Below are 69,329 nucleotides of genomic sequence, written 5' to 3'. Positions count from 1 at the left end.
TTTGGGAAGCGGAAGAGGAGGGAGGGGAGATGAAACGCAGGGCCGACCAAAAGGGAGAGGAGAGGGGAGGAGAGGCTCAGGGGTGGAAGCAGCTTTGTTCTGCTCCCCCTAAAAACAAGGGGTGGTTACCGAGTTTAAACCCCCAGATCTCTAGGTACCCGAACAACACGCCCTGGGAGGCAGACCTGTGAGCGCAGCCGCAGAGGGACGAACCCGGCCTCCCCCAACTCCTGCCGGCTCCCACATATCTGGTGGGCGGAAGGCTCTCCACTGAGATCAGTTCGGCAGACCTGCCTCTGATGTGCGCCGTCCTCCCTTTATACAAGCCGTGAGTGCCCGAAAGGTTGGAGAATAAATCAATGCCCGGCAAAAGAATACTCGTTGAAATTCACCAGGAAAACGCATCACTGAGGATCCTACCGTGAGTTCCTCTCTGCAGAGGACAGTTGCCCTCCCCACTTGGTTTTTGTCTAAAAGCAGATGCTCACACACTGAAGTGGCTGCAAGGGAGCTGGCCTTTTCTAGAAGATTCCATCATGGGGATGTTCTGGAGGACAGTGATGGGTGATGGGCAGCCTCTGCCTCCCAGAACCCAGAATCGAAGGAAGGTTGCCTTCTTGTACATCTCTCCAACTTCTGGTTAGTCTGAGGAGGGAAAGTGTGTATGCCTCTACTCATTCTGCAGAGAGATAAACTGATGGGTTAGCATTGGAGCCTGCTGGTTGCCCAGCACAGCAATCACTCCCTCAACCACCAGCCACTCCCAGATTCTGGCTGGTGCCACAGCAAGGATATGGGGGGAGTGTCACCTTTCTGGTGCATTCCAAACACAACAGCACCAGTTCCTTTAGCAAGATGAATCCAGGAATGCTAAGGCAGGCTGGGGAAAGTAATATCTGAGTCTGAGAAATCCATCAAGTAGGAAGGCAGGTGCTGTAGATCAAAACCTGCTCTGTCTGCCTCTACATCATCATTAACAGAGGGCAGAGGTAGAGGGAGGCCAAGGGGCAGGAGCAGAACCGGAAGAGGGATCTCTGGGTCTATAGAGTAAAAGCTGGATGACCCAGAGGTGCCTGGTGAAAGTGTGGGGGACAACTGCAATGCCCTCTGAGCCCTGGATATGGTGAGGCCACAGGAGGAGCTCCCTACAGGCCCCAGACACATGCCTGGGAAGGAGGAAGCATCTGAGTGAAGTCCTAAGGAGATGCTGGAGGTATCCAAACAATGTGTGGGGAGATAGACCCCTATGTTGAGGGAGCCTTTACTCTTGGGGGCTTAACAGAAAGAAAAGATATCACCAGAAGTCTTGAATCCAGAGATACATCACGAGGTGCCCATTGATGGAGTGGATGGGTGGGAGATCAGGAAAGGCTTCCTGGAAGAGGTGAATTTAAGCAGTGCTTTAAAGAAAGGGAGTGGAGAGAGACTGCAGATCTGGCAGACTCCCCAGCAACCTGCCCTCATCAGTCCCAGGATCATTCCTCCTCACTCAGCTGTCGTCTCAGTTTGGAGTTGTACACGTCTCTAATTCTTCAACTAACATCAGCCACCTGGACTGTGGGCTCGCAGTTTGGCTCACCATGGAGACATGATGAATGCTCAATATTTTCACAATGAATGAATGAATGAACGAATGAATGAATAGCCCTACTTCCCATGTTGGCCTGGAAATGGAGCAGATTGGTCCCATGGAGGGACTAGAAGGCAGCAGGAGACCCTGGGGATTTCTGAGCACAGGTAGAGCCCGGGCTATTTAGCAGAGCTGTTTGGAGAAGTAAGACGATAAGCACAGAGTTTGTTGTACTTATTTTGGGGGGAACTAGGAAGAGGATGGGGCTTAGGAGTGGATCTAGAGCCTGTCATCAGGAACGTGGGGGTGGCTGGAGCTTACAGGCATGGGAGCCCAGTGGTCCCAGGATAGAGCTGAGCCTCATAGCCTCAGCACCCCGACCCCAGCCTGGGCTTCTCCAGGAACCACTCTGCCCCTGCCTCCGGGCTTCCGCGCTGCCTCCTTGGTCTGATGGCGCAGAGTGATTTGTGGCCCTGACAAGTTGAATTGTGGGTAGAGTGGCTGTCCAAATGGGGAGCAAATTGGAACTGCGGCTCCAGCCAGCGGGTCATCCATCATGGGGAGAAGGGCTCCGTCAGCACCTTGCTGCCCCTAGACCGGCCGCGCCCAGCCCCTCCCTGAGCCTGCCCACGGGTGAAGGAGGCTCTTCTTCTCTGTATCTTGGGTCTGAAGGGGACTGTGGAGGGTGGTATGGGCTGGGGGCCTAGTTAGGGGAGAGATAGATAGGGGGGACTGAGTTCACCATTCCCCATAGGTTTATATTTATGGGACCTATTTTGTTCTTCTCTGTAGCATTTCTATGCTGATGAATGTTCTGTAAGTTTCCCAAGAAGTGTCTATATTTACAAAAGAGGAAACTGAGGCACAGTGTGCTCGCATGACAGCCCTAGACTGTCAAGAGAAAAAGGGGCATGGACTTTGCTGCTGGAATACCTGAAATTCTTTTTTTTTTTAAAGACTTTATTTATTTGTCAGAGAGAGAGAGTGAGCACAGACAAGCAGAGCGGCAGGCAGAGGCAGAAAGAGAAGCAGCCTCCCTGCCAAGCAAGGATCCCGATGTGGAGACTCGATCCCAGGACGCTGGGCTGTAGGGAGCGGCTTAACTGACTGAGCCACCCAGGCGTCCCAAGGAATAATGGAATTCTTAACAAAGCTTAACAAAGTTTCCAGCAACATGGAACAACTCAAAAGCAGATGAACACTCAATCTGGCAAAACTCCTAGTTCCCAGGGTGACAGCTCCATGGCTCCCTTATGGACCAATCAGGGGAAGGAACCCCAAAAGCCCTATAACCTCTGGGCCCTGCCTTGAAGGACTGGCCATCTGTGAGAGGAGCTGTACATTCTAGAATGAAGTGTGTCCACTCTGTCCCAACCCACAGCTCCCTCTAAACCTCCTATGCGTGGCACCCCACACCTCCATCCATGGGACACACTTCCTGGCCACAGCCTCTTAGACCACAGGTGGTCAACAGAGCCAAAGGCCATCTCCTCAGAGGCAGGTCAGTGACCTTGACTTGGGGCCCAGCTGAGAAAGAGGAGCTAAGCCAATGAGATTGGAAGAATCTGGAATTGGAAGTCAGCAACCCAATCAGGGTATGAACCAAGCTTAAAGGTCACATGTGACCTCAAGACTCCTCTTTCTCAGGGGCCTAAACTCTCTCTGCCCTGCTTCCTTTCCTCCTGCCTCTCCCCCAAGTCTTCCTCCAGAAGACTCTGTGTGTGTGTAGATGGGACAAGGGTGGGAAGCTTGTTCTGTGTCATCCCACCTGCTCGTCTCTTGAACCGTTATCCACGTGAGTCATTTCCGTTTCCCTTTGAGGGATGCGATTTTGAAAACTCAAAAGCTGGGTCATGACTGCTTGTTTCTCTCTTGATGCTGACTCATCCCTTCCCTGAGATGACAGCTGTCCTGCTGGCTACTGAACTGGAATGGCCGAGGTCGGGGATGGGGGATTACCATGGAATACAAACTGACATTTCAGCATGTGACCCAGCAGTCCAAGGCTATGTGTGGCCAAAGACCCCAAACACTGGAGTGTTAGTGTTTGGGAAAAAGCACCCTTCTGCCTCCTTCTAGGTTGTGTGTGTGTGTGTGTGTGTGTGTGTGTGTGTGCATGCGCGGGTGTGTGCATGTGTGCTTGTGCGTGGCTGGGAGGGATTGTAACCGGACCTAACCAATCAGAGGCCCTCTGTGCTCTGGCCCCAGTGATTGGCTTAGGTTTGGGCATATGACTCAAGCTGGCCAATTAGAGCCCTCCCCTGGGATTTTTGTCTGAGCTCTTCCTCTGGGATTCTGAGCCACAAGGGCGGGAGGGAAGGCTGAAGACACGTCCCCCACCTGAAGATATATTCACTTCCAACACCGAGAACCTATGAAGGTTACCTATATATGCCAACTATAGGATTAAGTTAGAGGTCTCAAGAGAAGCTTAGCCTAGATCACGCAGGTAGGCTCTAACTGCTATGACAAGTATCCTTATAAGAGGAATTGGACACACTCAGAGGAAAAGGTGACGTGAAAGCTGAACAGAGAGAGAGAAGTGACCGCAAGAGGTGACCAAAATGCTGACAGTCTCCAGAAGCCAAGGAGGCAAGGAACAGATTTTTCCCTGGAACCTCCAGAGGGAGGAAGCAAAGCCTTGCTGGCACCTTGATTTCAGACTTCCGGCCTCCGGAACTGTGGGAGAATACATTGCTATTGTTTGAGGCCCCTTTTTGTTATAATCTGTTACAGTCCCCCTATGGATAGAATACAAACAGTAAGCACCTGTTGGAGGGAGGGGACGAGGTCCTGTCTGAGACGAAGCTGATTCTGAGGAAAGCAGAGGTGAGTGTGGAAAGAGGGGGACTAGTGGGTGGGCAGAGCCCACAGGTGGTTACCCCTGAAAGCAGTCTTCATGTCCAGGGAACAGATGGCATCCTCCGGGCAGTGAGATCCATCCCAGCTCTCCCTACATTCTCACTGGGGTTCTGAGAACAGGAGCAGCCGAGGCAGTCAGGGGCCTCCTGGCCTTTTCAGCAACATAAGCCAACACATGTCCCTCCTTATTTAAGCCAGTTTGAATTGGTTTTCTGTCACTTGCAACGTAAAGAACCCAATAATTACCAAGAGCCTTAAAAAGAGCTCAAACCTTTGACCCAGTAATCCCAGCTCTCTGCCCTAAGAAAATAATTTGTATAATGACAGTCACTGTGATGCAGAAAAATGGGAGGTGGGGGTGGAAACCCTCTGTATGTAACCACAGGACATGGGTTCATAAGTTATGGTGCATTCCTTTAAGGGGATATTATGCAGACATTAAAAATCATGTTTCCATTCATTATAAAATGTTAAATGAACAGCAGGACATCAAAACTATGCACACACATACAAATATACAGAATGAGCCCCATTTTAAAATTTTGTCTTAGAGCATTTTTTTAAAGAAATAAAACATTACACGCAATGGAATTCCTTTGTATACTTCTCTCCAGGTCCTTACATGGCTCCTTCTCTCTCTAAAGGCAGTCACCCTAAACTGGTGTCATTCTCATGCCTGATTTTAAACATACATACCACCTACGTATTTATCCATAAGTAACACATCATATTTGTATGTTTTTATAGTTTTTTAAATAGCACAAGACTTTCTTCAAGTTGCTTTCCACATGTTTGTGCACTTAATCCATCTTAGTAACAGGTAACATTAATATTAACTGCTGTCAAGAATACCATTTAGAAGTATCCCACACTTGGGGCGCCTGGGTGCCTCAGTGGGTTAAAGCCTCTGCCTTTGGCTCAGGTCATGATCCCAGGATCCTGGGATCAAGCCCCAAATTGGGCTCTCTGCTCAGCAGGGAGCCTGCTCCACAACTCCCCTCAACCTCTGTCTGCCTCTCTGCCTACTCGTGATCTCTGTCTGTCAAATAAATTTAAAAAATATATATCCCACACTTTATTTACCCTTTCTCTGGTTAATAGATGCTGAGATTATGGACAATATTTTTTCCCATAAAATGCTGCAGCTCTGGGGTGTCTAGGTGGCTCAGTCCGTTAAGTGTCAGACTCTTGGTTGCAGCTCAGGTTGTGATCACTGGTCAGATCAACCCCCGAATACCGCTCCATGCTAAGAGTGGAGCCCCTACGAGATTCTCTCTCTCCTTTCCCTCTACCCTCCCACCCTTCTCTCTCTCTCTCTCTCTCAAAACAAAAAAACATGCTGCTGCTCTTAGGTTTCCTTGCGCACACAAGTGAGATGGGCTCTGGGATTTAAACCCCAAAGTGCATTTGCCAGGTGGCAAGGCAGGCCCACTTTCCCCTTCCCAGGATGCCCCCAACGGTATGCTCCTAAGCAGGGATACCCAGAGTGGAGAGTTCCCGTTTCCCACAGGAGAGACATTTCGTCTTTGTCAATCCAGTGGGCAGGAAATTTTCTCTCACTGTGGTTTCCACCTGGACGTCTCTGTTGACAGAGCCCAGCATTTTTCCGTATGCTGGCCCCATTTGCTTTTCTCCTGTTACATGCCTTTGCCTGTTCTGCTGAGATGTTTGCCTTACGAATAGAAAATGTACGTCACAGCGATCTCGCACTTCCTTTGCCCAACTTCCCTACTTTGGGAAACACTGCCCTACCACACAAGCTATGTGGACCAATGGGATCTGATCCCACCTAACATACTACAGTGATTGGCCCAGGGTGAGGCTTGTGATCCAAGCCAGGCCAATCAGAGCTCTTCCCTGGGGTTTTCAGAACTGGAGTGGTCAAAGAGCATTTCTCTCCTCCATCTTGAAAGTATGAAGGAGTGAGACCAGTCTTGCAACCTTAGAGAGATGGGCAGCCTGAGGGCAAGGAACATGTATGCTGAAGGGACAGGAGTGAGAGTGGGGACATGTCTAGCCCACCTCAGCCCTCCTGGTCACCAAGTAATGGCTTCCCTCCTGCCTGCATGGGCTCCAGTTGGTGGCTCCTCACGAGCCACCCAAGGGGCTCTAAGGAACATAGTAATACTTGCCTGCATTTTCCAAGTCCTTGACAATAGGCCCATATGTTGCTATTTATAATAAAAAATTCAATAGTACATATATTGTTAACTCTCACTCGTCTTTCGAGGTTAGATATAAACACCTGTCTTCCTTGAAGGCTGTTCTGATCACGTGGCCAAAGCCCTGACTGTGGGCTGTCAGACCTGGGGCCTGGCCCTGGGCACTGTGGGAAATAGGGGCAGGAGGGAGCTCCTCCTCAGGAAAGGGTCGCCATGGAGATGGGGGGTTGGGGAGCAAAGGACTGGGATTCTTGGGGCGCCTGGGTGGCTCAGTGGGTTAAAGCCTCTGCCTTCAGCTTGGGTCATGATCCCAGAGTCCTGGGATCTCTGCTTAGCAGGGATCCTGCTTCCTCCTCTCTCTCTCTCTGCCTGGCTTTCTGCCTACTTGTGATCTCTGTCTGTCAAATAAATAAACAAAATCTTAAAAAAAAAAAAAAAGGACTAGGATTCTGGCCTCCACTGAATGGCCCTTGGAGAATGAGGCCTGGCCAGAAAGCAGCCCCTACAGGGATTTCCTCCACCACCACCGCCGCCGCCGCCACTGCCTCTGGCTGCCCCCCATCAGGGAAGACAACACGGGCTCTGGCCTTTCAGACCGAGGACTGAGGAAGAGCCTGCTTTAGATGCTGGAGCAGCAACGCCACCAGGCTTCTGCACAGACCCCGGGGCCAGGCTGACCTGAGGGGAGGTGGTTGCCAAGAGCAGACCCTCCGGGCCCACTCCTGTCCCCACATGTCTTGCACTTCTCCTTCTCACTGGGTCTGGAGGCTTAATATGAGAAGCGTGTTCCCAAAGATGAGGCTTATGGGAAAACTTCAGCCAAATCAATTAATGATAAAACCCTTGAGCAAACACAGCTACTTTTATCATTTTTAAATGTTGTGATTTGAGCAGCAAAAGAAATTAAATTAAAAACGCAGAGTCTCTGGGTCAGAACCCCAGCTGCTCTTGTTGGTTTTTAATCTCCTATTAGATGATATATCTTCTGATGGCTTTTGTCAGCTTATTCAATGTAATAACACAGGACATGTGGCCCAGTGACCCTCCTCCTTCCCTCTGCACGGCTGAGGGGGTGGGTGCCGCCAGCAGCCAGGTCAATTGACAAGCTTAAAATCAAGACAGAGAGATGGCCTGGGGTCAGGGGGAGGGACAAGAGGCTATGCGGGTCTGTACAGTATCAGAGCTGTATTGGCAGAGGGCAGGGCCGCGGGTTGCCCTGGGACCACCTGTCTAACCCCTTACGTTACAGATGAGGCACCTGGGATCTGAAAGCAAAAGTTTTCCCGAGTCACCCTGAGTCAAGGTCAGAATGCCGGGGTCCCAATGCCCAGCTCATTCTGTTGAACTACCAGCCTAGGTAGTCTCCAGAAGGGAGACTGTGCTTGGTGCAGGGAGTGAGGTCACCAGCCTTCACCCTTGTCTCAGGGCCTTAGCAGTGGGGCTTACTGAGCTCCATCTGGAAGATGGAGTTAGGATTCCAGTCCCCATCTTTGGGGAGACCCTGACCATTTGGGAAAGAGGCTGTTCTCAGGCTTAGGTGCCTCCCGGTCTGATCTTGGGACACAGATAAATACATGAAGCAAAACACACGATGGCAAGAAAGGATGGCTTGGAGGGGTGCCTGGGTGGCTCAGTGGATTAAGCCTCTGCCTTTGGCTCAGGTCATGATCCCAGGGTCCTCGGATCAAGCCCTGCATCAGGCTCTCTGCTCAACAGGGAGCCTGCTTTGCAACCCCCCCCCCCCCCCTCTGCCTGCCTCTCTGCCTATTTGTGATCTCTGTCCATCAAGTAAATAAATAAAATCTTTTTTAAAAAGAAAGAAAGAAAGAAAGAAAGAAAGAAAGAAAGAAAGACTTGGAATTGGTGTTGGCTTGACCATGGAAGGCTTCCTGGAGGAGGCTGAGACTTAGGGAGGAAGAACGGGTCTCATGACAGCTTACGCAGAGAAGCTGAGGCAAGACAGAAAGGCTGGAGTTGGAGAGGAAAATGACACAGAGGATGAGCTGCCTCTGTGAGTTTGTACCCACACACAGGCACATCGATAAACACACGGGCCTGTGTGCATACACTCACGCCCACAATGCACATACTCAGCTGTGCACACTCATACCAGTGCACTTACGTGTCAGGTGTAAGCACACACGAGCTTTCTCATACCTCCACACGCACGCACACACACGCACCCACGCGTCTACCCATGCGATCATGTACAGACCTAGAGTGGCTAACAGGGTTTTGCATATAGCTCAAATGTACTCTGTTCTGCACACAGGTAGGGGGCCCTCGTGGCCCCCAACCCACTTGAGTCTCCCAGCCTCATATCACCTGCCTGCGCTTCTTGAGCTCCATCTCCATCCCCGGCCCCTGCCACGGTCCAGATACACGGTCCCTCCATCTGCTGCCTCACCTTTGGTGCTGTGGCTGGGGCGGGGAGCTAGGGCTGACCCAGAGGACATACCCAGGGAGGCCTCGGGGAGCTTCCTCCTGCCCAGAGGACCCACAGGCTGAGGAGGAGTCTACGGGGTTATCTGTGGCCAACTGCCAGCTTCTGAGTGGGACTCCCTACAGCCACTCACTGGCCCCCTCTTGTTTCCTCCAGGTCTCTGACAGGTCAGTTCCTGGGAGACATACCCTGAGCTGGAGATTCAAGGGCAGGTTTCCTGGGAATGGGACCCTTGCGGGAGTGAAGGAGGCAGGACGGGGCAGAGTGAGGAGCTGGGCCCTGCTGCGGGCACAGCAAAGGCCTCGGCCACCCCCACCGCCACCCCCAGGAGCTGCCACCCCCAGGCAGCGCACCAGCCTCCCCAGGAGGCAAGGAGGACCTTCCTTTATGCTATCCTTTTACCAGTCACTGGATGCAGGCTGCCTCCAGAAAGTGGGGTAGCCCTGAGGAAGGAGGGTTGCTTCAGCCAAGTACACTCAGAAGCAAGAGGGGCTCCCGTTAGAGCTGCCAACCGCCCGCGTTCCCCACCGTGCAGGGAGAGCAGGCACTTGAGTCTTAAGGGGGCTATGTGAGCAGCTCGGTGGTGCCCGCTGCAGTGGGCAAGGGACCCCCTTCCACCTGCAGGCCAAACTTCAGCCCCTCCTGCTGCAGTCAGATGCTCCTCTTAGGTTTTCTGGGCCCTGCTCCCTTGTTCATCCTTCCCGCATCATCTCATCTCCCTGGACTGGTGTTGACAACTCCATGTTGCAGGATCCTGTTTCCATCCCAGAAAGCCAAGGACGTGGCTCCCTCCAGCACCACCCCCCCTCCTTTCCTGGGGGCCAAGATCATTGCTGAGCATGGAGAGCTGAGTAATCGGGGGAGGGGTTCAGACCGTCTCTGCCCGCCTGCTAGTCCCCCATGACTCAGATCAGGGGGACAGGGGCTGAGGCCATCTGTTTGGCTCTGGGCTGACAAGACAATGGCGTGGGCTTGTGACTTTATTATTATTCAACAGGCTTTGTGGGTGGTAGATTCCTTTCCACTTTCTACTGGCAGGATCCCCTTCTTGGTTTCCCCAGTCCTCTGTTGATATCATCCCCATCTCCGGTTCTTCTCACAGACAGGCCTGGCAAGGGTGGGAGCCAAAGCCTTTGGATCGGAGGCAACCCTGTCACTGCTTCCTTTCCAGGGAAGTTGTGAGCCAGAGAGTGCCCAGCTTGGAGAGGAAAGGCCTCTTTCACCTTCCCGACAACCGTATTTTACCAAAGATGCACATTGCTTCTCACATTTTAAGACCCCTGAAACTAAGCACGTCCAGTAATTGATGGCTTACTCCGGTTTAATCGGCCTCATTTTCCCCCTTCTTGTACCTGCAACAACAGTCACTCTTTAAATGAATGGAATCTTAGATTTGATGTGACCGAGCCTCGCCACCTGAAGGTGGGGGTAAGGAGGGGACAGGAGCTGTCGGGGTCTCAGCACCCCCTACCTGAGGTTTTCACAGCGCAGCATCAAGATCCAGACCCTCCCAAGGCCTCCTGCAGGCAGATGAAGAGCAGAACCAGGTTCTGGAGCCAAATAGAAAATTATTTTTAGAGACTCAGGGCTGAGGTTCGCTTCCGGTGCCCCGCAGACCTCATCTGCTGGTGGCTACAAGCCTCCTTCTCAAGCTGAAATGAAAGTAGCTGGATGCAGCCGAGAGGATATCAGGGATGTAAATGTGGGTGCAGACATGCTGGGGGAGAGAGCTCGGGGCTGTGGTGCCACGTGAAGTCTTGTAAAGGGGTACACGGGACTGGCACTCTCTCCAGGTGAGGGGAGCGGCCCTGCAGGGTGCTGGCTGTCCAAAGCTGGGACATGAGGAAGAAAATGTCTCAGAGGAGGAGAGGCAAGTCTGGGGGAGCCAGGGATGCTGAGCTCAATGGGGGCAGAAAGATGTCTGGCCACAGGCAGCCCAGAGACCTCGGAGCAGGCTCCCAGGGGAATAGCCTCACTCGGCAGCCAGGCCCTCACTCTGTTCTCCTGAGCTCCCAAACGGCCAGCTGATCAGATCCTTGCTGGAGGACGTGGTCGTGGTCGGTGGCTGATGTGGAGATCAGAGCCAGATGAGGTTTCAACAAGCAGTAGAGACTGGAGGAAGCCATTTCAGGGGCAGGGACAGGGACAAGTATGACCGGGGCCCAGTGGGAGACAGTGCCAAAGAGGCTGGAGGACTGAGCTGGGAGGCGGGAGGAGGCGGGCAGTGTAGTCTTCCAGAAATCAGAAGCTCCCAGCAAGGGGCCCCGGGGAAGAGAATTTTGCAGGAGAAAGACAGGAGCAGTTACCACCCCCAGGACCACAGGGCTTCCTGCCAGCCCGGGTCAGCTCTCATGCATTACTCCACTCATGCAAATATGTTCTGAGCACCCATGACAGGCCATACCTGAGCAGGGTGCTGGGGATTCAGCATCGAAGCAGACAGGCTAAAACCCCCCTCTCGAGAAGTCTGTGTTCTAGTTGGAATGCGATAATAAAGTCAACACACAGCCAGTGCTAAGCGCCGCGGAGAAAGAGACACCGGATAAGGGAGCTGGGGAGGCATATGGGTGCTCTTTTACTGGTGTGATCAGGCAAGTCCCTCTGGAAAGTTTGACTAGGTATCAAAATGAGATGAGGGAGTGGGCCAGCAGGGTATCCGCAAACACTGCACTTCAAGCTCAGGAAAGCAACAGGTGCAAAGGCCCTGAGGCAGGCATGAACTTAGAAAGGTGAAGAACTAAAAAAGCCCAGTGGCTGAAGTGGAGGGAGCCAAGGAGAGATGAGGATGCAAGGGCAGGGAAGTAAGTAGCATCCCCTCCCGCAGGGCTTGCTGGCCCATGGAAATGACTTTGCCTCTCATTGTGAGTGAACCTGGGAGCCTGTAGAGGGTTCGAGCAGAAGGGCATGGTCTGGCTTCTGTTTCAGTAGGAGAGCAGACTGTAGGGGGTGAGGGACCAGAGGCAGGAAGCCCCATCAAGAGACTATTGTAATCTTCCAAGTAAGAGATTACGGAGGTTGGATTCTAGCTATATTTGGAAGGCAGAGCTGACAGATTGGATTCAGGGTGCTTTCCAGTTATGTGTTTCCACATAACAAACCACCCCCAATACTCGGTGCTGAAAACAACCACACTCGTTCATTTTGCTCATGAGTCTGCGTTTGGCAGGGCTCAACAAGGAAGACTCATCTGTTCCATGTGACATCGACTGAGCCAGTCTGACAAGAGCTACCAGAGCCACTTCCAAGATGGCTCAGTCACAGCAAGTGTGTGCCGGCAGCGGCTGGGAGCTTAGCCCGGGCTGTTAGCCCAAGGTCTATCCCTCTTCCCACGGGCCTCTCCCAGGTTCCCTGGGCTTCTCGCAACCTGGCAGCTGGTGACAAGAGCCAGCGTTCCAACAGACCAAGGTGGCAGCCCCTTATGACCAAGCACTGAGTCCTAGACTCTCCTTCCACCACCTTCTATTGGTCAAACCATTCCAGCGCCAGCCCTGACTCAAGGGGAGGGCAAGTAGCCACCACCGTCATCCTTCAGTGGAGGAGAAGCTGATCTGCTGATCTGCTACAGGGTGTGCAAGGGAAAGAGGCGAGTCAAAGGATGGCTTCAGGATTCGGAAGCTGGGCCACATCTTTCCTGACTGAGGTTGCCATCTACACCCAGAGACAAAGCTGTGTGACCTTAGCCAAGTCCCTTCCCCTCCCCAGACCTGTTTCTTCCTGTCAAATGAGGAGCTTGAATTAGGAGACGGCCGTCCCTTCCAGCCCCGGTACCTTAGCTACAGGGGCTGGGGACACCCTGTATTGTGGCTTCCCAGAGACAGATGACCTCTCTAGCCGGGGCTGCTCTCAGAACCATGGCTGGTGGGCCTGAGGCTCGAGCCAGAGCAGCTAGACCTGGTAGGCATCAAAGGCATCAAACAACAGGATCCCAGCTCTCAGCTGTCCCCTTCACATCCTGCCTCTGTGAGGCTCGAATGCAGCCCTCCCTACCACAGAGGACCTGGCCCAGGTCACAGCTGCCCATGGTGGCCTATACCCTCAGGAAAGAGGTGGAAGGGCCCAGCCTGCTAATGCCAGGTTATGGTTTCCAGATGTTTCCAAGCCCTTATTTATCTAGGCCTAACTACACAGCAAGAGACCCAGAAGCAATCAGCTGAGCCGCTGCTGCTCCACTCTGGGCTGGGCCGCCTGGTGGGGACGAGGAAGGCTGTCCCCGGGGCAGAAGAGGAGTGGAGGGGGCGGATTTGTGCAGTGGCTGCGAGCACACAGCGGGGACACCAGAGGTGCATACGGCGCCCCCTCCTGGAAGCAAGACCAGCAGCACGGAGAGCCTTCCGGGAAAGCTTGCCCGCAGAAAACTCTGGTGTGCTTGTGAGTCTCTGGGGCAATAGCGCTAAAATGCTGACTCTGATTCAAAAGCTCAGCATGGGGGCCGAGGCTCTGCACCTCTCCCCAGTTCCCAGCTGACATCAGTGCTGCTCACCCACAGAGCAAGGGTCTGGTCTAGCCAGAACTACGGCTTCGCAGGTAGACACTGTAACACAGACAACCCGGGTGGAGGGACGATCATCCAGCCCCAGGTGACATGACCAGCAGCCATTGCACACTGAACACCCAGTGGGGACGAGCTGGGTGCTCCTGGGCAAATTCCTTCTCTCTGAGTTTCAGTCTGTTCATCTGCAAAATGGGGGAGAGTTCTGGACAGTAGGAGAGAGGAGGAAAGGTTGAGGGAGGAGTCGGGGAGGGAATGGGGAAGCATTCCCCCAGTAGACAAAGGGGAAGGATGGAAGGGGAGGAGGAGGGGAAGGCAGAGTGAAAGAGGGCAGCAAGCCCAGAAACCCTGATCAGGAGTCAGCGGGGAGAACACTGAGAAAGCATGCTGAAGGGGGAGATGCGGGGCCAGGGCAGGGAGGGAACTCGGATGAAAGGGAGGGGTGGGGCTTGAAGGGGAGGCGGTAGCTCTCATCTAATGCTGTGCTGCAAAGCGCTAAGAAGAAACGAGATTCTTGCTGGAATTCTTCTGGGAAACATCTGCCTTTTCATTTATGAGAAAAAAGCAGAAAAATGACCAGGGGAGATGCCATTCTGTTTTTTAAGCAATCGAAGCAAAAAATGTCACCACTGGGAGTGTAAAGCCCACCAGGATGGTTAAGTAATCGCCTGGCCGCCTTCATCAGGCTCAGCCACCCACAGACCCCCCCCTTCCCTGGGCCATATTTCACCCCAGGGCCCCACAGCCCAGACTCACCTGCCATCCTGTAATGAGCCGCTGGACAAGCATAAAATGCCACCAGCAGTCAGCTCGCGCGCAAGCCAGGCCCTTCTGATGCAAGACACAGAACTTGCGAGGCCTTGAGTGTCCCACCCTGTTCCATAACACAACCATAGGGAAACAGAGGCACAGATATTCCCCACCCCTTTCTGGACCACCAGACTTACTCATTGTGCTGGCTTCTCCCACCCAGTGGGGTCTACAAGGGACCAGAGTTGTCCTTGGGCTCAAGGAATGACAGTTTGGGGAATGCCTTAAAAAAAAAGAGAGAAACAGGGGAGCACCTGGGTGGCTCAGTTGGTTAAGTGGCTGCTTTTGGCTCAAATCATGATCCCAGTGTCCTGGGATCTAGCCCCGCATTGGGCTCTCTGCTCAGCAGAGAGCCTGCTTCCCCCACCCCCACTCCCACCCCCCTCATCCCCTCCGGCCTCTCTGCCTACTTGTGATCTCTGGCTGTCAAATAAATAAATAAAATCTTAAAAAAAAAAAAATAGAGAAATGGATTTCTATACTTTCCTGAAGCCCACCCCCCCCCCCCAGATAAAAACTTTCTCTTTGGATTTTTGCCCGGAAACAGTTCTTGGTTAGGTAAGGCTGGCATGGGGAGGCAAAAGGGAGGCCTTGGAAGAAACAAAAGAAGAGGCTGGCATCACAGGCCTCTAAAAGATGCCAGGGCAAGGAGGGCTCAACATCTGTCCAGGGTATAATTAGCAAGGACTCTGTGCTCAAAGCACCTGCCAAGCTCAGGCTTGGCATGGGACTGGGCTTTGAATTAGAAAGAAGGACTTCTGGGGCAGCCCATCCCCTCCTGCATGATGGTGGGGGGTGGGTTGGGGAGGTACTTGGGGGAGGGGGCTCCTGCCAGCCTTCCAGGACAGGCCGTGCCATGCCAGCTCACAAGTGGAATCCTGTCCAAGGAAGAATCTGCACCCCTGGGGCCAGTCTGGTCTCTTTCCGGAAACATACCAGAAGGCCCTTCAAGGCAGAGCCTGGTACCAGCCCGGCTCATGGGAAGAGCATTTGGAAATTCCCTTTCCCCAAAGTGCAGAAGGGGCCCAGTCACACCCAGGCCTGCAGGCTCTGCGCTCCGAGCTGCTGCTCAGCTCGCCTTGCTGTACCCACTTAGCCCAAGGCCCTCCCCCACCACCCACTGCCCTTCTTTGTTGATTGTCTCCGGCTAGAATGTAAACTTCATCAGGGCAGGCTGGTTTTACCTGTTTCCCTCACGGATGGATATCTGGCACCTGGAATAGTGCCTGGCACATGGTACGTTCTGAATGAATGCTTGTTAGATCCCGTTCTTTACCAAGGTGGAATGTACGCAGGAGAGTCTTTCTTCAAACTGGTCTACAAACAGAGGCCAGCCTTACCTAACCAAGAACTGTTTCCGGGCAAAAATCCAAAGAGAAAGTTTTTATCTGGGGGCGGGGGTGGGCTTCAGGAAAGTATAGAAATCCATTTCTCTATTTTTTTTTTTTTTAAGATTTTATTTATTTATTTGGCAGCCAGAGATCACAAGTAGGCAGTGACGCGCCCGTGCTTTGTTCTACATTGGGAAAGCAGATAGCACGGGAGAGGAATGGGTCCTTTCATACTATTTTGGGGTCTTGCCCCTTCCCTTTGGAAACTCCCTTGAAATTCCCTCATCTGGACTTCAAGCCCTCAGAGAGCTCAAAACACAGATTGTTGTTGTTGTTGTTGTTCAGGTCCTGGAGAATATGTAGAGAACCAGCACCTTTCTGAGATGAGAGCAGTATAGTGACTTGCCAAATATCACACACCCCATTAGTGTCGCAGCCAGAGCACCACCACCACACCTGGCCCCAGGGGAAGGGGACCAGCCACCAGCCCACGCTGGCTCTCTCACTCAGACGGAAGGAGGCCAAAGACAAGGAAATTAGCTGACTTTAGGGTTTTGCTCCAAAATAAAATGGGTCTGTGATAGGGGTTCCACCTGTGGGTCCTCCACTCCTGGCTGGGTCAGAGGGGCTGAGGTGGGGGGAGCTCTGGCCCCAGGGGCTTCAGCATTCCTTGAACTGGTTTTCAGTCTGGGACTCTCACCTGGGGACAGAATGCTGGGCCTGGTCCCCAGGCTGGCATGGGGCTCTAATCTGCATTTCTAACAGAGGCTGATGCTGTTATGGGGGAGGGCATCACCTTTGAGGACCACTGGCCTAGAGAAAGCCCTTCTGGTGGTTGACAGGCTCACCCTGGGGAATTTGATTGGAAGAGAGAAAGGTATGAGGGACTTTAGCTTTTTACTTATCCATCTCAGTGTGGTTATGAACATGTAAAAGCCAAGGGGACGATTTCTGCAATGGTTTTTTAAAGCTTTAAAAGAAAACAAGCAATTCGTGCGGGATGTGAGTGGCAATTACCTGTTTCAAGTAACAAGCATTTATTATGTGCCTTCTGTGTGCAGGGCAAAATCTGAAAAGAATAAGATGCAGTCCCAGTTTCGTCTGGATGAGAGAATCAGATGGGGAGTGAGACAGATAAAGCAGCAGTAATGGAAAGAAGGGGGGACTGCCCCGGAGGTGTTTACAGGTATGCCGGGAGCACAGGTGGCCATCAATTCCACCCGAGGAGTCAGGGAACACTGCCAAAGAGAAGGGAGCATTTTCACTCAGCCTTGAAGGACCCCAGCCAAGGGGAGCAGTGTGCCCAGACCTGAAGGAGCACGGCACCTGCGTTTTTAAGGAACTGGACTAAGCCTGGGATGTAGGGAGGACTCTGGGATGGAGGATGCGGGGATGGAAGATACTGGAGACAAGCCAGAAAAAGCAGGTGGCAGGCAGGTGAAAACCCTTATCTATGGAGTAAGTGGCTGTGACTCCACAGAGAACCCTCCAAGTTGGGAAGCAGGAAGATGAGACTCTCCACTGTGCTTCCAGAAGGACGTCTTTGCACAACATGTAGGTGGCTTGCATGGGACAAAGCAGAGAAGAAAGGCTGGATACCAGGATAGGTGATGGGGTCCTGGGTTGGGGGGCAGAAGGGAAGTGGGCACAAAGAATGCCCCTTGTTGTTTCCAGACCTTAGAAAGGGAGAGACAAGAGCAGATCTGCTCCAAGGTCCCCAGCTTGGCCCTAGGACTCTGGGGGCCAATGTTCTGTATCATGTGACCCTGCCTCATTTCCCTAGCCACAGTCTGTTGGTCCACATTTGGGCACATGATCTGATGGGGGATGGGGGGAAAAGACTGGCCCTTAGGGATGAGATTCTGCCAGAGCCATGTTCTAGAGGATTCCTTGCAACAGATGTACAATGAGGAGCTCAGCCCTTATACCCCCACCCTCCTGGTCCCAGCACAGGACTTGGCGCTCAGCGTGGGATTCATTCAAAAGGAAGGTGGAAAGGGCTGGAAGCATGGAGGGCTTCCTGGAGGAACACGTTGGATTTGGATGGGCAGAAGCCATGGCAGGAGCGCAGGGCCAAGCAGGTCCTTCAAAAAGCTCTCCCCTTCTCCAGCCCTGCAGCTCAGAGGGAGCCCTGACTTCCTTGTCCCCTTGGTCCTTCTAGGGTAGAGTCTCTGAGAGCAGCTCTGGTGGGGAGTGTGGGCTCCCAGCAGCTGAGGAAATGAGCCCAGGGAGAGCAGAGACATGCCTCAGGTCTAATAGCCAATTAGTGGCCTTGCTGAACCCCAGATCCAGGCCTCTTTTTCTTGGGGAGGTGGTCAGGGCTGGCCAGACCTCCAGCATGTATGGGACACTGAAGACTGGCCCAGAATCGCCGACTCAGGGCCTGGAGCCTGGGCCGTTCTGCAGACCTGGCACAGATACACCCAGAAAACCCTTCCGCTCCAGCCACAGGGTCCTTGAGGCCCAGGAGAGGACGCTGGATCTGGGGGGCTAGGGGAGGTCAGGTGGTGACAAGTTCTATGATCTCAAGACCTTCAGATCCATATCTTCGGATCCATACCTCCCTGCCCCCCCATTCTAGCCACCACCCATTTAACCTGGGGGGCTCTTTAAACCCTCCCTCCAGAGCTTGAACCACAAGCTGCCAGACACGCAGATAAGGGGAGAAGCAGTGAAAGAGGCAGGTGCCAGGCTGAGTGCCCACAGAGCTCTCCTCCGTGGTAGGGATCCAAATGGAGTAACAGCAATGACAGCCACTGGGTGCCTGACTTACAGATCAATCCACTCAGACATCAGGTGGTTATACCTGTGTAGCAGGAGCAGAAGGAGGGTATGGTAGCTTCTAGAGCTGGAGTACCCCCCAAAACCAGGAGGAACCCCCCTCTGGTCACCAGCCCAAGCCGGAGAGCAGCAGGAAGCCCCCAACCCCACGGTCCCTGCCTCCCTGTGTACCAAACTCTGTTCTCCCTCTGTTCACTGCCCTCCCCACTATCTGTCTCACACCAGCCCTGCTTTAGCCCTACCCTCTTCTCCTCCTGCTCCCTCCCCTACCTTGGAGGTTATTCTGGTGAGTTAAGCATTGCCCTCGTCCTGTGTCCTGTTTTGTCCATGTTTCACCTGTCTCAAGATGCTCTCATGACTAATGAAATGCAAATTTATCCAAAGCATCCCTGACCCCATCGTGGATTTTCGCCATTATGAATTTCCCACCCAGCAACACATTTCCACTGCAAGGCGCCATTGAAAGCTTCTGTTTTCAAAGGAATGCTGCATTTTCTGTTTTGTTTTAATTCTTCATTACAGAGAATTGCAAAATGACAAAACTGCAGAGAAGGTTCTAATGAAGGCGCAGGTACCCCTCAGGCAGGGTAAAGGGCCAGCAGCCCAAGGCCGGGCCTGGTGGCCACGCCCCAGCCGCGCCCCTCCCTCCCCATACTTGGGAAGCACTGCCCAGCGTCATATGTCATACGGATTCATCTTTCCACACCTGACCACAATTCTCCAAACGATAAGGATGCTTCACACTTTGAAGTGGCATCAAAATACCATGATCACACTTAATACTTACTGGTCACTAGGTCATATCCTGTCAGTGTTCAAAGCTGTTCAAAGTTGATGTCAAACGTGGAGCCCAATACTTGAAAAAGTCATGGAGCATGCTTGTCTGGGCCTTCATGTCTCCCCTTTGATGGTAACTGTGCCTCCCTCTTAGTCCCCACCCCAAGTCACCCTCCATACAACAGATGGGAGCCATCTCAGGCCAGAAACTTAGTCCAAATCCTCTTCTCACCCCCGTGGGAGAAGTGGGTCGGGACCACCACTTGTGGGGTCCACAGTGGGGGCTCCGGAAGCATTTATTCAGCTGTAGTGAGCTGCACCTTATACTGAACACAACTGTAAATCTAAGACCTGCCAGGAGAGGAGCTGGGGGAGGACCCAATCGCCCCCCCCCCCCAGGTGGCCGGAACATGGCTCCCATTCCCAGATACTTTCCTGAAGGGCCTCATCCTCCTGACCTCTTGCAGCTTATTAGGCCCTGAGAGAAGCTGTCCCTGAGCATCCTGCTTCTACTCTGCCTCTAAATGCACCTCCTCCAGGAAGCCCTCTGGGAGCCTACTTACCACTGAAGGCCCCCTGACTCCAGACTTTGCCTGGCCCACCCCTCCCTGTGGCTCATTTGCTGTAAGCTCCTGAAAGGCGGGGCTGTGTCTTGTCTGTCTCCCTACCCCCCCCGCCCATCCCCCACTCTAAGTGATTGTTCACAGCCAAGAAATACCAGAGCATCTTTCTACCCTGAGATTTTCTTTTTCCCTGCCCCCCTCACTAATTCTTCCGACCCTTTAACCATTTTCTCCCTCTCTCATTTTTTTCTTTTCTTTTTTTTATTTATTTAGAGAGCTAGAGAGCACAAGTAGGCAGAGCCACAGGCAGAAGGAGAGGGAGAAGCAGGCTCCCCCATTGAGCAAGGAACCTGATGCAGGGCTGGATTCCCAGGACCCTGGGATCATGATCTGAGCCGAAGGCTGTCACTTAACCAACTGAGCCACCCAGGCGCCCCATCTATTTTTTCTTTTTAAGACTTTATTTATTTGAGACGGAGAGAGCATGAGCAAGGGGAGCAGCAGAGGAAGAGGGAGAAGCAGACTCCCCACTGAGTGAGGAGCCCAAGTTGGAGCTCGATCCCAGGACTCTGAGATCATAACCTGAGCAGAAGGCAGGCAAATGCTTAACTGACTGAGCCACCCAGGCACTCCTCATTGTCTCATTTTTTAAAACCAGGGCTTCTCACCCATAAATCCATTTATTTTGCAATCTCTAATTAAGCGCTGCTGCATGCTGGGTGTAGGTCAAGCCCTAAAGGGCCAGAGAGAGGAGAAAGTGGGGTCACTTCCCCCAAGGGGAGGTCAGCATGGGTGCAGTGCCCAAGACGATATCCCACATCTGACTACAGGCAGCTTCTCCAGACCCTCCACGTGCAGCTCATGCCCCATAACCCCTTGGTCCACACAACTCAACGAGGCCTGGCTCTGCCCTACATCCAGGTGTGGCCACCCAGACCTGAATCAGATACTCAGGCCCATCCTCAGCAGCGATGACAGTTGATACAAGGGATACACAGAGAGTTTGTGCCTTGCCTGAGGGACACACACAAGGCAGGGAGGGAGAGGAAACTGGACGTGAACCCAGTTTTTTACACCCCTCAGTGGTCCACACAGCTGACCACCAGGGACCACTCTAAGTAGAGAGCTTGCCCCACAACCACCATGCTGGGTCTGACCCCTTCCAACATCATCACCAAGAAAAGTGTCCCTCACCCTCTCTTTGGTATTCAGAAAGTTGGAGGGGGTATCTCAAACCCTCCAGTACAGCCTTCTTTTCCCCAGCTCCTTATATTACAGTTGAACTACCTGAGCCAAGAGTGGGGCAAATGCCTCAGCATTTATTGAGTACCTACTGTATATACCAGATTCTTTATATTCATTATCCATTTAATACGATGCCCTAGCTGGGCAGATCTTATGATCCCCATTATTCACTTGAAAAGGGGCTGTAACCAGGTCAAACCCCAATATTTCCGCAGCCTCCATGTCCAGAAGTGAGCACAAACTTCTACAATCAAAGTCATCAACAGTTCTCTGATCTGTGTTGTGGAAAGAGCTCCTTTGTTCTGGGCAAAATGATTTGGTAGGTTTTCTTGTGTCAAAGTGCAGCCAAACTCCTCTTCTTGACTAGAGGGGATGGCTCTGATAAGCACAAGGTTCTAAAGGCAGGGTGGCCTTTCTCTCTGAGCCCAGCAGAGAGTGGGTACCGGGCTCTGGGTTACAGGGCCCTGGACAAAGGCATTCTCACTCAGGGTGTGAGGGGGGGCCATAGCACCAGGTCTAAGCTAAGACAAGAGCCACCCTGGGGGAGAGGGGTAGAGGACTGCCCATGGAGAGCTTGGGGCACCCACTAACCCATTTCACTTTGTCGCTGGCTAAGCCGCAAGTAAATCTTGTTTAAACCCCTGACTCGTACGGAGCCAGGCTTTGGGAATTATGGGAATCAGGACTGTGTCCCAGCTTGGAGGGAAGGAGTTTGAGAAGGAAGGAATTGGCCCCAAAATGCCCACATAGGGTAGAGACAGCGGACCCCAGGGACAGCTGTCATCTGGAGGGAGACGCCGGTGGATTTGGAGAGGAACCAGTCGGCCAGACCCGACTTCCTGCACACAGCGGGAGGGGCTCTGAGCCTGGTGGGGTGGGTGCTGCTGAAGTCCAGTCTCTGTAGACTGGAGAAGCAGGAGGCATCGGGTTAGTAGGGAGGAGAAAACTGAGGACCCCACGGGGAGGTGAGGCAGCTTGCCCCAGGCTGTCAGAGCCCTGCTCTCCAGCTGGAACCAGAATGTCACTTGAGGGCTTCAGCCTCTTCCTCTTTGGAACCAGAGGTCCCCCTCCAGGCCAAGTGAGTGAGTGGCTCAGGTCCCCTCGGTCACCATCACCTCTCAACCAGAAGCCTGTGCCCCTCTGCAAAGGGATCCAGGGCTCTTAGCGGGAGGTGGCCGGCCCTGCTTCACCAGGCTGCCCTCCACGTTGGCTGATTGACTTTTTATTTCCCTGCTTGTCCAAGCAATAATTAGGATCCCCTTTTCCGTATCAAGCAGCAGCTGTCATCACCACTTCACGGCTCTCCTGGTCACATTTTCTCCTCCTTCTCTTTATCCTGGAGGCCGGTGTCTGACAAGTCGGCTGTTTCCTTGTCACTGAGAAAAGGCAGGATGTTGGACAGGGAGGCTGGAGAGCAGTGGGGGAGCCGGGGAGCTTTCTTAGAAGATGAGCAAGGCTGGTTCTAACTTCCAAGGTAGATCCACCCAAGATGGACTAGGTCACGTTCAGTCTCCCTGCAGGGAAACTAGGAGAGATTCTTAGGCCTCCTGTCACGAAGATCTGAATCCCCTCCTCAGAGATTCATTCCTTTGAAAAAGGGCACTTTAAGAATACAGATAAATTCTGGAAGACTAGTTAAACTGTCCCTGCGATTTCTGGTGAACATCTGTTTGACCCCTGCCTGCTTCCCCTGCCCTCCCTCTGCTCCTCTCTATTACTGCAACTGCCCCCAGAAAACTACATTTCCCTAGGCTCCTTGCCTGCAGGTTTCTGGTCAGATTCAGCCAATGGCTGGAGACTGGCAGGAGGGAGAAGAGGAGAAGCCAGGGTATTTTTTCCCTCTTTCTGACTCATTGTGTCTCTGCCTGTGGCTGCTTATTGGGCATTGACTACATCTCTGCTCTGGCCTCAGTTTCCCCAGCCTGGGAGATCCCTTAGGTAGCCCCTTCCCCAAATCCTCATTCCCACCAACCAGCCTCAGACCCTGGGCTGCTGGTACCATCACGTCTTCTCTTATACCTCTTTCCAGGGGGCAGGGTGTGCGGAAGGGTGCGGGAGTGGGAGGTAGAAGGGGCAGATACCTGTTTCTCCACTTCCTGTTTTAGCTCTCCAGCACCCCTGCACCTGGTTCTGCATATTGTATTCCCTCTACTAAACTACCTGGCAAAAAGATCTGTTTGCTTGCTTGGACCCTCTCTGAACAAAGCTCTCACACTTAAAATGTGCAGCACAGAGCTGTTGCTTCCACCTGTCCCAACATGGACTCTTCCGTCCTCAGTCCTCCTCAGGACTGTCCACATAGTATCCAAATCAGAAACCTGAGCATCATCCTTGATTCCTTTTCCCATCTATCCATCATCACCAAAGCCATTTTCAAGTACAGATCGTGAATTCCTGGTTTTCCTCCTGCCATCATCTCCCACCTGGCCTGTAGCCTTCCAGATGGTATCCCTGCTTCTTTTCCTGCCTCCCAGTAATCCACTCTCTATACAGCATCCAGAAGGATCTTTTAAAAGATCCTTTGCCTCGGGGAGTGCCTGGGTGGCTCAGTCAGTCAGGTGTCTGTCTTCAGCTCAGGTCATGATCCTAGGGTCCTGGGATGGAGCCCCATATATCTTGTGTCTAGCTCCCTGCTCAGCAGGGAGCCTGCTTCTCCCTCTCCTTCTACACCTTCTCTTGGCTTGTGCTCTCTCATGTGTGCATGTGCTCTCTTGCTCTGTCAAATAAATAATCATTTAAAAATAAGTGAATGAATGAATGAATGAATGAATGAATAAAAAGATCTCTGACTAGGTGCACCTGGGTGGCTCAGTTGGTTAAGCACCTGACTCTTGATTTCAGTTCAGGTCATGATATCAGGGCTGTGAAATCAAGACATGTCAGGCACTGCGCTGGGTGTGGAGCCTGCTGAAGATTCTCTATCTCTCTCCCTTTACCCCCTGCCTACCGTAGGTGCATGCAGACAGGCAGGGGCTCTCCCACCCCACCCAAAAAAAAGAAAAAAGAGTGTGCTCCCTGCCTAAAACCCCTCAGTAGCATCCCATTTGAATCCAGACTCCCAAACAGGGTCAATCAAGATGTGCTCATTCATATGTAACACTATCTTTTTCTGTCTAGCATAAGAAAAGAAGGCTCTGCTAGAAGATATCAGGCCTTAGAATTGACAACAGGAGACTCTAGGTTTTGAAAACAGGTGAGAAGCATCTTTTGGCAGAAACAGCCAGGAGAATATACTCAAAGCTGCTAGGCCCCACATCTCCCCATTACCACCTAGAGAGAGCCTGACTTTCTTCACATCTTTGGCTACTTGAGATTCAAAGTCCAGGGCAGGAGAGAGCAGTTCAAGTGCCAAGCCAAGTGCCATAACGCAGACAAGAGAGAGAATCTGGTCCTTCTGGCCAGACTCCTTTCACTGCCCCAGAAAGGTAGAAAGTTGGATGCTGGACAGCCAAAGCATGATCAAACCCACAGGCAGCCTTCAGGCCCTGCATGATCCAGCTCTTGCATTCCACTCATCCCTAGTTTTCACATCCCACCAGCTCCCCCTGGGTTCAGTCCACACCATGCTGACCTCTCAGTTTCTAGAACATGGTCAAGCTCATTCCTGCCTCTACAGTCTGTCAGGGCTGACCCTCACAGAGGAGCAATGTCTCATCATCCCTCTTGCCCGCAGTCCTCTTACTTGTTTTACTTTCCATGCTGGAAGAAAGGGAGGGGTGAGGGAGCTATCCTACGTCCAATAGGTGCCCAGGCCATGCTCTAGTCTGTTGTGATGGGTGACCCTAAATCCAGCTTTCAGGGCCGGCACATTCGCAGAACCCAGGTGTTGTCAAGGTAGCTTGTGACACAGGGCGGCTTTTCCCAAGGGGCCTCTCCAAATCCAGTCACACCCTCCCCCAGACTTAGCATCTTCCAGGGGGTGCTTCTTCAAGAGCATGATCTCAGGAATCTGGTCCCTCTGTGTCTCTTCTCCCAAACGCACCTCCTTCTATCACCCCCCACCCCCTTCACCAAACAGCTGCAAAATTTCAGCAGAAGCATAAAAGACAGGTGCTTGTCTTTGGCTTTGTTCTTTTAAGAAGAAAAACAATGAAGAGACAAGCCCTAGGAAATCAAGTGGGGAAAAAAAACCAACCCTGCGTTCTAGGGAAATGTTAGATCAGCGAATTAAAATGCTGGTGATGAAAGTGGGACTGCCGGGTGGAGCTCGTCACACCCGCGCTCTGGTAATGACAGCGTGGAGATGGTGGGGGGACGCAGGCAGTGTCAGGTTGTGAGGCTTGACGGCAGCGCCCCCACTCTGCTGGCTCCTAAGTTCCCTTCTGCTATGGCTTTGTCCAGCACCTGGGCTCTCCCCCTTTCCCCCTCCAGCTTGGACAGTTGGGGTTGGGGGAGCTCTCTTGCCTCTGCCCCTCCCCACCACCAAATTGTCCTTAAGTCCCCCACCCCCACGCATCATTTAGGAGAGCACTCCCTAATGGTGGAGTGATATTGGAATTTAGAATAAGAAATACATATTTGGTCTTCTTACTATCTGGCATAGAGCTCCTAGAACCCTTGGAATTTCCTAAGTAGAGAAGTGGGAGCATCTTTCGTTAATGTTTGTTTTTTGGTTCCTGATACAGCCCAGAGCCATGATGATGAAAGGAGTGTCTTGTTACCATAACAAACCCCTTTCTATTGCCCCTGGGTTTACATTAATGAGGTGACTTTTGGAAAGCACCTAAGGGTGGGGGCTTGTTGCCAAGGGGAACCAGCCACTTGACTAAGAGGATTGGAACTTTCAGCCCTTTTCCTCCACCTCCATGGCAGATTGAGTTTAGTCACCAATGGCCAAGTCACCAATTGATTTCATCAATTGTGCCAGTGTAATGAAACTCCTATAAAAAATGCAAAAGGACAGGGTTCAGAGAGCATGTGAGTTGGGAACACGTCTACATGCCAAGAGGGTAATGTACCCCAGTTCTATGGAGACCGAAGCTTCTGTGCTTGGGACCCTTCCAGACCCCACCCTGCATACCTCTTTTATTTGGCTGTTTATCCTTTATAATAAACTGGTAAATGTAAGCTTACCTGTTACAGAAGTTGACGTCTGTGAACAAATCAGTCAAATCTGAGAAGGGGCTCATGGGGAATCTCCAATTTATAGTCAGCCAGTCAGAAGCACAGGTCACAGCCTGTACTTCTAATTAGTATCGGAAATGAGGGCAGTCCTGTGGGAGTAAGTCCTCTAGGTAGATAGTGTCAGAATTGAGTTAAACTGAAGGACACCAGCTGGTATCACAGAATTGCTTGGTGCAGTTGGAGAAGACACACACTGGAGATGGCCTCAGCAAGTTGGTAAAGAGATGGTGGCCTCCTTGGCTCTCTAGAATCCACCTCTCAGGCCCTGGTCTTCCTGTAGACCTCTGTTCCAGAGAGAGTTGAGCCCCCAAGGAGATGGACTATATTCCTGTTTCTTACGGACATTCAGTCCTCTGGTCATTGACCTTGACCATGGGTCAGTTGATTTCGGGAGGTTTCCAGGTAGATTAAGCTGGGGGCAGGGGGAGAAAGAGGGGAGAAAGAGGTGGCTGACAACCGTGGATTGGGCACCATCAGATATACTACTCAATGAGGAGATGTAAGATAGGGTATGAGAGAGGAAATGAAGAACACTTGGAGAAGAGATAGAAACCCAGAGAGGAGCCAGTAGGATAGAACATGGGCCAAGTGGGGGCATGGGCATGAGCACCCCCTCCTGGGACGTGAGCTTGTAACTGAGTCAAGTGAGCATTTGCCCACCCAGTGCACAACAAGCCAATAAAACCTGACACTGAGCTCTTGCAGTGAAGACACATAGGCTCCATATTGGTGTGGTGCCACTCAGGAGAATGGGAAGCTAATGCTCAAAAGTCCCAAACTCCCCTAGTAGCTTGTGAGTGAGGGTTTTTAAGGGCAAAATGGAGACCAGTGGTCTCCTGACTCCATTGACTTCATCAGGTTTCCTGGAGGTCTTTTCCATCTCAAGAAATTTGGAAGCTGAAATGCATCTGTATTGTTTATGTTAGAGATTTCATGGGGTAGATCTGGTTCATCAGGCATATAGTGAGTATATCTTTAGAGTGTGTTGATTAACTGCTTGTGAGCTAGTGGGGTTGCATTCCTATAGGTCCTTTGGCTGGTCCAGCCCTGCCTGGGGGCGATATGACCTCTAGTGTCCAGTTCTTTTCATCTGAACTGACAAGATGGACTATGGCTTCAAGCCAGACCCAGGCCTGAGGTGATCCTACAGGACCTCAGGGAAGGCAGCTTGTGAGTTGGAGGGTGAAGGAAAGGTCTGATGCCCTGCAGCATGGTTAGCACCACACCCAGATTGTTTCATCCTCTAATGAGCCCTCTCATCCCCACGCAGCATCTGCCTGTGTGGGTCTGTGTGGTCTGTGCTGCTCTGTGACAGTCTGGCCTCACTAAGCAGCTGTGTTTTAGGACAAAGTACGACCTTCCTCTTGGCACAGAGCTGGGCCTGTCATCAATGATAAGGGGACAAATTGGACCTCCTATCCCCAAACAAGCCTGATGAAGTCAGAGGCTGAGGGAAGGAGGGCTGGGCTGGCTCTTTTTCTCAGGGCTCCTCTCTTTGGCGTGCTAATAGGGGGCTCCACCCACAGAAGGAACACCACAGTGGAGGCTGCCCACACTCCTCTCTTGTTCTCCCAGCTCCCAGCAGGGTTGCTGAGTACCACTGAATGAGGGGTAATCATTCCAGAGATGCAGCAGGGGTTGTTTGGTCGCCTATAGGGGAAGGGGAAATATATCCATTTGTTTAAATCATTCAGCCCTCCAGGGGTGCCTGTGTGGTTCTTTCAGTTAAGTGTCCATCTCTTGATTTCAGCTTAGGCCATGATCTCAGGGTCACGAGATCAAGCCCCACACAGGGCTGCATAGTGAGCTTGGAGTCTGCCTAGGATTCTCTCTCTCCCTGTCCCTCTGTCCCAACCCCCTCCCCCATCTCTCACTCTCTCCCCTGGCTTCCCTATTTCCCCAAAAAATTAAAAATTAAGAAAAATTATTCAGCCCTCCAGGTTCCATAGCTGCCGGAAGTAGTGCCCTGGTTTGGCCAGAGAGGCTGGTTAAGTAGTGCCTTCAGCACCACGGACAGCGCCCTGGGCCAGACCACCGCAGTCTGGCAGCTGGATGACGCTGAAGACTAGGCCCTATTAAAGTCCACATTGAGTCCCTGAGAGCATGTCCCTTTCACTGCAGCTTGAAGGGACATCGGATAAGGAATGTCACCGCCAGGCCCAGTTGCCTGGTAATCAACCATTCTCAGTACCCTGCATGGAAAGGCAATTAAACCAAGAATTAAAAAGCCATAGCATCATTTAAAATCCAATAATACGGCTGGCCTGAAATGTGTGTTCAGTCTCTGGGGAGGGTAGAGGTGGGGTGTGGGGAGGTGCTGAGGGCAGAGGGATGCAGCACAAGGGGAGAGAAGGAAGGGAAAGGCAGAGATGGTGGCATGATGGTGGAGAACTTTTCTGAGGCTCGTATGCCTTCCCACTACCCTGCTCGCCTGCCTTGCTGATGACTCTGGCCTTAAGGAAGTTGTCTCCTCTGGAGTCCTCTAGTGCATCTTATGGTACTCAGTGTTGCTTCGTTGTTGTCATCTTTCCTTCTCAACCAGAGCGTATGGCCCTGCAGGGACAGGCTTGCTTATGTCATCAGTGTCCACTGCCCATCACACCTAGTGCCTAGCACAGAGCTGAACCCTGTTTAGGTGATCATTAACTATGCACTGATTGGTTCAATGGCTGAGGCTTTTAATATAGTCCCACCATTCCTCCTATTATTTACCCACCCCTCAGCAAGGCCATCCATAAAAGGAGAATCATAAAACTCAAGATCTTCATGAACCTGTGTGTCAAACACAAAGCAAGTCAGTCTGGCCATTTCCCCTCCTTTTGTTTCCAGTGTCTAAAAAGGGTTTATGCATACTCCTTCATGGAAAAGCTCAAATTTGCTTTTCATTCCTAAGAGACCTAGAGAATTTCTAATCTGCTAAAATGACGTTAACCCTTTTCACATCAAATAAAGCCCTCCTGCAGGTAATCTTCCTGTCACAAGCTGGCTGCCTTGATGTGACTTGGAAGTGAGTGGGGATACTCCGTTCCCTTTCATATTCCGTCCTCCTTAGTAAAATCCTAAACCGGGAGGATTCAAGTTTGATTGGAGCTGTTCTTGCAATTTATGCCTCCTGTCCCTTGGGAGCTTACACGTGCCTATTTTAAATAAATTCCCCCTTTTTTCTCTCCTTTTTTACAAAGAAGAACTGCAAATCTTCTCTGACGATAGCTTTTCTTTGGGGTGGAATTCAGTTCTGACAGTCAAACACTCAGGAGATGAGCCCTGGGTGAATAATGATTAGATGAATTACCACTGTGATTGGGTCTTGCCTGGGACCTGGGAGCGTTCTCTCAAAATCCTGCAGTGTTGTTTGGCTGCAGTTTTCCAGTAATTTGGTTGCTCTTCCAAGGGAAATATTATTCTAGGAAGCAGAAAAGGAAAAAGAGGAACGGACGCTGCAAGAGGAGGTGAGGCTGACAAGCTCTAACATCCTTGTCTTCAGAGCTGCTCAGGGCAGGTCTTGTTCAAGATCCTAGTAGGAGTAGCTGAGTCTTGCCACTATCTACAGCACTTGCTCCAAGCTCATCTTGTCCCCATCCTGGCTCCTGTGATGCCTCTGGCTCGCCCCATTATCCCAACTGAGATCTTCGGACCCGCCCATATGACACATGCCTCCCTTAGATGTGCCCCACAGGAAACCACAGCGGTTAAGGACCTGAAGAGCATGCTCGCTGTGGTGGCAGACCAGGTCTCTGCTCAGACAGACACTATGAAGGCATGGAGCTGTGAATGGCTCCTGAGCACCAAACCTGAGCCACCAACAATTTCTGCTCAATTCCTAGGTGAAATCACCCTCCTTCACCTCCTCCACTCTTGCCCATCCCCCATCTGGCAGTTCAGCCCTGGCCATGGACCACAGAGGAAACAGAATCGCCTCTTCGCCCCTGCCTCTCGCCTCCAGAGTGAGGTGGTGGGAAGGAGGTCTGCGTGACTGCCACTGGTGTCAATGGCAGAAGCTACATGTAGCCCATGGTTCCCATCAGCAGCCACCGGCAGCCCCCAAAATCCAAAACCCACCAGCCCAGCAGGTGTGGGGAAGACAATGAATGAGGTTCGTTGATGCCATGGTAGAGAAAAAGTTTGGACATCTAGCTCCTTTTACCTGAATCTACCCTGGATTAGGCTGACATTTGAAATGATTTTGGCTCCTATCCACATGGCGTAAAACCTCTACTGAGACTTCTTTCCTTCTGAAACATGAGAGTACAAATTTCTCTCAACCACGGACTTCCTTAATCATTTATGAAAATGTGTCAGCTGTCCCTGCCTCCATGTTCTAGTGCCTCGTTCCCTCCGATCAGGGTGCTGGGAGCCCCCTGCCCTGAAGGAGTTGAAGAAAAAGGAGAGGCTTTGGCTTCCCTTATAATTAATTCGTCACTTCCAAAGCCATCTGCTTTCCCTTCACACACATCCATCATCTCTATAAAAAACATAAATACATAGATTTAAAATTCAATTACAAGGAGACTTGGTGTCACCAGCTCAATTAACAGAAAGAACAGAAAAAATAAATCCCATCAAAGTCCATTCCATAGACCCAGCTCTAAGCACCATCATCGTCCCTGGAAAAAAAGTTATGTGACCTCTTTTTTAAATTTTATAGCAGCAGCTTTTGTGATAAACCCCCATAAATAGAAAGGGAACCCAGAAGCACATTAGTGACTGGGACATTTCTAGGAGTATATTAACCACCCGGGGAAGTATTGACCGGGAAGTCGGCAGGAATGCTATTGTAAAACTCAACAAAGTTCCCAAATTCCGCGTACACTGTCAATAGTCTACAGAGCTGAGCTGAACAGGAAAGCATTTTATTGGATTGTTTTGGGTCCAGGGTTGTTGGCACACATTGAATGGACTCAACAGGAAATCGGAGATGCAGGAATGTTAATTCAAGTATCAGATGTAACACACAGGAAGATCAACAAATTGGAAATTAAATCTGGACGGACGCTCTTCAAATTTGTGTTTTCCTTTCCACTCGCACTATTTCTATACGGGGGCGTTTCTTGGTGTATGGTGTCTGCTGTGTATCATTTCTCAACAAATCATTTGTGACTTCTGAAAAAAGAGCCTAAGCCATGGAAGGAAAAGAATAAAAATAACCCACAGGTCACTAAAGTCTGTGTCCCATGGGCCAGGACACTGTTGTTGCCTAAAATACATCTTTCAGTGCTTTGCTTGCCCTAGTTTTTTTTTTTTTGTTTGTTTTTTTGGTTTTTTTTTTAAGATTTTATTTATTTATTTGAGAGAGAGAGAGAGAGCATGTGAGCAGGGGCAGGAGCAGAGGCAAAGGGAGAAGCAGACTCCCCACTGAGTACAGAGCTCTATCCCAGGACCCTGGGGTCATGACCTGAGGGATCATGACCTGAGCCAAAGGCAGATGCCTAACTGACTGAGCCAGCCAGGGGGTCCCTGCCTACCCTAGTTTTAAATGCCATCACTGTCAACTAGTATTTGTGCTCATGAGCCCAGTCACACCCCTCTAGCTCCAGGAGGGCCGATTGTAGGTGGAGCCGCGTCTTAGGGCGCCCCCCCCCGTTTCTGCCTTTGAGACACTGTGTTCTTTGCCTCTCCTTGGCCTTTGTTCAATGTCAGCAATGCACATTTAATTCTTACCAGCATTCTGGGCAAGCCAGTCTTTCGAAACCTTTCATTTTTCTTTTTTTTTTAAGATTTTATTTATTTATTTGACAGACAGAGATCACAAGTAGGCAGAGAGGCAGGCAGAGAGAGAGAGAGAGAGAGAGAGAGGGAAGCAGGCTTCCTGCAGAGCAGAGAGCCCGATGCGGGGCTCGATCCCAGGACCCTGAGATCACGACCCGAGCCAAAGGCAGCAGCCCAAACCACTGAGCCACCCAGGTACCCCTCATTTTTCATTTTTATACCTTAAGCTTTGGCACTCCTAGCAATCTCCGGGCAATTTTGACTTATCTGGACTCTTGTCTTCCTCTAGCCACTGTCCTCTGCCTCTTTGAGGGTGCCATCTGGAAAAGAGAGCAATGTGTTTGCCACCACGCTTCCTGCCCCGCCCGCCACGTCACCCCGGTTGTAGCTTTCCTTCTTTGCTGGCCTCTCCTCACCATCCACATCTCATGTCCTCAAGGCCTTGATGACCTATGTCCAGCAGCTCACCTGGCCTTTTCCAGCTTATAGTTCTAACCTCCCAACGTCTTCTTGTATTAGGAATCTGTCCTCCCTGATGTTTGCTACATCTCCCAATTTAGTATCCTCTGCAAATTTAATTAACACGCGGTTGCCTCCCTGTTCCAGGCCATTAATGAAGAGGTTATGCAGTACCCAGCAAACAATATTTTCAAGGTCATGAGGAGAGGCGAGCTGAACTGTTAATACTTCTGCCCAACATGGGGGAAAGAGGCAATCAAGGACCCACATGTGGTTTGAGTTGCTTCCTCTGAGTTTTGTGAACTTCCTTTCCCAGACGTGGGTCAGGTTTTTTGCCTCCCCTCTGCTTCGGCCGCTGCACATCAGAGGCGGTCCCAGATCAGAGAAGGAAGAACATCAGATTATGCCTGCCTTTTATTTTTGTCCAGTTTCTAGCAGAAGAGCGAGCCACTAATTGAGCATTTGTAGGGCGAGACAGTGTACATGGTAAAGACAAAGTAGTTGTTATTAGGCTTGTTATCCACCATCTCTCCATTTTGGAAGCACTACGCTCGACAGTGGAAAATATACCTCAAGATTGAGGCCCCGGACAGAGAGGAGAGAGAAGACATTCTCCTGGTGAGAACCTTCCTAATGGTCAGACCCCCACGATCCGCAGCCAAGACGAGCAGGAAGAAGAGGCCCCTTCCTCCTTACAGCTTGTGACTCCAGAACAGAGGCCACAGCAGAGCCCCAAACTGGTCCACGTTCCCCCCTGCATTATAGGGAGTAGCTCCCTGGGAACCCCGATTTGCGTTTCCTCCAGACCAAACTGCAGATATCATATGTAACACTGCAAAGTGCTTGGATCAGAAGTCCTGAGTCACAGGAGAGCTCCAGGATAATGCTACTCATGCCCAGAAAATTGATCCCAGATTATTTACTGTTTCCAGCACCTCCTACCTCCCCATCTCTCTTCGCTGTCCTGTCTCCGGTTCCCAGGTTCCTATCATTTCTCAGACAGAGTGTCTCCGGATCAGAGCCCAGACTGGGCCAGCAGAGACAAGGTGCTGGTCTCAGAGGCCTGGTGTAGAGGGGTGATGGGGAGAGGCTTCGAACTTTCCCTTGTGCATGGTGGACAGCCTGGCCCACCACATGCAGTCCTCCCCGGGTCTGAGTCTGACCTCTCCAAACCCGAGAACACACAAGAACAACCTGCATTTGTCGCAGTTGGTCCATTCCGACTGGGTCGTGCTCAGGTACCTTGCCAGGGGCTGACTTAGGAGAAAGTGGCAGGTTTGTAGAATTTCTACGGGGCCCTATCAAGGGCCTTCCCCAGCTGTAAACATCCACGTGCTCACTCATCAAACATCAAGTGGCAAAAACTGCAGTGGGCTCTGAAGCCAGGCTTTGAATACAGGCCCTGCCGTTTTAATAGGTGTGATCTTGGGCCCAATGTTTCGCCTCAGTTTTTCTACTTGTAAAATGGAACAATACCCGCACCAGCCTCAGAGTATTGTATGATTTCAAAAAGCTGATACGTAGGATGTCTGGCTGTTATTTTTTAACGTATCAAGCACCTTCCATGCTCCAGACACAGGAAGGCCAAGGATAAGCAAACTTTCTAGAAGGCCCAAATAATAAATAGCTTCAGCTTCGTGGGTCTTAACGTCTCTGTCCAACTATTCAACTCTCTTGTTAGAGCCCCCAAGCAGCCACAGACAGCAAACAAATGAATGAGAGTGGCCGTGTTCCAAGAAAACCTTATTTATGGGCACAGGAATTGGAATTTCATAAAAATTCACATGTCACCAAAATCCTTTTTCTTCTGATTTTTTGAATTATTTTAAAAAACGTAAAAACTACTCTTAGCTCACAAGCTGGATTTGGCCCATGGACCACAGTTGGCCTGCCCCCCACCTCACCATGTGTTAGAGATGAAGGTATGGACCTGAGCCCTGTTCTCCTCTTCCCTCCCCCAGGAGAACATGGTGCTAACAGAGACCCCCGGAGTCTGGGAAGTGGGGAGGGAGGTACTTCTTCACCTTGCTCATGCTATCTTGCCACCACCAAGATCTGTGACTATGTCTTAAAGGCCATTCTTGCAACCTGGGGCAGGGTGGGCAGTGGCATCTCAGTTCCAAGCCCCGGCATTTCAAGCTTTCATTCCTCTGGGCTAAGTCTCAGGGACTGCAGAGACCCAGGGGACAGGCTGAACAGCAGTTGGCGAGCCCACGATCCAGCGATCCAGTGTGACTGGCCTTGAAGTGGAATGCCCAGACCCCGCTGGCAGGAAGCCTTGATGAGCACAGGATTGGGTTTGTAGCTCCACAAACATTTGTTTCTTTCTGAGGAGAAAAGCCACGGCAGAGAGGTCTGACCGGGGAGGGGTTCCTGGACCAAGAGCAATCCCCATCTGGATGTGTGCAGCAGCCTCTCTGGAAAGTGCTACTGGCCAGCAAGGTTCCACTGGGGAAAGGGTCTCCACTAGCCCACGCCCTCTGGACCTCACACTCTGTTGTTTGTTTGTTTGTTTGTTTTTTAATTTTTTTTTCTTAATTTGACAGACAGAGATCACAATTAGGCAGAGAGGCAGGCAGAGAGAGATGGGGAAGCAGGCTCCCCACTGACCAGAGAGCCAGATGCGGGACTCAATTCCAGGACCCTGAGATCATGACCTGAGCCAAAGGCAGAGGCTTAACCCACTGAGCCACTGAGGTGCCCCACAGTGCTTTGTTTTGTTTTTTAATTTTATTTATTTATTTGACAGAGTGAGCACAAGCAAGGTGAGGGCAGAAAGAGGGAGAAGCAGGCTCTGCGCCGGACAGGGAGCCCAATGCGGGACTCGATCCCACATGACCTGAGCTGAAGGCAGACGCTTAACTGAGTGAGCCACCCAGGTATCCCCAGCAGCTGAGTTCTAAGTGGGCCCGAGAGTGCCATCTGGGTGGGAGTTGGCCTCCACCAAATCCTGACTGTTGCCTGAGGCAGAAGCCTTCCAGGAAGGCCCCAGAAGTCCACAGGTGGCAGGCCCTGCCTGCTGTTTCCATGAGCTTCAAGAATCTGGGCTCCCCACCCAAAGCCCCTAAGGTGTGGCCAAAGGTTAATGGGCTCCCAAGGACGGGCCAGAGGGACCATCAGACCAGCCAGATACCAGATATAAAGACCGGTCAGATCAGCCAGATACCAGAGGATAAGCAGACACAGACTCCATCAGTCCCATTCACACCGCGCTGATGTGAGTAGCCTTGGTTGGGGGGGAGTGGGGAGGGTTCAGCATTAGCCCCAGGGCAGAACAGCGGTGCAAGCAGAGCCAGCCGGTCCAAAGATCTCCCCTGTGTCTCTCCTGCCACCTTCCAATACTTCACTAGGCTTTGGACTGCAAGCCCCAGAGCCGATTTCCAGAGTAGCAGGTTAAAGCCACTCATCGTGTGTGTTAAAGCAGGACTGCCCCGGAGCAGGGAAGCTGGAGGGAGGAGTGGGTGGGTGCCTTTCCTGGCAAAAGAGAGGCTGTGTGGGTGCACGGTGCCGTTGACTACAACTACAGGCCAAGAACACAAACCAGAGCTCAGTGTGGACGCAGGACCCCCGCATGGCATGGAGGCTTCACTCTGGAAAGATAAAGGTGAAGCGGGTCCCTAGGGAGATTGAGTGACGAAGCCAGACTCGCCAGAGCCGGGGATCCTATGGGAGGGCAGGGAGCAGACAGATGCCCCCTCCTCCAGCCTGATCGCTTGAAGACTGGAGCCCCATCCTGGGAGATGGAAAAGGGAAGTCAGTGTCTCATCATACAGCGAAAAGCTCTCCCACTCCGAGCTCCCAGGAACGCAAATGAACGTAGGTGACATGCCAACTGCCAGTTGGATCAAGAAAATGAGCAGCAATTGGATTTTGCCTTTTTTTATTTAAGGTTTTTATTGATTCTTATGGAGGGAATTAAATGTGAACACCAGAATGAAAAGGGCTCTGTAGCATCTCTGTGAAGGAAACGGGACGCCATCGATGTGACACATGGTCTCCACCTGGGGAGGGGAGTCAGGGCCCTCCAGCCTCCATAGGGAGAGGGAGGATAGGAAGAAGAGTGATTGGGAGCCCTCCATCCCTGCCCAGACTCTGTACTACTCCAGGTCCTCCTGGGGTCCCAGACCAGATCTCGGCTGTCCCCACAGATGGGGAAGGCAGTCGGTGGGTGGGTGGTCTTCTGACCCTGAATTTGCATGTAGCTGGCATGGGAGGCTTTGACTATCTGAGCTCTCATGTTCTATCTCATGGAGTGTTAGCCAGATGGAGAGAGAAAGTAGGACGGGGACAGGAGGCTTCAAAGAAGGCAGAGAGAGTGTCCTGCTTAGTAGAGGTGGCTTCAGATGACTGAGGATAAGGGTCCTGGACATGGGGAGGCAGGACGCAAGTCGGCATTCTTGGATGATTCTCTCCAAAGGGGTAAGGGGGGTTGGAACTGCAGGGAAGCTTGGAGACCAATCCAGGGCCGGACTCTTTCCTGCCAACAGAATCCAGGCTGCCCAAGGGCTGTGGGAGCCCCAGGCTGACTCCCTGAAACTCTTTATCTGCAACCCTATAATCCTCCAAACTCTGCCTGCTGTGGAGGCTGCCCGTTGTCTCTCCTCCTCGCTCTGGGGCCTGGCCCCTGCTCTCATCAGCCCACTCAACACAGGAATGTTGGGGCCTGGATTGCGTTCAGCAGGCTGCCCCCGCGATGTGCTTCTCCACTTTCTGTGAGCAGAGGCAACATGGAGTGGCGTGCAGGGCCAAGCAGCAGGCCTCAGGAAGCCAGCCTTCCAACTTCCACCATCTCTGAATAAGTCTCCTCACCTGTCTAGGTCCCCTCCCCTCCCCAGATAGCACCTGCTCCCAGGTGAGTGTGCAGATTGTGTGGGAGAGGGCTTGGAAGGGGGCACTGTGCACCAGGGTAAGGAGTCAACTGAGGCTGGCACCCAGCAGGCAGCACCCTCCCCCACCCCCACCATAGGACCATTTGGACCCAGCCCGGAGTCTGCTCAGCTGACCCCATTTCTCAAGCCTTTGTTCTCCTGGGGTCACCACACCTACCTGTTTCTGGTAGGTGTCTGCGGCCCGCCAATCCAGACATACCCACTTCCTGGGACACGAGGCCCCACACGTGCAAGCAGGCACCCCCAGCACTTGCAGCATTCTGAGGTGTCAGGGGAGGGGGTTGCTGGGAACAGACGCACTCTGTGTTGTTTCTAGACAACCAACAGGCAGCTAGCTGGAGCTCTGAAAAAGTCTCGTTCCAGAGCCAGTGCTGGCCCCTGGAGGGGTGGAGACCCCACTTCAGCTCTAGGATGCTGTTCCCTGCTGAAATTTTCCATCTGGCTCTGCTTCCATCTGCGCAGAGTGTTCCAGCTCCTCTCTCCAGACCCAGTGCCACCTGGCACACTTGGGGAAACCTGGGGTCATCTTGGCCTGGGTCTATCCCTTTTGTCATCCTCATCAGCTCAGGGCACAGGGAGGGCTCAAGGGGGTAGCACAATTCTGTTGATTATCTAGTCTTTCTTCTGAGACATGGGTCCTTCCCACTTCATGAGCCCCGCTGACCCTGGAGGACTGCAGCTGTGACAAAGAGGGGAGCTGACACATGGACGACTTCTCCCCCAGCATGTGGCAGGGGCCGGGCCACCTCTTCTCAGGCCTGGCTCTGTGACAGAGAAGGGCCTCTGAGCTCCTCTGGTAAAGCCCCACACCCGGCCCGCATCAGGAGAGGCTAAGTGGCTTGCTCAAAATCACAGCTGTAGGGAACGTGTGCACCATAATCCCCATGACAAGAGCTTCTTGTCACTATCCAGCTCCAGGATGGTGTCCCGAAAGGCTGTGGCTGCTCTGCTTGTGGTGCACGTGGCTGCCATGCTGGCCTCCCAGACAGAAGCCTTCGTTCCCATCTTCACCCACAGCGAGCTTCAGAAGATCCGGGTAGGAAGTCTCCCCCACCACACACATACCTCAAGGCATGCCCACCTCCCCTGTGTGGCCCAAGTGGCGCAGAGCCCTGCTCAGCACTCAGGTGGCCTTAGTCTCTCTAAGGCACAAGTAAGTGTCCCTTTGGTAAACCCTTGTTTAATCAGCTGAGCTAGCCCCCAGCTCCAGCTGTCTACCTGCCACCTTCACTCCTCCCCAGCACCACACACAGGTGACTGCAGCTCCTACACGCAACACCTTTTCCTGCCCCTGCCCATCCTTCAGAGGAGATTTTCAATTAACAAGCCAATCAATATTTGCTGAGCATCTCTGCGGTATAAACGGCCATGCTGGGTGAGAGGCCAGGCACACAAGGAGATCTAAGAGCCTCCGTCTTCAAGGAGCAGGCTCAGCAGCCAAGATACAAACACCTGAAAATTTCACTAACAATAGAGAACAAGAGAAATGTCACGAGGTAGGACGTGATTAATTGCCCAGCGAGTGACGCTGATGGTAAGTGCGAAGCTCGGAGGAGGGAGAGGTCTCCACGGGCTGGCGCATGTTGGCAGCCTACAGAGAAGAGGTGAGCATGGATCTGTGGGTCTTTAGAGAGAAGGAGGGGCACTTGGTGGGAGCAAATGCCCAGAGTGGGAAAGAAGAAGCTGCTGCTCCCTGAAGTGTCGGCCAGAGCCGCCTCTTGAGAACCCAGAAGTAAACCAGGCAGACTTAACAGAACTCAGGGGGGCAGGTCCCCTGAAAAAGTGACCACCAGACCTGGCTCCCCGTGCCTTTTACTTTAGATGTCCAGGGGTTCTGAGTATCTTGTACAGATAGTTGTTTCTCTCTGACCTGAGGAGGTGAAAAAATGGGACTTTCATGTCCCACCTGAGACCAAGGCTCCACTAGGAACAAAGACATGAATCCATTCTCTGGGAGGTTGCGTGGCCTCTGGACCCACGTGCTCTGTACAGGGCAGGCTGCCCCAGACCCAGTGACCAGTGTCCTCTGCCAAGGCAAGGCTGGCCGGAGCCTCCCTTCTTCGTGGGGGTGGGGCGTAGCCATGGAAATACGGAGGAGATGTGTTAGTCTCTCTAAACACACTTCCTCCGCCACCAGCTTCTTCCCCAGAAGAGACAGCCCATTGTTCTAGAATCACCATGTCTCAGGCAAGGCCCTGAGCTGAATCCCAAGGGTGCCATTAGGGAAACCAAAGGAATGAGGTGTGTCTGATCTCAGTGCCCTGGGACCCAGAAAGCAGGATGCCACGTAAGATTTGGGGCAGAAACAGTCAAACTCAGTAGAACATAAACTAGCAAAATGGCAACCAAAGGACACTTTGCATTAATCCACTCTATGGTTTTGCTCCTTATAATTGCCAGGCACCAGGATTTTTATGAAGAAGCTGCAATCTCCTTCCTCCATAATTCATCTCCCTGTCTCGCCTCTTATAAATCACCTCCCAGGGACTCCAGTTTCTGGGCCACCCCGTGGTGCCCTCGCAGGCTAGGCTGTCTTGCCACCTTTTTTATAGGCTCTCTGCTAAGAAAAACCCATTTTCACGCTTAATATGCATGAAGGGCAGGCATTATTTTCAGCATTTTAACTTAATTAACAGTAACAGCCTGGGTGCAGTGCTGGAACGAGAAAGGAAGGGATTCTTCTGCAAGTTGACCTGTTGGTGGACAACTCGGAGAGGCTTCTGTGGCCATCGCATTGCTGGGACTTGCCGTAGAGGCACCTGGGGAGAAGGAATGCTTCTGTCCCTGTGGGAAGCTCAGGTCACTTAGCACCTTGGACAGAGACAGGCAGGTGCCCTCTGGGCAGTAGACAGACCACGGTTTTGGGTTTTGTGTGATTTTGTGCTCTGCCCTTAGGAAAAGGAGCGCAACAAAGGTCAAAAGAAGTCCCTGGTTTTACAAAAGAGGTCTGAGGAAGTGGGGCCTCTGGACCTTGTGGAGCCCACAGAAGAAGAAGAAAACCAGGTTATCAAGGTGAGCAGACAGGGCGACAATACAAAGAAACCTAGTGGGTGGGGGCAGGGAATGGCTCCCCTGCTAGCCACCGATTATGCTAGGATACAGCAGCGAACCAGACATTTAGGCACCCAGCTCCCTTCTAGGAGAAAGGGAGGGAAACACCAACGAGGAGACAGTAAATCATTTCAGGCACCAAATAAAGGAGGCATATCCAAATAAAGGATAGAGAATGACAGGGTGGGGCTTGGGGGTACTCTGTCGCCAGAGGAGGGCTCAGGGAAGGCCTCTTGGAGGAGGTGACATTTATTTTCTTTGAAACCAGAATGATGAGAAGGAGCCTCTCATGCAAAGCGCTAGAGTGAGAACATTCCAGAAGGAAAAGTGCAAAAGCCTTGCTCAGGAAGCACATAATAGGTGTGAGGCCCTCAAGGCCAGGGCATACTGGGAGAGGACAAGAGGTTGGCGGGCCTGGTGGTCCAGGTGAGATGTCTATGTCACTGGGGTTCAAAGCAGGGTAGTGACCTGATCTGACTTAGGAAGATCTGGGGCAGCACAAGTGGAGGCAGGAGACCAGTCAGGAGGCAGGTGTGGTCCTCAGGGGACAGATGGCAAGGGTGCCAGTTCTTCCCCTAGCAAGGAACCTTGGGGACAGCTACAGTGTGAAGCCCCCTGGGTCAGTGCTGAGTTTGGATGCACAGATTGGCATAGCCAGAGCCAGTCTTGGGTTTGTCCAGCACAGCTCTTTAATTTCCAGACTCATTTGCCCAGGAAGTAAGTATTTACCGAGCCCTAAGTGCGAAGCCGGGCTCTGGGCCCTGGGGATAGTGTGGTGAACAAAACAGATACATCCTCTGAGCTCATGGAGCTCACAATCCATTGGGGGGGGGGGCAGAAATGAGATAACAAAAGGACCAGCAATGGACTACAACCAGGATAAACAACCTTCCTAGTGTGGCCGGTGGTGGCAGGTGCCATGGAGGAAAATAAAGCAGAGAGGGGAGATGGATGTGTTGCAATTTAAATAGGGTGGTCAGAGCAGGCTTAGTCAGTACATGGTATTAGTACACAGACCTGGAGACAGTGAGGCACTAAACCGCTAAGATGTCTGGGGGAAGAGCATTCCAAGCAGCACAAGTAATCAGTGCAAAGGCCCTGAGGCAGGAGTAGACCTGGCGCATTGTGGGAACAGGGAGGAAACTGGAGTGGCTGGGGCAGAGGGAGTCAAAGAGAAAGTGGGAGGTGAAAGCAGACTCTGCAGTTTGGACTTTGCTTTCACTCTGCTGAGATGGGAGCCACTAGGGGCTTTGGAGCAGAGCAGGGAGAAGATCAGATTACATTTTAAAAGCATCTCCCCAGGGGAATCTGGGTGGCTTAGTCTGGGTGGCTTTTTAAGCATCTGACTCTTGGTCTCAGCACAGGTCTTGATCTCAGGGTAGTGAGTTCAAGCCCCGTGTTCGGGCCAGAGGACCTAGAAGGATGGGTTCATGACTCATGGAGACGGTGAAGCCTATGGTTAGCTGTAGGATGGCTGGAGGAAGGTCAGGAGGTCAGATAGGACCTGTGAACTTTAAGATGCCTGGTGGGCGCCCAGGTGGAGGCGTTGCCCAGGCAGGTGGATATAGATGATGGACTTTAGGAGCGCTTAGGGCTGGAGACATCCCTCCCTGTGGGAGGCATCAGCAATTAGCTGGAATTTCAAACCAGGACCGGGTGAGATCCTGGAGAGAGTAGGCATGGATGGAGAATGAAGGGGGTCCTGGGTCTGAGCAGGGGACACTTCCCTGTATAGGGATTTGGGAGGGGAGATGACTGATAGTAGGGAGAGTGAGAGCCAGGGTGACACAGTCATCAGAGCAAAACTGAGCTGGACTCCAGACCTCCTGCCTCCTGCCAGACACCAGCCAGGGATCCTTCTACCCCCTCGGGTCGCCATAGCACACTGTCCACAAACAGGGAGGTCAGTTGTGGCCCAGAGAGGGACTTCGGTGCACTCATCACACTGGGTGGCAGGGTTAGGGGAGTGTGCCTTCCCTTCCCACATGCTCCTTGGGCTCCCTGGGAGGAACGGGGAAGGACTGGTTCAGCTGGCAAAGGGGAGCTCACTTGGAACTGCCCGCTACCTGCACCCTGGGCAGTGGTAAAGCACGTGTTACATCCTGAAGAATGTCTTGGGGAGACTGTTCCATCTCCCTAGAACAGGATATATGGGTCAGGAGGTCCTTTCCAGATCATTCCATCAGCCGCCTCATTTTAAGGTGAGGACGCTGATGCATAGAGAAAAGCATAGCTCAGCAAGAGGATGGCGTGGGCAGAGGATGGCATGGGCAGGCCTGGAGACCCTCTGTGTGGCCCTTCAGGCAGCCTCAGCCTGTTTCCCACTGCCAGGGAGCCCCTGGGACTCCTCCATCACAGCTCTCCAGACAGGCAGGGAAGCTCGGCTGGCCTGTGAACCAAGACTACTGAACCAGGAAGCTCTGGGGTGGTGGCAAGATCAGTCAGGCCCCCACCCCTCACCCCCCCAGCTCGGCCACAACAACTTCTCTTGGTGGCGAGCCTCCAGACAGCTCCTTTGGGGTCTCACCTGTGTCCCCATGGTCCAGAGAAAGTCTCACCTGGTGGCGCAGATCCTGGAGTCAGACCCCCTGGGTGTCACACCCTTTCCCTCCACGACTTAGTACCTGTGTGGCTTTGACCAAGTTACTCTACCTCTTTGCCCTCAGGTTCCTCATCTGTGAAATGGGCACACCACTAGTCATATCTACCTCTAGGGCTATTGAGAGTCATCATACATGCAAAGCGTTTGGAGTAACGCCTGTGCTGCAAGGCTCCAGGTGCCAGCTCTCCTTATACAGGAGAAGAGGGACGGAGAGTTTCCTCCCACAGGAAGAGCCAGGGGGTTTCCTGCAGACCCCTCCCCTCCTGTCCCAGCTTCCCAGCCAGGGGAGATTTGTTGATCCTCCTCCCAGCAAGACTAGGGTGACTTCCAGGATCCAGCCCCTTGGTTGGAGTTTGGTGGGGGGGGGGGGGGGTTCCTGCCAGAATTCTCTGGCTGGCCCTGGAAGGTCAGAGGCTTCCCCGGAGGATGGATCAGGAAAAGTGGGGCCGCCGCAGAGCCGTGTGGCTACTGGCCATCCCTCCTGCCACCTGTGAGGCACCCAGGGGTTAATGGCGCGCTCCGTGTCTTTTCCTTCTTGTTAACTCTGCCTTATTTCACAGCTGACTGCTCCCGTGGAAATTGGAATGAAGATGAACTCCAGGCAGCTGGAAAAGTACTGGGCTGCCCTGGAAGAGTTGCTGGGTGAGGCGCTGCTGTCCACCCAGAACGGTAAGGGAAGGCGGGCGCCTCTGCAGCTGGGGCCTGGCCTCATCCACCCCGTGTTAATATTCCAGGAGCGTGTCTGAGCGCAATCTGGGGACGGCGATTTGTTTTGCTGCCTTGCACTTGAGAACAGGAAGCTGCCTTCTTGGGGGAAAGGGTGCCCCTGTCCCTGAGGGGAGCCTCATCACAGACAATGGCAGGCTCTGAGAGCTCCTGGGAACCACTGAGGCCCAATCCTCAGCCAGCGGCATCTCAAGGCTCTGCCCCATGGCTCGGGCCCCTTTTCCACTACCACGACCCTGCTCCAGTTCGTTCATTCCCTCCCCCAAAGCACCACCAGCACTGGGGGCTTCCTCTGAAGGGAACTCTGGAAGAGTCTGGCTCCCGAAGCCTGCATTTTTTTTTTTTTTTTTTTATCTGTTCTACAAATCGTAGTGCTGAGCTGCACTTGGCCTTGCCCCGTTCAAGGTCTGCCAGAGTAACTTATGCGAAGCTAGAACTTACCTGACAAACAGCTACTAATGACTTCTCATCCTCCCCAGGAGGGGAGGAGAGAGGTGGGGAGGAAGGGTTGGAGTGGGAAGAACCAGAGGTTAAAGGACTTGCCCCAGGGTACAGAGAAAGCTAGAGGCTGAGCTGCCAGATACCTGGGGGCTGGATGTGCCCCCTCCTTCCTGGCTCTGCAGGCAGGTTTAGAAGTCAGTTTCATAAGTGGACCTGCGAATGTTCCTGAGCGCAAACCCTGCTTTTCCCCAGCAGACAAGTGACAGCCCGCTCTGGGAAGAAGATGGAGCCCTCCTCCCACCCAAAGGAGGCCCCAAAATCTGCATGCCCAAGAGCGGGGCTCCGAAGGAAAATACTCTCTCCCAGGCAAGCCCCCCATCTGGCAAATAAAGCAGGAAATACACAGAAATGACTCTTTTATTTAATATTTTAATTTTGGAAGGTTAAACTCAGGTCATATAAAGGGGGTGGGGGGATAAATTTGGAATGGGCCGTAAGTGGTGGTACGTACAGGAGCAAAATGTGTGCCTTTGATAAATTCTATGTTCAAATATGAAGTAAGACCCACGGAACTGGAAGATCTGTGCCGCTGAGAAAAGATGGCATTTTCTGCCCACACACACCAGCCAGTGGCAGAGCAAGGACCGGAACTCAGGTCTCCTGAACCCTTGTTGGTCTACTTTCTGTGTATGGGCAAGCTCGAGGTCTAATGGGCCAGAGAGTTGTGAGACTTCTGCACTCAACCCCTTGCTGTGTAACTTCCAGCTAGCCCTCTAACCTCAATGAGCCTTTGCAAATGCAAGGTGGTAATATGTGCCTTGAGATCGGGGGACAGGCACCAGCAAATCACTATTATTACTATCATCTTGTGACTCTACGCTCCAGCATCCACAGCAAAATTCCACCGTCAACACACTTATTTCTGCCTTCTAAACAAAACTGGATGGGAAATATCATTCTGATTTCATTTTGCATTAATGAATGTTCATTTATTTATAAACTGGGGCTGTATAGGAACCACAGCTCCCGCTATCCATAGGTAACCAGCAATTAGACATGCTGCCCCTTCGGCATTTCCACCCACCACAGTCATCGCGGGAGCTTAGCCACAGTTGGTAGTTAGCGGGACCAGACAAAACCAACCCTTAGAATGGACACTTTTGGTGCGCTGTGACTGCTGCTGAGGGACACCTGAACCTTCCAGGGAACCCAGACCCTTTACACCACCCAGTCCTACAATTTCCCATGCATGTACTGATCAGCCCAAGTGCAGCTGCAGGTTTATGGGAAATGCTGCCAAGACACCCTGTTATAAACGGGGAGAGGGCTGCACAGGGCAGGGGAGGAAAAGGAGGAAGAAAGGCAGGGAAATCTACAAAGTATGCCATTGGGAAGAACTGGATCCAAGACCCCTCCTGGCCCTTCGGAGCTCCGCCGTGTCATTCACATCATTCCACGGAAGCCACTCCAAAAAGCAGACCAAATGCTCACTGTCCTCTTTCTAAGGCAGAAAACACAGCTTTTGTGTCTTTTCCTCTCTGCTCAGATCTGTCGCTATATGAGACTACTTTCCCCCATCACCAGATGGGGGCGCTCACCACTCCCACTCCCCCTGCCCCAGCCTCCGAGCCCCCACGCCCCCGCGCCCACCGCCCGCGTGAGGGGAATTTTCCTTAAGATCCTGGGGTTGGAGAGCAGCGTTGAAATAGGTAACAAGAAGGAAACAAGAGCTCTAGGTGGTTGTGCCAAAGGCAATCTGCATTTCTGAAAACGGAATTGGTTCCGCAGCCACAGCACTTAGGTGGCACGAGGGTGGGGTTCCTTCTGCAGAACAGCCCTGTTCAAAGCTCAGCGTGGCAGCCAGGTTCTCCCTGACCCTCACCCAGTGGCCTCTGATGTGCTTCTCAGTAATGAGCCGCAACAGGGACCCAGCCACCACCTCCATCTGTATGCACAGTGCCCCAGCTGCCTGGTTGGATGTGTCCGCTCCTTTCTTCTCTCCTTCTCCTCCTGCCGCTGTTCAATTTCTCACAATCGGTTCAAATAATTCTTTTTCTCCAACGAGTTCCTCCAGTTTCCAGGACAGCAGACTCGATTGCTTACTGGACATGCAGAGCCCTGGAAGAAATTAAAATGGGGGGTGGGGAGGGAGGGATAGGGGAAGATAGTGTGAGTTGAGCCGAGACAAAAATGACCCTATTTTCACAAAAGAGAAAGAAAGAGAGATCTGCTTTTGGTTAAAGCTCTTCACAGCCAGGAGCAGGGATGGGAAAGGGGAAAGTGCCCAGAGGAACCAGGCAGGAGAGGACCGCGATCTTCCTCACATCTTAACTGAGGTTCATCCCGTGAATTCTGCAAGAATCTCGCCAGAAAACTGGCAATTACGGAGAGTTACAGATTATCCCTCTTCGTCTGGAATGTACTTTACACTTAACAGGACCACGGGTAATTATAGGGCAACCTGAGCCTCGCTTCACAAGATGGAGATGATGAGGTATTTTCTCGGTAACCACATCGGTATGATTTTATAATTACCGAGCTACGTGGATTTGCCATGAAATTGAATAGTTAAAAGCAAAGAGTAATTGCCTGATATCTGTACTCTGTAATTTTGTATAATCTAATCATGGACAAAGCCCAAAAGAAAATGTTCTGAAAGCATTACATTTTTCTTCATACACAATTCGTTATTGACATCGGGGAACATATTCCATGCCGCTAAGGGAACTTTTACCCACAGGTATCAAAGTGTGGCCAAAAGAATGAGAGTTTTGTTATATTTTCAGCTGATTGTGAAAAGCAGCCAACCGGACTGTCCATTATACCTGTTCTGGCGTTTCTCTGTGACAATATTTGCCGCCTCACTAACCTGGAGGGATGAAAGGTAGCTCTCCTCTTCCCCGGGGGGCACTGAGATAAGGCAGCCGGAAGCTGGGCTGTGCTGGGACCATTCCTGTCAAGACCTGAGCCCAGAGGGCACCCACTTTGTCCCCCACTTTTCAATCACACTCTGCCAGCACCCCACTGTTCCACGGTGTGATACCACCCATGATGCGGTTCCAAGCAAGCCCAGAGAAATGCACAAGGCTGGCAAGGGGGTGGGTCAAGGATGAGGCCATGGTCCCCCAGGGTCTCTAAGGACCTGATAAATGTGTGCAAGGCTCTTTGCAGGAGGAGAAGGCGAATGGAACCCACTAAAAGATTTATGGCTGTTGTTATTCTAAGGCTCTGCTGAGACAGAGAGAGGTCAGCAGGATGGCCGGCAGTGTGCCGGCCCTCTGGGAATCCAGAGCCTTCTCCTAGAGGCCCCTCACCTCTGCTAAATGTGTGGATGTGGTTACTAAGTAGATTTTGGACACTGGAGCCTGCTTTTCCTCTTCTGCCTTTAATAAATCAGGAAGACCGCCTGCAGCCTGAGCTGCTCACCAAAAAAAAAAAAAAAAAAAAACCCACAAGAAAGTGAGGAGAAAGGGGGGCATGCAGGGCAGCCGCTGACTTTGCAATATTGCCCTTTGCTTTAAAATATGCGTTCCCATACTCGACCCAGGAGGCAAACTCTGAGAAGGCTCTCATGAACCTCCAGGGTGGCTCCCAACACAAGGCAGTGGTGCTGGAAGAGGACGAGGGCTGAGCCTGAGGCCAGGAAGATGCCAGGGGCAGTGAAGAAACTGTGGGGGTGCAGCAAGGAGCAGGTGAAGGCGTCCTGGCAGACGATGTGGGTGGAGGGCGACCAGGGGGCTATCAATCCATGGAAGGGCCAGGACTGGAACAGACTGGAACCGGACCTTTCCAGGGCAGGGTACATGGAAAGGCCCCAGACCTGAGAGGGACGATTGCCTTGTGAGGGTTTTTCTGATTGACTTTTCTCCATCCAACGGTGAGGATTCTTCCAGGGGTGGAGGGTAGGGGGTGCGGGGGAGGCAGGCATTGCATGGGAGCACTGATTGGCAAACACCCTGGGGGGGGGGCACATGAGCCCAAAGGCCCGTTGGACACAGCGAGATATCCAGGAACTTCTAGAAGCCCCACGGAGACAGAGGATGGACCGCAGGGGGACAGAAAGCTACGCCTGAGGATATGATGGGTTCCAGGCTAGAGGGAAGACAACAGGCTTGGCGGGTGGGGGTCACTGGGCCCTAGGTCGGTATATCAACAGCAGCAGCCCCAAACCCAAGCCTGGCTTGACAAAGCCCACACTGGGGACCACTGCTGGGGGCGGCTCCAGTTCAGGACATATTTTTAAATCGTCCTGGGATCCATTGTGATGAAACAGACCATAACTCTGCAAAGTGCCAGAATGTTCACTTTGTTTAAGCATCAGATTCAAGCCCTCTTAGAATACACGGGGCCAGTATTGATGCCGAAAGGCTCGTTCCTTATATATTGAACTGCACAGCTGCAAGGAGCTGCACAAATGTTACCAACTCATTTGTCATGCAAACAGTGCTTCAGAAAGAAATAAAATACTATTATGTGGTGTATGTGTTAGGCAATCACTATATCAAATTCATGGCAGTCCGTGCAAACACAGGCAGAGAAAAGGAAAACAACACTTGGTGAGAAAAATTGCACCACATGGGAACAGCTAAGTTGGGGGAGATGGGGAGGCTAACAATGGAAGCCCGACAGCAGAGGCTGTAATTTTCCCAGCAACTGTGGCCAGTGTAGGACTACCCCGGTGGGACAGCAAGTGGCAGTGGCAGAGATGCAAACCACTGGCGGAGGGGCCTTGCCCAGGACCCAGGGAAGGAATAGGGACACACAAGGCGGGGGCTGGGCCACGGGTGGGGAAGGGGGGAACCTCATTGGAAGGGTAGCAGTGGCATGGTACCTGGGAGGCCAAGGGCAGCCACAAACGTCTGGGACAGGAAGCTGGAGAAGGATGTGGAAGGCTTACAAAGAGGGTAGGGAGACAAATAGGAGGCTGTGAGCCATAGCTCAGTTTCCATTTGTCACCACTCCCCCATGCTTCCCTTAGGGGCCTCTCACTTCCTGTAATCAAATAGGGTGCCCTATGGGAGGTTCTAAAACGGCCCTCCCCACCCCTAAGCTGCCCCTGCAGAGAGCGGGATTAAGTATAAACACTTAGGAGCCATGAAAGACTATGGACTCTAAAAAACAATCTGAGGGGTTTGAAGTGGCGGGGGCCGGTGGGGGGGGGGGGGGGGTATTACAGAGGGCACAGATTGCATGGAGCACTAGGTGTGGTGAAAAAATAATGAATATTGTTATGCTGAAAATAAATAAAAAATAAATTAAAAAAACAACACCACCACCACTTAGGAGGCCTATCAGGCACTGTTTGAACCTCTCATACAAATTACCTCTTCTAATCCTCATAACTGCCCTACCAACTTTATTGGCCAGCAGACTATAAATGTTAATTGGATGTGATCACACATCTGAAAGTGGCGCCGGTAGGATTTGGGAGTCCCCAGCCTAAACTCGCAAGTGATACAAGACTGTGTCTCTTGTGAAAAATCCCACTACCCACACATACGGGCTCCTCCCAGAAGCCTGTACTGCCCACTCAAGCCCAAGGGCATTTGGGTCTTCTGCCTCCTTGAGGCCCGTGGCATGGACCTGGGGCAGAGGACCTGGGACAGGGCCTACATCCCCTCGGAGCTCCACCCCAGAGCGAACTCCTAGGAAAACACCACGGAGGCCTACCGCCCTCGACCTGAAGTCGGACAGGGTCTCAGAACATTTCCGGCATCTAGCTCACGGCCAAACAAAGCCCTTCCCCAAGCACAGACAGAGGCAAAGAATCCCATCTCCTCATACTCCACTGGCGCTTATCACCATTAAGCAATTCATCCATTATTTCACCATTAGGCAATTCATCAACACTTTGCTGAATGCCTACCAAGGGCAAGGGACCGCGCATGGGGCGGAATATTTGGAAAGAAACCCTGATCGGTCTTCCGGAGGAGACGGACTGAGCAAGGAGGGGAAAGAAAAAAGGAAGAAGGAGGGGGGGAAGAAAAAAAAAAAAATCCTCGGACCTCCCCAACATGGCGGCCAAAAAGGCCGACTCTGACCCCCTCATCATGGCCGGCAATCAGGCAGAGGCGGACCTTCTCAACATGGCGACCCAGACAGACCTTCCCATCATGGCGCGGGGCCCCGCCTGCTCCGCCGCGGCCGCGGCGGGAGCAGTTCCGGGTGCGGTGCGCGCCGGGGGTGGGTGGGGGGCGGCGTCCTGGCCATGGCCGGCCTGTCGGACCTGGAGCTGCGGCGGGAGCTGCAGGCCCTGGGCTTCCAGCCAGGACCCATCACCGACACCACCCGGGACGTCTACCGCAACAAGCTGCGCCGCCTGCGGGGCGAGGCCCGGCTGCGCGGCGAGGAGCGGCTGCGGGAGGAGGCCCGGCTGCGGGGCGAGGAGCGGCTGCGGCAGGAGGCCCGGCTGCGGGAGGAGGCGCCGCTACGAGCACGGCCCGCCGCGGCCTCCCTGCGAGCGGAGCCCTGGCTCTCTTCGTCGGTCTCGGGCTCGGCCTACGCGACCTCCGGGGCCTACGGCGATGTTGGGGCCTCCGCGGCTCCCTGGTCCGGGAGCCGCGGCCTCGCCTACCCCGCCCGCCCTGCGCCGCTCAGGCGCCGCACCTCGGTCCGGGGCAGTTCCGAGGAGGACGAGGACGCCCGGCCGCTCGACAGGGCCGCGCCGGGCCACGGAGTTCGTCGCTGGTGGGCCTCGACCCCGACCCCGACCCCAGCACGGCCACCCTCAGCCCTCCTAGGCGCGGACCCGCGCCCCGGCTCGCGGGCGGCGCGAACTGGCCCGGCCGGAGCGGCGCGGGCCCGGCCCGAAGCGGGACGGCGGCTGGAGCGCTACCTGTCCCGGCTCCTGTTCTGGGCCAGCCTGGGGCTGCTGGTCGTCTTCCTGGGCATCCTTTGGGTGAAGATGGGCAAACCCTCGGCTCCGCAGGAGGCGGAGGACAACAGTACGTCCCGGGCCGGCGCAGGGGAGGGCCCCGGGCGCGCGAGTGTCCACCAGAACGGCCACCCGGTCCTCCCAGCGCCAGGCTGCACATTCCCGGGGCCTTGTCGGATGCCTCTGGCTGTCTTCTTACCTCCAGACCCTGACTCTCCTTCCTCCCGCTGTGGGAGAAGAGGGCTGGAGTTCCCGCAGTAATTTCTGTCTTCACTCTCTGCTGTTCTTATTTTCTGCCTTAACCCTCCCTGCCAACCTCCCTTTCAACCACGTGCTGGAAGCAGTCTTCATTCCTAGTCACTTCCACCTCAACCTCTGGTTTTCCCCCATCTAGAGAAAACCACACCCCTATCCAACAGACAGGTCCACCCCCATTCGTTTTTCGTTCTTTCTTAACTTGGATCTCTTGCTCATTCACACGTTAGTGCCCATTTGAAGGCACCCCAGGTTTCACTGCCCACAGATCAGATCTGGTTGGGTTCCCAGCTTTGCAGCACCAGAAGAGTTTAAACCGATATAAATGGAGGCATTTATCCTTGCTTGCATTATCCTCCTGGAGTGTGTGCAGAGAGGGTTCATGTTCCCAGCCATGCTGCTGTCCACACTTCAGTGACTAGACATGCCAATAAGTGGTCTGCAGGATACAGTATGCTTCCTAAAGAGTTGAGGATTGGTATGTTTCTTAAAAGGGAAATTTGCCTCTTGGGTAACGTTGGGCTTTAGTCTAACAGAAAACAACATAGACATCATTTCTTTATAAATTTAAAGGGTAAAGTGTATAAATTTAAAGTCTAAGTATAAAGTGACATTGTGAGTGCACCAGTTTTTTATATTCTTTGGAAAGCATCGTGATTAATCCTGCTCCCAGCCTCAGGCCAAGGCCACATCTCTTCACGCCTGGTAGGAACAGCCAAGATGGAGGGAGAAGCTAAATTGTGTCTTAGCTCTTGCAGCAGATGGGTGTTTGGGTATACGAACGAGTCTGTGGGCTCACGGGGATACCAGACTTGTGCACACACCCAAATAATTTCTTGGCTCTGAGAGCAGTTTATCCACCTGCTAAAGAAATTAAGCAGACCCCGGAGTGTCGTGGGACTGTACTGGTACCACAACAGTGAGTCTACTGTCATACTTACTGCTGGAGAGGCTTTAAGACCACAGCTCTTGGATATATACTGAAATTTACCTGGAGCGCCCCTCCCATGATGGTACTAATCCCTGTTCAACATATCACTGTTGGCAATTTACAAAACCATCATGTATATTGACTTGTTGGAGGTTAACTCCCTGAGTTAAGCAGGGGAAGCTTTATCGATCCCATTTTACAAATGAAACGGAGATTCAGAGTGGTTGAGTTACCCAAGAGCCTGTGGCTCATCATTTCCGGCTAGGACTTGGACCTAGCTGCCCTCATCCTCATTCCTAATCCAGGATTGGGAAACTCTTACGTGTTACTGTCTGTGTTTTAAAAATGCCGCCACTTAGATGACACCTTCCTGATCCCCACCCTTATGTTGGTAATGTTTTACTTCCCCTGAATTTTGAGACTGGTCCCTTTCTTGCAGTCTTTTCCTCCACCCACACGTTTAATTTCCTCTGTGTTTCTTTTCTTGGTCTCAGTGAAATTATTGCCAGTGGACTGTGAGAGCAAAACAGATAAGGTGAGTCTGCGTTCCTCTAAGCTTTTGTTATTCCTCCCAAGGATGTTAGCCTCTGCCAGGAGGTAAGCTGGCCCCGAAAAAGATCATAATAGGCTCATTTTCAGGAGTGCTTCCTGTAATGTACCAGAATCACATCGTGTTCTGTGGTGTTTGTGTCAGACTCAATTGTGGCAGGCGAAGGAGTATTTGAAACAGAGAGAATTGAACTCCCAGGATCCAACCCTGGGCTTGTTATGGAAGCTCTCCCATCAATCACGGCGCTGGGGACTTTGATCTTCTGCCTGAGTCAATCTAGGGGGATGCAGAAGGTGGGGGCTGATGGTTTTAAGCACCCGGAGGCTGGCTTCTCAGGTCCATATGCCCTCTGGTAGTGCGTCTGTGGCTGACTGACGGGTGCCGTTCGGATTTGAAACATCATGGGATGGGGGGAGGTTGTTTTAAATATATCTGAAGTAGAATGAGTCCTCCCAGTTCTATAGATTTGTTTTATGAAGCTTTAATGTTCCCTACAAATAATATTTGGGGAAGGCGAGCAGCCCCATCCATTTATGACTCATGCCCCTAGCATTAGCCGGGAGCTGGGATGCTGGCACTGGTGATAGTCTAGGGAAGATAGGAGGCAGTAAATTTTCAGGTCATAAATCCTACCAGGAGGAGCCTTTTGCTGCCAGAGGGCATGACTTAGTAGTCTAATTATTAAGTGTGCAGTGCCAGGCTTCTCTGGAGGCCTCAGTCTCCACGTCTAGCAGCCCAGCGGCTGGGAAAGAAACAATACAGGGTCATGTGTTCACTCTCTTACCCATGTCACTGAAGGGGTGGCCTGGGGCAGATAATAGGTTTCATCTCTTCTTTGGCTTCTGCTGTGCATTAAGGGTTGTTTTGTTGTTAACATTCATTTATTGCGTTCATCCACCAAGTATCTTTGCCTCTTCTCAGTTGTTTTGGGAAAACAGATTCGTCTTAAGTTTCAGCTCCCTCGTGTTGTGCAAACCACAGTTGGCGATTACAGGAAGTGGCCCGGAAAAATAGGTAGTGGCCAGACGGAACACTAGAATTCTGAACCCCGAAAGCAGAAAATGGGCAACAAGTCTGTAAGATTTCTCTGGTTTCTGTCTCTTGGTTCTTCACCCCAGTTGAGTGAGCCCCGACAGGCACAATCCAGGGCCTTGCTAAAAACGTGCCCAGTGAGCAGACTGGGGACTTACAACCTCTGAGCATCCGAGAGCAGGGTCTGGCATCGTCAGCAGGCGCCACTGAGCTGAGATTTCACAGGATGCTCTTGGTCTTTGTGAAGGGCGGACACAGGAACTGGGAGGCGCTTCTTGGCTTTGGTGAGGCTCTTGCTGAAAGTTTCATTCTTTGTGCGACTCTCAGGCTCCCCCAGAACCCAGATGGGCACTGGAGTTATAGATATACATGTTCTTTCCCTTCTCAGCCAACGATGACACTTAGCGTTTTTCTTTCTGCCTTTGTGCTGCTGAAAACGTGTGGACAGGCTGGGAGTGGGTGTGCTATCTCAGGCAGGCCGTCTCGTGGTCTGGTGCCTTCTGTCCTGTTCCCTTTAGGTGGTGTGAGCCCTGCTTTGCCTAAATGTCGGTGAGTTTGGAACAGAGCTCATTGTGACCACTTTTGTTGTCCTTTTGTGGGTTTTTTTCTTTTTCTTTCTTTCTTTCTTTCTTTCTTTCTTTCTTTCTGGTTGTGACAGTAAGAGATGTTTAGTGTAGAAAATTTGAAAAGTGTGACAAAATCAGCCATGAATCTGCCACCAAGAGATAATAAATCGCCTTTGACATTTTGGGGGCGTTTCCTTCCCCCTCTCACCTGTCTGCGTACGTATGTTTATAGAATTGGAATCTCTGTGTATATTCAGTTACATTTTCTATCATCAACATTTCCCGTCTCATTCGTCTTTAAAAGGTATCTTGGGTACCTGATTCCACTTACAGACTTGGGAGTTGTCTTAGAATGTTCATGGTCATACTTGTAAATCTTGGTATTGCCATTTTGTACCCTGTAAAGGCTTTTGGGTCTTTAAGCAACACGAGGTTACATATCTTGGCCTCTGAGACTATGAGAAACCAAGCCCCGCACATTGCAGATGAGGGCCACAAGTGAGTCCAAGAAGGATATTATTGTGGTTCCTCCGGCAGTTGTCATGCCAGGCCCCAAGCCCTGGCCCTCGGTGTCAGTCAGGCGCCCTGGCCAATGACACCCCAGGGGAGGTCTACAGGGGGCGGCAGGCTTAGAGGTGACTGGCTGCAGCACTTGGTATCTGTGGGATCTTGGGGTCCTAGCAGGTCTCTAAACCTTGAGCTCTTCATCTGAGAAATTGGGGTGCGGTCAGGATTGTGGTGAGGAGTCGGAGCAGACTCTTGACAGCCCGTGGCCTGTCATTCATTCTCAAGGACAGCAGCCTTCCGTTTAAATATTCTCAAGCTAGCAGCCTAGCAAAATGGGTTCAATTCAGCTGCGGGTGCAGGAGAGCTAGGTGTGCCTGTATTCCCGTGCCCATGTCCTCATACGGGTGACTTTCGTTCCCCCGTTTCAAGATGCCTAGAGATATCACAGTTCCAGTCTAGAATCTGGATGTCTAGGATGAGGCCTTTGCTGCAGCTCATGCATACAGTAGATGATTTATGGGCGGAACGAAGACACCTGGCTCTCCAAAAACAGACGGGAATGGCCCAAGGAGGGACGAGACCGTGGTAGTGTGGCATTTGCCTGGCCCACCACGGAGGCCTGACCACATCTTCCCGCAACCTCATGGCCTTCATTCCGAGGAGAGTTACAGGACAGAGGCTGGGGGTGCCTCTTAGACAGTAACCGGGGCTGCTTTTAGCTCTCCCTCAGCTTTTATGGTTAACCAGATACTTACCCATCCTTTGGAGAATGTGGGTTTTGCGGGGTTCCGGGCTGCTCAGCCCTTGACAGTACAGACAAGGAGGCCTAGCCAGATAGACAGAGCCCCCCCGGCCATCACCCCTCTGCTGACTGCTTGTCCTGTGCTCTTCCAGTTCTGTCAGGCCAAGCAGAAGGCGGCCTTGCTGGAGCTGCTGCATGAGCTCTACAATTTTCTGGCCATCCAAGCTGGTGAGTGCCTCTCTCAGAGCCCCAGGGTGGTGGGCTCTCACCCTCAGCAGCTGAGTGGGGGCTGGCTGGCAGGCGGCTAAGATGCCAGATGTCTCCCGGAAGATATCCTGCAAAACCACGCCTTGCCTTCCCCACTTTTCCACTCAGTCACATCTCCTTTCAGCCTACAGTTGGTTCTCATATCCCCTGGAAGGGTCCCAGGGCTCCTGGCCCCAAGCCTTTCTGCTTTCTCCGGATGCCCACTACCTGAGGTCTGGGGCATTCATGTTGCCTTGGAGGGGGCGTGGCACGCCCTAGGTCTCCTCAGTGCAGGTCTGTTGACTTAGAGGGCCTCCCTGTACCAGGTGGCTGGCCAGGCCAGGAGGAGAGGCCTGTGCAGGGGCCAGGGGTCGGCAAGGTAGGCTAGTCACACTCAAGTCCATCCAGCTTGCCAGGGCCCCGGGGTCACTTCTGGTCCCATTTACCCCATCTGGCTGGAGGACCTTGGATAAGTCCTTTATTGTCTCAGAAACCATCTTCCTATCCCACCAAGTAGTCTTGGGTCTTTTTTTTTTTTTTTTTTTTTAACAAAATGAAAAGGAAGTCCTGTACTCTAGGAGAGGGCATTTTCAGCACCCCCATGAATACCCCCTAAAAAGTCATCCATTCGGAAGGCTCCCCTACTGTTTTATTTAGAAAATTGTTCTCTGAGGCCAGAGATAACCCGTCCCCACACCTCTAAGAATCATTTGCTAAAAACATAGGTAATGACCAAAGCTTGTGCCCCCGGTGAAATATATTTGGCACAAGAACCAGATGGAGCTATTCAGTCTTACGAGATGTTCCAGAGACACCTCTGACCTGTGGGGCCTTTTCTAAAGTTGTTGCTAGGGAATTGAGGCTAGATGGGCCTGTACTGGGCCCTCAGCCCTTGGGGCCAGTCTTACTGGCCCGAGCTCTGCCACCACCTTCCTCCTGAACGGCAGGAGACTGGTGATGGGCAGAGAGGCATCTGGGAGCTTGGAGGAGGAGCAATAGGAGTGGGAGCTCACAGCACCGTAGGCCTCAGGGGCCTTTCTCTGCGGCCCAAGTGCTTGGAATATAAATTCTGGCCCAAGAGGGTATTGTAGACCTTTGTGACTCAGTTGTGGTCCGGGAACCAGTCAAATCACTCAGGAGGTTACTGGATGGAAATGCAGACTCTGAGGACCCATCCCAAACCTATGAATCAAAGTCTGCATTTTCAGAAGACCTCCAGGGTATAAAGTAGAGAAACTCTGTCTTAAGCTGTGGATGCTGGTAGATATTTCTCCTTCCTGCCCTCTGACTATGGTCCTGGCTTATGCCATCAGGGAGCCTAGTGCCTCTTGTCCTCTGATAAGCCCTCTGCCCTCTGACAAGTCAGGGGCAACCCTAGGGTCTCATTGTTGGGGAATGAGGGCTCTACCAGGCTATACCCACCCCACCACCCCCACAGATCACCTGTAAGCAGAGCCTTGTGCTGGCCTTTGCAGCTAACAGGCTGCTTCTGGTCTAGTAGAAGAGACACACCACCTACGTCCCTGACCACTGGCTGTTATGAGGCATGACTGGATGAGAACCGAGAGGCCAGAAGTTCCAGGAGGCATGTTGCCTTTTAGCCAGAGCAGTCAGGAAAGTGGCACAGGGGAGGTGGTGTCTGTACCAGGCCCTGAAGCCCAAGGAAGGTTGATTCTATGTATGTGGGGGGCAAGGCAGAGCCAGAGAGGCAGGAAATGACGGGGGCAGGGATGGAAGCAGCTGGCCTCACAGGGGAAGGAGAAACAAGGGATGGAGTTTGGAAAGGTCAGCTGGGCCCAGTTGTGGACGGCAGGCCACGGGTGCTTGATCTCCGTAGGCAGTGAACGCCAGGGAGGCCTTCAAGCAGGGGAGAGAGGTGCTAGGAGCCAGGAGCCAGGAATGCCAAGGCGACAGCAGCTCAGGGGTAGTAGTGCCATTTAAGCAGAATCATTTTAAACTCCTGTTGATAAGACATGGATGGGAAGGGGGAGAGGAGGAAACCAATTAGGAGACCATGGCCATGATCCAGGCAGGCTTAAGCGGGGCAGGGCGATCAGGGCAGGGTAGGTGAAGCCAACTTGATCTCAGGGGTCCCCTAAAGTCAAAATCAACTTCGGCATTAGAGGGATAAGCTGTAGTTCATTCTCAAGATTTTTGAGAATCCTCAGCCACTTCCTCCCCCAGCACACAGACTGGCCCTCCATGGCCCCTAGGCGGCACCAGGTTAAGAGTTTGTGGCTTCAGGGTCTTGTGCAGGTGCACCATGTGCTGTCCCTGCTCTCAAGGAGCCTGGTGACCCGCGGGAAGCAGCACGTGGTGGGTGGGCGGTAGTGGGCTGTCGAGAGCCAGTGACTGTGGCAGGCCCCCAAGTCCAGAGTAATTTGGTTCAACAGGATTCCCCTACAGGCCAGAGGTTTTTCCAAGGAGATGTCCCTGGGTGGGCTTCCTCCTAGGTGGGAGCTGGTCACCTAGGGTGCTCAGATGGGAACAGCACCTTGGGGCTCCACACTGAGGCCCCACTGCCCAGCACAGAGACACCCTTTTTCTCTGTGGGGCATTTGGACATACATCCCCAGAACCCCTCAACCAGGTCACCTGCCTGTGTCACGGTCAGAATCCCTGCAGTGCCTACGGCTTCCCAGCCTTTCTTTTCTCCCAGGTTGCGTTTATTTATAGTGCCATTCTGGTACCTTCCAAAGCTATCTGTCTGATCCTTTTAGGGATCAATTGCAAACAGACCTTAGGATTGGGCAGCTTTTTAGTCATTTAATGCAAATCACCGCACTGCTTTGCAGGTCAGGTTTTAATGATCTGGAATCGATCCAAGCTAAGTGGCTTTTGATCTTGCTGCGGAGTGAAGATGCCCCACGGAAGCTGGAGTCGCGGGGCCACATGCTCCCCATCAGAGCTGATGGCTTGATTCTCGCTGCAGTTTTTTTAGGCCGTTTCCGAATAATTTTTTTTCCACCTCTTCTTTGTGTTTGAATGTGTGTTTTCTCCTCCTAGGTAATTTTGAATGTGGAAATCCAGAGAAGCTAAAAAGCAAATGCATTCCTGTAATGGAAGCCCAGGAGTACCTAGCAGTAAGTAGGCTGCGGTGCTTACCCATTCCCGAGAGGTCCTCATGCTTTTGTACTGATCTTGCAAGCCCTGCTTTTTTTTTTTTCCCTTTTTGTTTTGTGTTTGCTTTTTGGCTTTTTTGTTTTCCCTTTTTTTTTTTTTTTTTCCTTAAAGTTAGTTCTGAGTGTTAGGCTACTTTCAGTTTGGGCAGCAGCAGGGGTGACTGGTCCAAGGTGGGCTGTGAGCCGGCCTGCTGCCTCTTTCCAGGGGCCCTGTTACTTGCTCCCCACTTTTCTTTCCTTCCCAGCAGCTTTACGGAGCTGCACTCTGCCTATCCGCTCTTAACTTTATGTTCGCTGTGTAGTTTGCTCAGGGTCTGTTGGACTGTTGGCCTGGCCCCAGTTTGATAGAATTCTGGAACTTGGGGGCCAGCAGAAACTTTAAGGGTCACCTAGCTCCTTGTCATTTCCCAGATGAGGAAACTGAGGCCCAGAGCGGAGCAGGGACTGGCCACCGGCCTCCCACCCTACCCCGCCCCCACCCCCCTTCCCCTTTTTTTTATTTTCCCCAAGATGAGCTGCCAGTTCTCTGGCCTCACACTTTGGTCCTTGAGAAGATGCTGTGGTCTTGGCTACCTCAGGCCTACATTGCTTTCTTGTGTGCTTCTGCATCGACTCCTCCCAGTAGAGCTCTTTCTTGGCTCTCATCGGCCAGATTTCCACCTGCCACTTTATTGTGCATTTAGCAGAACGGGGCTTTGGGGCCTGCAGAGGACACGGGAGAAGGCCTCCTTAATCCAGGAGGAGAATAATGTTCCAGCTGATCCGCCCAGACACAGCACTAATCTCCTGTTCCCTCCCACAGAATGTGACTGGCAACTCCTCCGCCAAGTTTGAAGCCGCACTGACCTGGATACTGAGCAGTAACAAAGACGTGGGCATCTGGTGAGTGTGGGCGGGGCCTCACAGGGTGGCGACACTGCCACAGGCCCCTGCGGCCATGGTCCTTACCCATTGGCCGGCTGCTGAGCACTCACAGATGTGTCTCAGGGCGGAAGTTGGAGGCAGGTCTCCCTGCTGAGTCCTTGTGGGCTAAGCCTGCAGCGGGGCAATGGAAAGAAGCAGCACTGGGGCCAGGGCAGTGGGGGTTGGGGGTGGGGCAGGGGCCAGCAGCATAAAGAGCCATTTGAAGATAAGACACAAAATCCAAGTGTTGGGTTGTGAGCCAAGTGTTCTAGCTAAGCGTTTCAAGTAACTCACTCTGCGCCCCTTGCATTTACCAGCTCCATAGGGTTGCTGGAGAAGGCATTTTTCTGCACTTCCTTTTGTCCGCTGCTAGTTTTCCTTCCTAGATGAAACATTTCTGTCTGTTGGTTTTTACTCAGCATGGACATTGCAAAAGGAAATACTGAATTTTATTCTGACTGGGCAGTTCGACCTCATTTCTGTCTCTGCGGAACTCTGTTAGTAGAGATGGCAAGCCCCCTCTTCCTCCTGAGAAGCCCCAGCTGGCTGGTCAGCCTGTGGGGGAGGGGCGCACCAGCCACACTACCCCCATCCGGCTCCCTCTCGCTTTCCAGGGTTTGTGGAGTCTCTGTTCAGGCCACAGCTCCTGATATTCAAATACACTCTAGGGTTTTGTTCCCTTCCATTCTAACCCACCCAGACTACTAATTCTATCGGCCTCGCCTCCACCAGAAGCCCCTTGGGCAGCTCAACCTAAAGCTTGCTCACTGGATGCAGGGCACGATTAAAATTCATTGGCTTAAAAAAAAAAAAAAAAAGCTTCCCTGAGTGGCTGAGTGATTTTGTGTTAGGAACAGGGAAGGAGAGAATATGGATTTTATCCTCCGCAGCACTCACCAAAGCTGCCAGCATAGAAGAATGATGGCACTCACCCTTTCACATTGGGGGAAGGCTGTCAGGAGAGTGTCCAAGCCCAGCTCAGATGACCGGTGCTCAGAGTGGGTCGTGAGGTACTGGACCGCTTCAGAGACTGGGCATTCCCTTGTGTGGTCTGGAGCGCGGGATTGTCAACTAGCCGGAAGAAGGTGCAGGCGTGGGCATCCCCACACATCCCAACATCACCTCTTAGGGGCCAGGCTGGAGGTGATGGGGCCGGGGCCTGGCCTCGGAGAATCCTTTGCTTGTCCTTCCCTGAGCCTCACAGCACCCCATCTTTACTCTTAAGCAGCCTATGTGCCTTCTTATCCCCGTCACCGTCACCGAGGAAAAGCACACCCTCCCAGACTCTCAGTTCCTGCCATGCAGTGCAAAGCCAGCAATTCAGTAAACATTTCCATTTCTCTGTGCTGGGAGGTGGGAATCCAATTTACAGTTTAATCTTCCACATGCTGAGAGGGGCTGTCAAAAGACCCGACAGAGGGGGACTTCACTTTAGCGGTAGGGGTTCAAGCCTGCTGCCGTCTTTAAAGCTTTATTCTTTCTAAGTAGCCAACGTGGGAAATTTCTGGAAAGCATGCAGCCAGGATACTAAGTCAATTTTATAAGCAAGTAGAGGCCTCAAAGCTCCTCCTTTTTTCTCTATCTGCTCTAAAGTAGGGCTGATCCCAGGGCTCTTGGGAGCTTGGGAACGTCTTTGCAGCCCCATGTCCTGTTTCAGGTTGAAGGGGGAAGATCCATCGGAGTTGGTGACGACTGTGGACAAAGTGGTCTGCCTGGAGTCTGCCCGCCCCCGCATGGGTGTGGGCTGCCGCCTGAGCCGCGCCCTGTTCACCGCGGTCACCAATGTGCTCATCTTCTTCTGGTGTAAGTCCTCGGCTGCCCTTCTTCCCCCACCCCAGCCCATCCTTGCTGTGGGGACTGCTCACACAGCACCTCCCCAGAGCCCAGGCTCAGGGACGCTCCTAGGCATGAGTGATGAGTTCTAGAAACCCAGGCCCTGAGAGTTCATTTCTATCTAGTGAACCTGAGGTCTGTGTAATAAAACAGAGGAGATGAACAAGTCAGCCTCTGCTCTAGGTCATCTTTAGAGATTGGTGGCAGGAGCATGAGGGTAACTGGAAAATATCCTTGATCAGGGTCAGGACGATCAGGGTCCCCGGGGTCGGAGTGGTGGGGGGAAGCCTGGCCCGGGGCGGGAGCCCAGCATCATCTCCCCACAACCCTCCAGGGCCTCAGAGGGCAAGCCTTTCAAAGGAGGAGAAGGCGCAGCAGGACCTTGGCCTAATTTTATTCCCTGAACAATGTAAACATCTCCTTGGGAGCTCTAGGTACCCGATGAAAGTGGGAAAGGCCCAGGGGGCTGAGCTACAAATCCGAACACAGGTCCTGTCGCCTGACATCAGGGGCTGCCTTTGAGCAGAGACCTCGGGGCGTCTCTGAAGGCCAAAGGCCGAGTCACAGGACCTGCCGCTCTGCAGAGCTGGCAGAGTTACAAGTTTCAGGCCATCTGGGCGTGCACAGGGCTCCCTCCCTCAGGCCGCCGGGTGCAGACATCATTATCCGCAGCAGTGTCTCCGAATACAAAGGGCCCCACATGTATATATGTATGAAATGCCGTGTTCCAGTTCACAAGGGAGCAGATGAAAGGCCCGGAATGAGGTTGGGAGGAGCCGCAATCTGGGCAGCTGGGGAGGCCTCTGTGGTGACAGCCGGCGGGAGGAGCATGATCACTTCATAGCCTGCCTACCCCCTGCACCTCCACGGCCCACGTCTGCTGCGGGTGGCCTGGGCCTGACACGCTGCAGGCATGCAGGCAGAACCCTGGTGCTGCTCCCCCACCGCCTCCGGCATGGCGGCCGGCCCACCCTGAGATCTGGCCACTGGCTCAGCGGCCAGGAGGGATGTGACGGAGTCATGGGGCCCGTGTTCCCTCATAGGTTTGGCCTTCCTATGGGGGCTCCTGATCCTCCTGAAATACCGGTGGCGGAAGCTGGAAGAAGAGGAACAAGCCATGTATGAGATGGTGAAGAAGATTATAGGTGCGTGGCCCCCAGGGAGAGGACTCCTGGCACCTGCCAGAAGGTCCTTGCCCTCAGTCCTGCCCTCTGTCCTGCCCTGCAGACGTGGTCCAGGACCATTACGTGGACTGGGAGCAGGACATGGAGCGCTACCCATACGTGGGCATCCTGCACGTGCGCGACACCCTCATCCCTCCACAGAGCCGGTGAGTGCCATGGGAGGAGGCCCAGAGCGTCAGTTATTGGGGGCGGGCAGTGCAGCCCGAGGGGCACCGGGGAGAGGGCTGTGCCCACCTCTGGCCACTGCTCAAGTGCAGCTCTGAAAGAAGCTTCTGGAAGAAACAAGCCCCTGTGAGCGTCTGTACTGACTCTGGGTGGCTGACTCTGGGTGACTGGCACCCTCTTCTCCGCGGTGGCTCAGGCTGGGTTTCTGTGAGTGGAGGTCCAGAGTCCTGTGGACACTGGGAACAGAAGAGTCGGGTCTCTGGTTCCGTTTCTCTGCGATGCTTATGGTCCCCGCCTCCGCAGACTCTGTGAGCTGGTGTAGAGTTCCCCCTGGTCACAAGATGGTAGCCTGCCGCAGTGGGGGCAACATCTCCCTTGTCACGGCAGCAGGGGAGAGACGGGTCATTCTCATGGGCAGAAGACATTCCCAGAAGCTGCAAGTGACACGCTCCTTGAGGCCCTGCTGGCCGGAACCGGTGACTTGTATATTCTTGAATCAGTCACTAGCCAGGAGGAGATTGTTTTGCAAACATTTTGAACCATGACCCATTACCTAAAATACCGTGACGTGCGTCCCACAGACGCGTGCACATGTACATGTGCATGCCTGTAGCAGAGAGCAGGGTTCTGCAGTGGTGGCTGGGGTCAGTTTCCAGGGTGCACAGCTGCACGGGAAAGGGGAGCAGGCCACGGTCATGCCTGGGCCGCAGATGCTGGATGGAGCCTGACAAAACCCAGCACGGATAGCTTTGGAGGATGGGGTCCCCAGCGCCTGCCACGACTTTAGCCCAGGCTGTGGGCCCTCCTCAGAGCTTGCTGTGGTGTGGGACCAGACGCCATCCCCTCAGGGGGTGCCGAGCCCTTACTGGCTGAGTGCTCACTGGGAGCCGGCACTGCCCTGGGCCCTCAGGAGACACCACCCTGCTCACTCACTCCTTGCTGCAGCCATGGGAGGTTACGGCGGCGAGTGTCCCATCTTACAGAGGAGGGAACTGAGGCACCTGGAGACTAAGAACTTGCTGAAGAAAATGCAGCTGCTGGTGGTGTTTCTGTGCAACCCAAGAGGAATTGATAGAGTAAAACATTGAAGACCCCTTTTAAAGGTGAAGATGCTTTAAGAACTTTCAGGCCCCCCTCCTCCTTGGGGAGGTGCAGGCAGGAGCTGAGCAGGGGCAGCTGGACCCCGGCAGTGGCCAGTGCTTGCTGTTGGTGTGAGCACAAGGCAGCCACATGGCCCTCTGGGGCAATGTCACCTGGTGCCTTCATGCTGCCACCAAATTTCTGGCTTGCCCAGAGTCCTCATGTGGCCATGGGTAATGGCCCCTCCAAGCCGGTTTCCTCGTCCAAAGTGGAGATAACAACACTGCCTTGCAAAGGGAAGCCCCTTATTTACTCAACAAATGTTTACTGAGCTCCTGCTATGGGTCACACACCCCTGGGTCTCGGGGAGGCTGTGAGGAAGAAGCCCAAGTCCCTGGCCTTGCTTCCCGGGAGGGAATAAGGAAACTGCTGTGGGGTAGTGACCGGTCCTCGGGAAGTGGGGCGCGGGTGTGTCGGGAGAGGGCCTCACCACTCATTAAGTCAGCGCCTAGCCTAGAACGCTCCTCCGAGGGCAGCCCTGACGCTCTCGGGCTTCCTTCCGTTCGGTGGGGCCTGCACACCAACGGGAGTAAGAGCAAGAGCACCACCACTGCTCGTCTTGGGCCTGAGCTGCCCAGCCTCCATGCAGAGATCACAGGTGCAATGGCGGTCCATGGGGACTGAGCCCTGGCAGTGAACCCCAGGAGACTCACCCCCTGTTGGCTCTCAGCCCCTCAATTTATCTCCCAGGGCCCCTGATTTGCGTAGCCAAGCCCTCACTGCCATCACAGCCAAACCCTCCACTGTCCTCGGCCCTGCAGAGGAGCGCCTGCCCTTGGGGCTGAAGGAGGGCTGGGGAGCCTGGCTGGCAAGGAAGGCAGGGGAGCTAAGAGCAGCTGGCTAGCAGGGCGTCGATCAGTACCTGTTCGTGGGCAGCCTGAGAAGGAGGGCTGGTGTGAGACCAGCCAACTGGGGACTGCTGAACCGTCTGAGGGGTTGTTGGTGGCAGGACTGACCCCCGAGATAGAAAGCCCTGGCACCCTCACTCTAACTCCTGACCCACAGGCCGCCTCAGGCTCCTTTGTCCGCCCCCAGGCTGAACCTCTCCTTCTCCCACATGGACGTACCCCTAGCCCCTCTCCACGTGAGGGGGCATGAGGAGGTAGTGTGCAGAGCTGACAAAACACAGGGACTCAAAGAGAAGATGTCAATGCAACCCTCCCTGACCGCCTTGGAAACTTCCTGTCTAGCCTGGAGGGGAAAGAGTTTATAGGGGGCTGTCCAAGGGATTGCAAGTCCCCGGGGAGCCAACAGAGAAGGGGCCCTGCCTGGTAGCTCTGGTTCCAGGAGTAGCTCTGGTTTCTTGGCCTCCCCAGTTAGATGCTGAGCTCATTCCTGTGCTCCAAAGTACTGTGGAGTTTGGGCTCAGCAGCCCAGTGGCCACTCTTTAATTGGCTCACATGGGGCATTAAAATGCAGCCAGCACTGGTGGGGGGCCGCCTGACCGGGGCTGCTGCAGGAACAGGCCCCAGCAAGAGCTGGCCAAGGCCGGCACAGCCCCTTCCCACTCGGACACCTGGGGGTACTCTGGCCACCTCTGGCTCCCTTCAGCTCCCTTTAATTGAATGCTTTTAGAGCAGAGAAGGTTGAGGAATCATTTCTCTGTGGCTCAAGAAATTTCTCTCCTCTGCAGGAGTTCTGTTAGTACCTGACGCCTTTTCCTCCCACAGATAAATTCCATCCGGGCTCCTGGATTTTTGGCCTCGGTTTGTACAAAGGGTTTACACAGGCCCACTCGCTTCTCTGATCAGTGCCAGACGGAGCTCCCGGGGCGCTGCTGGCCTGCTGAGCCTGGCTCCTTTCTTTGCAGGAGGCGCATGAAGCGGGTCTGGGACCGGGCTGTGGAGTTCTTGGCGTCCAATGAATCCCGAATCCAGACAGAGTCCCACCGCGTGGCTGGAGAAGATATGCTGGTGTGGAGATGGACTAAGCCCTCTTCCTTCTCTGACTCCGAGCGATAAATCCCAGGCGGGGAGGGGGGCCTGTTCCCAGTCGGCCTATCCCAGGCCAGTCCCCTCCAGGGGCACAAGAAGGCCACCAGACCTGCCAGTGCTGAATTCACACTTGCCTTGACTTTCACCCTCCTCCCGACTCCGGTTCCAAAGGTCTGTCTATAAGACTCTGCAGAGATCAGCTTGTAGGAAAGCATGGGCTTCGTTGAAGGGCAGCGGTGGGGAAGAGCCAGAGGCCAAGTGCCTAGCTTGTCCTCTGTGTTGGTCCGATCCTCTCTGCCCTGATTGCTGGCAGAAAAAGGGAGAAGGGTTTGTTTTTGATGCAGGGAAAAGACGAAAGAGCAGCCGTGAGACCCTGCAGAGCAAGTGTGCAGTTCGGTGGGCTACAGCTCTCCCACCGCTGGCGAGCACTCAGCAGGGTGGGCATCGTGCCTTTGGGAGGCGGGTCGGGACGGCAGGCTGGGGCGGCAGGGGTTGGGGAGCAGTTGGGTCCATGTGCCTTCAGAGGGTGTTACCTGGGAGCTCAAGGGTGAGGGGAGAAAGCCTGTCCTCTAGCTGGGTGGGGCCTGTTTTATCCCGAAGGGGTAAGGTGCTAGAAAGTAGAACATGTACTGTAGAAGAACTCTCTAGAAATGCCAGGTCCTGGCACACGGAACCCTCAGGTCAGGAGGAGTGAGCTGCCAGGGTGGCCTCCTGAGAGGACCTGGAGCAGGCACAGGGGCCTGAGAGCAGACAGGAGGGTAGGGCTGCCCGCTGCCACCATCTCTGGCCGCCGGAGGCAGCCTCCCAGGGCCGGGCTTCCGGGACTCCAGCGGTGCTTCTCACAGAGTATTCGTTCTAGACCAGCCCCGCAGCCACGGCACTGTGTGGGGCCACGATGCGCATTCCGGTACTTTTGGAGCGCCGCGCTTCCGGTGTGCGACGGTCACCGTGTCTTAGGGCGACCACAGCCACCCCACGGGGAGGCAGTGGAGCCAGAACTTGGCGGCACCGACCCCAGCTGCGCGGGGCGCGCGGTGTGCGGCGGCCGCACGGCTGCCCCCTGCTGGCCGCCAGGGAGCGTGCATGCGCCGCTGCAGACCTTCGTCACGGCCCCCCCAGCACAGCCCGCCAGCCCTCGGCGCGGAGCCCGGCTCCAGAACCGCCCTGGCGGGGGGCCTTATTAGTTAAGTGCGGGGAGCCTCTCCGGCAGAGCCGCGTTCCCATATGTTCTCAGCCGCAGCAGGCGGGAGAGGGGCAAGCGGGCCGAAACAGCTGCCTCCAGAAGGCATCAACCACCCCCTTTCGGTCTTTCTGGTATTTTTTGTTTCTCTAATAAAGCTCCAGTCTCCCTCATTTGAGCAATACTCTCTCATTTCCTCTGATATCTGGATGATCGGCGGGGCTGGAATCTGAGTGCCAGCCCCGTGGCAAAGAAACAGTCGTAATCAGGCTCCAGCCAGAAGAATAACACTGCAACAGGCTTCAATATCAGGGTTGAAACTATTGGATAAATAAACTATTTATTAAAAATGGATGTGTTTCTTGTCCATGGTTCTCCCCCTTTCTCCCCCTAGAGTGACGTTGTAAGGGATGGCAGCTTGCCAAAAGGTCAGCAGAAGAGGAGGGTGGGGTGGGCTGACTAGGGGCCCTGAGCCTTCTCCCATGGCTGGCTGGCCCCACCCCGCTGTGGGACCCAGCCTTTTCACCAACAGGCTCTCCGGCAAGCCCCCAAACCTCCCAGAGCCTCAGTTTCCCCATTATCACTCTACATGGCCTTCATACCAGGCGGGCTGAGCTCAAAACATGCCCACCTGGTCCCAGTGAGTGTGTGCAAGGGGCGAGGGTCAGTAGAACCTTTCATCCTCGGCCCCATTTCTGCTTCCCCGCAGGGCCCCAGACACTCCCGGGTGGTGCTCAGCCCCTCTCAGCCCTGGGAGGGAGAGGAAGGAAGAGCAGAGTGAGGCTGGTTGGGGCTCCTTGTCTGCAGACTGTGTTCTCTGAGGAGGCAGAGATGAATGTCTGCCACAGACCAGTGTCTGGGCCTCCATTGCTCTGGAGGCCCCGGGGGCAGTCTGGGAGGGAGGGCGCAGGGCATATGGGGGTCTGCAGCGCAAGGGTTCACGGAGCTTCCGGGGTCCCATCGCCCTCCGCCAAGACAGTCCCTACCCAGAGGGCACAGTGGGGTATGGGGAAGAGCTGCAGGCATGGGGGTTGGCGTCCTTCTCTGTCGGCCCTGCTGCACCCTCCACAACGGCCCACTTCTAGGTGGTGGCTGGTGCAGGAGCACCATCTGCGGGAAATTCTGTGGAGAAACTGACCATCAAAGCACCCAGAAACACAACCCAGACAGAAACAAGCCCACCTTTTCCGTTTCTGTTTTTCAGGGAGAGATTCTTTTTCCCTCTCCCCTGTTTCGTCTTAAGCTGAGAAGGAAGTTAATGCACGGTTCTATTTCTGTGAGGCTGTTTGGAGAGCGGCAGCAAGATCAAAATAAGCCAGATAACAAAAGGCCCCTGCCAGCCGGCCCCTGGCTTTCTGGAGCACTGAGCGCAGGCACAAAGGCCCGGAGGTGCGTCCTCTGCCGCTCAGCCTCAGATCTGGCCCTGCAGCCCTCCTCTGCTTTGAAGGGCCAAGCTTCTCTTTCAAGCAGCTCTTACTGCACAAGGGACAGGGCAGGGTGGAGGGATTTGCCTGAGGATGGGATCCAGGGGCCTCTTTTTTAGTGGGAGCCATTGCTGAGAAGCTTCCGTGGCTCTGACTACTCCCTTCCAAGCCTCCCCAGGCCGCGGACCTGTCTTTCCTCAGTGACAAACAGCCCCCTTGGGCTTGGTGGCACAGATAAAGAAGCTTGTGGGTGGTGAAGGAGGGAGAGGTTGTACCCCACAAATCTCGGCCATGGACATCCACCCAGGAGCTCTAGGGCATCTTCCGGAGCCTCCGCTCAGAAGAAAGGTAAACACAGCCATTTGTCACTGACTTATCATAAGAACTGCAGTAGCAGCTGTTCCCCTTAATTAATACACCATTGACTTTGAGTCTCTCTCTCTCTCTCTCTCTCTCCCTCACACACACACACACACACACACACACACATACACACACACAAATCCCTGCGTTGAAGCAGGCCTATGGACTTCAAATCCATTATCCTCTTGGCCTCCACCAAAGGGAAGGGGCAGGGGAGTGGTCAGACAGTAACTCAGCTCCAAACAGGCCTCCTGGGACAGTCAGGCTAGCTTCTCCACCCTGTCCCCAGAGAAAGCTCTAGAGACAAGGAGAGAATCTGGACAGAGGGGCTCGTGGTACACCAGGGA

General features: G+C 53.1%; 2 protein-coding genes and 1 long non-coding RNA gene across 4 annotated transcripts; 2 read left to right on the top strand and 1 right to left on the bottom strand.

Annotated features, from left to right (window-relative positions):
- The first annotated feature begins 35,489 nt into the window (after positions 1-35,489).
- Positions 35,490-44,440, top strand: MLN (motilin). Of its 2 annotated transcripts, none has more exons than XM_045074720.1 (5): positions 35,490-35,539; positions 38,124-38,247; positions 40,107-40,223; positions 43,425-43,533; positions 44,287-44,440. In XM_045074720.1, the coding sequence occupies exons 2-5, from the start codon at positions 38,131-38,133 to the stop codon at positions 44,292-44,294; spliced, it is 351 nt and encodes a 116-aa protein (XP_044930655.1). In that variant the 5' UTR covers positions 35,490-35,539; positions 38,124-38,130; the 3' UTR covers positions 44,295-44,440. The 2 variants fall into 2 exon arrangements, with proteins under 2 accessions (XP_044930655.1, XP_004770801.2); XM_004770744.2 differs by having other exon boundaries at positions 44,284-44,440.
- Positions 44,441-45,768: 1,328 nt separating this feature from the next.
- LOC123390645 lies at positions 45,769-51,539 on the bottom strand. Its single transcript, XR_006605187.1, has 2 exons — positions 51,105-51,539; positions 45,769-46,149 (listed from the first exon to the last, which is right to left on the bottom strand). It is a non-coding gene; the product is annotated as an uncharacterized LOC123390645 (long non-coding RNA).
- LEMD2 (LEM domain nuclear envelope protein 2) lies at positions 50,176-67,547 on the top strand. The gene is made up of 9 exons (XM_045074719.1): positions 50,176-50,975; positions 52,586-52,626; positions 55,641-55,716; positions 58,741-58,817; positions 59,659-59,738; positions 61,417-61,562; positions 62,636-62,737; positions 62,820-62,922; positions 65,892-67,547. The coding sequence occupies exons 1-9, from the start codon at positions 50,240-50,242 to the stop codon at positions 66,040-66,042; spliced, it is 1,512 nt and encodes a 503-aa protein (XP_044930654.1). The 5' UTR covers positions 50,176-50,239; the 3' UTR covers positions 66,043-67,547.
- Positions 67,548-69,329: the final 1,782 nt, after the last annotated feature.

The sequence above is a fragment of the Mustela putorius genome, unplaced genomic scaffold (assembly GCF_011764305.1).
Source record: "Mustela putorius furo isolate JIRA1106 unplaced genomic scaffold, ASM1176430v1.1 tig00000135_pilon_pilon_pilon, whole genome shotgun sequence".
Taxonomy (NCBI): domain Eukaryota; kingdom Metazoa; phylum Chordata; class Mammalia; order Carnivora; family Mustelidae; genus Mustela; species Mustela putorius.
Note: the sequence above shows the minus strand (reverse complement) of the source record. Positions and strands in the feature narration are given on the sequence as shown.

Coding starts and splice junctions, on each gene's coding strand:
- MLN (XM_004770744.2), top strand. CDS start 38,131: ATGGTGTCCCGAAAGGCTGTGGCTGCTCTGCTTGTGGTGCACGTGGCT. Junction 38,248..40,106: donor GCGAGCTTCAGAAGATCCGG/GTAGGAAGTCTC, acceptor CTCTGCCCTTAG/GAAAAGGAGCGCAACAAAGG. Junction 40,224..43,424: donor AAGAAAACCAGGTTATCAAG/GTGAGCAGACAG, acceptor CTTATTTCACAG/CTGACTGCTCCCGTGGAAAT.
- LEMD2 (XM_045074719.1), top strand. CDS start 50,240: ATGGCCGGCCTGTCGGACCTGGAGCTGCGGCGGGAGCTGCAGGCCCTG. Junction 59,739..61,416: donor AACAAAGACGTGGGCATCTG/GTGAGTGTGGGC, acceptor GTCCTGTTTCAG/GTTGAAGGGGGAAGATCCAT. Junction 62,923..65,891: donor CTCATCCCTCCACAGAGCCG/GTGAGTGCCATG, acceptor CTTTCTTTGCAG/GAGGCGCATGAAGCGGGTCT.